The sequence below is a fragment of the Limanda limanda genome, chromosome 12, assembly GCF_963576545.1.
Source record: "Limanda limanda chromosome 12, fLimLim1.1, whole genome shotgun sequence".
NCBI lineage: Eukaryota > Metazoa > Chordata > Actinopteri > Pleuronectiformes > Pleuronectidae > Limanda > Limanda limanda.
Genome location: NC_083647.1, coordinates 24949444 through 25010716, shown reverse-complemented (window position 1 = coordinate 25010716; position 61273 = coordinate 24949444). Strand labels below are relative to the sequence as shown.

At 44.2% G+C, this 61273-nt stretch overlaps 1 protein-coding gene across 1 annotated transcript; it reads left to right on the top strand.

The window, feature by feature from the left end:
* Positions 1 to 30090: 30090 nt before the first annotated feature.
* On the top strand, positions 30091 to 31495 carry LOC133015262 (zinc-binding protein A33-like). The gene has a single exon (XM_061082425.1). The coding sequence runs from the start codon at positions 30091 to 30093 to the stop codon at positions 31471 to 31473; it is 1383 nt and encodes a 460-aa protein (XP_060938408.1). The 3' UTR covers positions 31474 to 31495.
* The last annotated feature ends 29778 nt before the right edge of the window (positions 31496 to 61273 follow it).

Below are 61273 nucleotides of genomic sequence, written 5' to 3'. Positions count from 1 at the left end.
AAATGAATCCTGTTGTAGTCGCTCCTGCAGCTCGCACACGACGCAGCTCTGGAGGAATCTGAACGACCCGGCCAGGAGCTGCAGGCTGTTCCGGCCACTGTTTGTCGTTTGTCTTCATTTAGAGGAATTTAAACCCCGAGTCAGACTCTGCTGAGGTAAACAACACAAGCATTACTGTGCTCTCACCTTGTTACTGACTCACAACCATGATGCACACGTGAATAAAGAACCACAAGATTCTAATACTTCGCCTGTTTTCAGGTTGAATTCCCTTTGTTTCTGTGCGTCGGCCTAATTGATTTATCGACCCACATTTCCAGCGTGAGTGATCTTTGTCCTTCAGACTCGTCTCAAAGCACCAGTAACAAGCAGAGGAGTTATTGAGTATTGATGAGTATTGATGAGTATTGATCGTGTAACGTGGGCCGAGGTCAGGAGAAAAAAACCTCCAGATAAATCCACAGCGCTCGTTTCTTCCACGTGAACAAGAACAGAGGTTAAAGTGCTTTTCAAATCCTCTCACATTCATTAGTTCTGAGGAGAGAGAAAACGCGAGAATCACATCGTGTTCATTATGTTAACGAGTAAAACAGAGGGATTATATTAAATAGCACAAATCCCTCCTGGTGATTCCAGCACAGACGGAGTTCCAGACACGACCCTGGGATGTTTCAGTCATCTCACGTCTTCAGCTCAGGTTTAGACGCTAACTCACACAGTGACAGACTGGATGTGGCAGCGAGAGCTACAGACCTGATCCTCATGCTCCGAAATCGTGTTATCTAATTATCAATAAACTGCCATAAGAGGTTTTAACCAACCAGGACACTGATTCTTTTAAAACGAGCTGAGAGAAGAGCAAATGTCACAGTTTTCTCAGGATGGAAAAACATATCCTGCTGTTTCCATGTTGACCTTTCATTAAGTGCCATCGTGTTATCTTATTTCTACATTTTAAAACCTGCACCGATTGCATGGGGTGGTCTTTGACTCTATTGCTTCCATTTATGTTGCATTAGTGAAACAAAGATGTGCTTCAGAAGTCAGGAACTCATTTCATGTCAAAACCAAAAACACAAAAGAAACATTATTGATTAAATGTTGCAAAAAACACCTGGATTTTAAAAACACAGGAATAAGGAAGTGTATCGTTCTGGGTGCACAAGCTAACAGGACAAATAAGAAAACAATATAATCAGAAAATGGCTTTAATAGTACGACTAGTGGTCAGAAGCTCCACAGGGAACATGTGATATTAGCAGAGTAGTGACCACACTAAAGGGAAAAGGTTTTATCGTCAAGTGGAATCTTCTAAACATATTTCTCACAATAAAATAAATAAAGGCACAAAAAAAAAAAGTTCAATTTATTGGCGAATCCTGAGGTTTGAAGAGAAAAATCTGTAGAATTTGCGGCTCACACTCTGGTAGCAGTTCGGTAAACAGCTGTGAGATGTTACCGGCCTTAATCAGTTAAGCACCGGGGGTCAGCCGTGTCAATATTTTCCCATATCTACCGAGCATTGTCTGCTTTATTTACCTTCCCACTGCCCTTTGGGAGCTGCATTCCACTTCCATCTTAAGATGGCCCCAGATCACTTAAGCCACTGACCATATGTCATAACTCTGCACAGGATTAGGCACATTCTCCACTTTATGGGCTAAGTTGTGGGAAAGTGTGCTCAGCGGAGGGCTACCAGCAGGACTTCAGAATATCAACCTGGCATCAGGATGAGCTGAGGCTGTCACTCACATAGAGAAACATTATGATTAATATATAAATACTAATATATAAGAGAACGAATAAAAAATTGGTTAAAAAAGGCCAATTACAATGCTATAACCGAGCCACCTCTGTTATATTCTGACAAAATGCATAATGTATAATTAAACATCTCACTTGTGCATTCCTCTATATAATTCTATTAGAGTATTACTAATGCCACAGCGATTTCCTCCGAGGTTGTGATCCCTTCATTCGTGTGACACAGTGAATTCTCCTCTTGTTTTGTTTCGTCTCCATCTTTGTTGCTCGGAGCTAATCCCTCTGCTTTGTTCACCTGTCAATCACACAGAGTGGGCGGGGCAGTGGAGTCCTATCCTCCTGTAACAAGACAGGAACCACAACATCATCATCATTGTATCTGCAAACAGCTTATTACACCCGGTGATCATGTTTAGCTCTGGTAACCATAGCGATACGGACGGGAGCGATGCAGGAAGTCGACCGCGTAGAGGAGGAGGAAGAGGAGGAGGAAGAGAAGGAGGAGGAGGAGGAGGAGGTGTTAACAGTTTGTTAGCACGATTACGCAGAAGCTACTGAACAGTTTTCCTCATGACACCTTGTGGAGGAGTCAGGTATGAGCAGAGATCGTGTATGAAAATGGACGAAGACTCCAAATTCCGGAAAGTGAAGCCAATGCAGAGGTGCCTGAAAATCTGTATTCTCCTAAGGACCAACAGGGGGCGACTCCACTGGTTGTTTCTATAGAAGTTAAGGAGAAAATCACACTGCTTCTAACTTTATAACGTCAGGAATCACTTTAGTAACGAGTTTATGTCTCAATCTCTAGTTTCAAGTCTTCTTCTGGATGTTGGACATATATTTGGACCCTGATTCAGAGAAATCCTACATCCACCGTTGTTTATTCCACTAATTAAATTAATAAAAATCCTAAATCCAGTTCTAAGCAGTACTGGATACCAGTCATACACACAACTGCCTTGAAAAGCTATGAAAAGTCTGTCATGTTACCAACTCTTCAGAAAGCTGAGTTCTGAGGAGTGAGGAGGGAACGAGAAAGTGCAGAATAACCTCTTTCAACAAAGTTTTCTTGTGAATATAAATACACACAAGCTTCCTACACAATAACCTCAGTGTCTGTTAACCGACGCACAACCCGACGTGACCCCCCCCCCGCTCCTCCTCCTCCTCCTCCTCCTCCTGTTTACAGGTCTCATCAGCGCCTCGGAGGTGAAGAATCTGAGACACGCAGCCGAGCGGAGGTGGATCGCAGCTCGGACCGGAAATGTGACAGTCTTTAGATTCTTCTGTGCGTTGACTACCCGTCGCTCCGGCCCCGGGGGGACAAGCGGCTTCCTTCCAAACGCCCACTCAGCCTGCACAACACACACACACACACACAAACACACACACAAAGAAGGTTTGTGCGTTCGATGTCTGATACGACTTCCCAACAAGTGGCCTGGTTTGTGTTTCCCGTCGCACATCCAGTGCAAGCATCACTTTGAGAGGTTTGTGATTCCACACGATGTGATTCCACAAATTAGAGAATAGAGAACAGACGATATAAAAAAAACAAACAGTCTAATAATTACAGAGCTAATTGCAGTTCAACAAACAAGTGAGCTTCATTAGTTGATGATCAAAACTGTCTCATTAAACCAATCACAGCCATAATACTCAAAATCAATTTCTCAGGCTCCCGGCGTTCCCGAGGGTAATGGTCTGATTAACGATGGCGAGTAACCTTAATTGGAAATCCATTCCAAGACATGTAAGGATATTTATTTTTGCGTTGTGAGCGAGCTTTGCCCGGGACGGCAGTCGGTGGTTACCTTGGAAACAGAGGAGGACGGTCCTTAAACAGATATTGAGCTTTAATGCACCAAAGAGCAAAGAAATGTGAGGTGTTCTCTGCAGTTTTGTTTTTATCATGAGAGAGAATGAAGAGACACAGAAAACACAAGATGATAAGTGTCTCAGCAGAACCATGAAGATATAGAAAACCTTTGTACATTCTTTGTTTTATTTCTTTATTATTATTCTGACTCCACACTGGGAAAACTTTACCATCATCAAATCTGCCCGATACAATCTATTGAATAAAATGTACCTAAGTGTGACGTCAATTTTATTTATCAGCCAAAATTTGCCACAAGTTTGTAGGAAATGAGAGCAAATGTCAATGTTTTCCTGTGTTAATCTGTATCCAACCTGACTTCCTTCCTTGAAGAGTCACTGGTGATACAACATCTGGCCACATCTGCCTTTAAATTATAAAAACAGTCATTATTCATAAAGAGGCAGGAAGATTTCTGTCAGGAAAATGGACACAGAAACAACAAGTGCTCATTGGTCTGAAGTAGCTTGTCACGTTCGGAGAGTGATTGTGTGACTTGTATCTTCACAGAATGTCAGTGTGTGTTTATATTTCCGTGCACAGGCAGGACACGCCCACTGATTCCAAGCTGGGTCAGAACAAACCGGTCTCCAGCGTCATCCATCATGTGCACGCAGCCCGGTCGGCCTGACGCAGCCGGGACGCCTCAGAGGATCCGACCTGACACACACTCGGGCTGAGGGAGGATCTTCCTTCTTCTGTCGGAGTTTCTTCTCGACTTTATTTCGTTTTCTTTGCGTCTGACTGCTTTCCTGTTTCCTGCCTCTGTCTGCCCGGTCTGCCTCCCGAAATCTGAAAAAGTGGTAAACAACGTTCAAACGCTCTCTTTGAGAAGCGAGTTCAAAGTCAGTCAGTCGAACCCTTCGTCTTCGCAGGCCTCCGATGTTCTAACGCTGAGACAGGAGACAGGAATCAGACTTTGTTTCCATGACGGCAGAACTGTTTTTTTTTTGCAGTTTTCAGGTGTTTTGCTAAACTCACTGTTTATTGTTGGTTAGATATGTGATGTGTCAGTTTCCTTCATCTGTCACTCAGCGTTTCAGGGTTTGTTTTCACAAATTCAGAATGTATTCCAGACACGTGACTTTTTATTCGATACCATGTTCGCTTTGTTGAAAGTCTGTCACATGGTCACGTGTCAGGGTCGCTACTCAAAACCTTAGATTAGAGCTGCGACACAAAAGTCCCTTTAACTTCAGTCCAGCTGCACCACATTCAACACACACTCATTGATATCAGTTCATTAATTGTTCTCTAATATTGCAACTTTAAAGAAAGTGAAACAATTTGCACCAAAATTTAATGGGTTCTTCCCCTGAGCAATACCACCTCCCTCCACTAGGTTCCATGGAAATGAACATGCTGTGTAATCTTGCTGACAAACAGACAAACAAACAAATGGACGGGATAATTACCATTTAATTCATTATCAGACATGAATTCAGTGAATTCAGTGTCTTTACAATGAAGTCCGTAGTTTCACCAAAAGCTCTGGACTCTCGTTATCTTTCCCAGTGGATTGCTTCTACGCGGACGACAACTCCTTATCATCATTTATTGTCCTTTTACTTTCTTTCAGTTTTGCGTCTTTTCGATGTCTTCATCCACGTGACCACTCGCCCGCGGTGATCATCTCTTGCAGCTGATTACGAGTTGTCACGAGGGTTCTGGGAGAAGAAGCTCCGGAGAACTTTCGCAGAAACCGACTCGGACATTTGCGTTCTCTCACATCCCAGGCTCCTCCCACTGGCCTGTTGGGACGTCAGCAGTTTGAGCATCACACACATATAAATACAAACTGAATACTCTTTCTTCTCCTCTCATTGTCTGGACGTTCGCCTCCTACCACCCCCACTCCCTCTCTCACTTAAACACCAGTTCCTCTGTCTGCTTGGCGGTTTGGTTCAGTGTGCGACAGCCTCGTCTGCTTTCCCCCGAGTCCAAACATTTTGTGTTATGACAGTTAAAAGCAGGGCGGGTAATTACCGCAGCATAGTAACCTGAGTGTTTCTGAGTGGGCGGGGGGGTGCGGGGTTGCTGCATAAACACACATCACTCATAAATAGGTTGCATCCAAAATAGAAGACCGCAAATAAGCCACGGTAATAGAAAGAGCTCTGAGAGCGCTTCAGCAAATTCTCCTCTTAAAGCTTCACGTTTCTCCCACTGAGTTTGACTCATTTAGATCCGTCAATTTATATTGAAGCATCAACAAGTCACAGCAGCAACAAGTCACAGCAGCAACAAGTCACAGCAGCAACAAGTCACACGTCAAACCGGTAAAATATCACAATCACATCAACTGGAGCTCAAACGTCCGTAGAGATGCAAAAACTCTTGCAGATTAAAAGATGTTTCCACCAAGCGGAGGCTGTGGAGATTGAGATTAACAGCAAAATGAAATATATACAATAGTTGAGGTGAATTTACTTTGGGACACAAACACTTTGAATCCACTGAAAATTAAATCACAGCTTTGTGCAGTTTTGTGAAGATGAAAGAATGGAAACTGAGCTGTAAATAAAGATGGACGACATGACCGCTCCCAAAAGTGAAGCCAAATCATCTTGATCGCCCCCTGCTGGCCGGCTGCAGTACAGGTCATAAACCCTATCTCATCCATGTTAGCAGACGGGACATAATAAAAAATAAATATTAAAAATAAATAGTCAAAGCACACGACAAATAAATCGTTCTCGTCATTTGGCGCCAAAAATATCAGCGTTTGTATCGGGGATATTTAGGCTTAATTTCTTAATAGTGGGAGATTATTAAATTAAATCTACATTAGTTAATGTAAAAAAGTAAAAGAATATACATTTCCAGAGTGGTGATGATGGTAAATAGATTTCTACATTAATAGATTAACACATTAATTACCTATTCATTTGCAGATGAACCTTTCCACATATTTACTATATCTAAAAGAGACATTTTGAAGAAGTATTCCTCTGGTTGACCATTATGAATCCACTCTGCTCCTCGACTGCCTCTGTTGGTTGATGCAACAGAGGCCCCCCCCCCCCCACCACCACCACCACCCCCCCGCCACCCATCACCGGGCCTGGCTTCTCACGACAGCTTGTTTTGACAGGAGTTCCACGCTCCAGACAGACCGAGTATTACTCGACTCCAGACCTCCCTCTCTCAAGGCGCTGAGCCTCGCCTCAGAAACCCGATTAAAGCCTTGGACAATAATCTTCCTCAATTTCCAGCCCCTCAGCTTCACTCTCCCGCCCCCCCCCCCCCACTCCGAGCCCCTCAGCCAGAGCTTCTTGGTTTTGGTCAAAAGAAAACGCTGAGAGATCCCTGGCGCCGGGTTCCGTGTTTTCACAACTGCTTGGCTAAGCGCTAGGAGCAGCCTGTTAGCTCCGCTCGGTCCACCAGCGCCTCACTGGAGACAGAGAGGATCTTTGAGGAGAGGGCGTGAGTGTCAGTCTGTCCATCCAGCCCTAAACCCCTCAAGTGTTGTGTTTCCATCCCGTGGATTTACTGAGCTGATCCACTGCTGCTGTTCAGAGACGGACGCCGGACTGACTCCGACGCCATCCACCATCATTAACCTGTGTCTCCTCGGCTGGACATTGATTTCACCATCATTCATCCAGACGTGAATTCACACCTGAGCTGCTTTTCAACTCCACATCACATCCTAATTAACAGGGAAAGGAGACGTGTGAAACTAATGATGAGTTTTTATCCTCCGTTCATCCTTTTCATCAATTCATCAATAAAATGTTTGCGTTAAAATTGCTGGCTGTAATTTCCCAGAGGCTGCGGTGACAGTGACACATTGTTTTCTGTAAAAAGTGACGACAAAAGCAACCGACGATGAATCAACTCTCATGCGAAAACAAAGAAAAGCTGAAAATCCTCAAGATATGAGGAGTTCAGAAGTTGGAACCAGAGAAACTGACGTTTCCAAAGGAACAGATCTAATCAAAGATTTGGCTTAAATGATAAAAACACTGTATCTCATTAAAACATGTTGTTTCATGCTTTTGATCCAGTGCAAAAAAAATCATTTAGCAACTGAACTATAACTTTAAAACTTGAGGAAAGACATTTGACTTCTCTTTCTTTAACAAGTCAGTGTTGTTCCTGACGTTCAGAGAAACAGATTCATATCTTGTCTCATTCTCTGTGTCTGTGCAGACTCTCTCTGATGAGGAGGAGCTGGAGCCTGGACTCAATCTGCTGCCTTTCAGGTGCTAATGATTCTCTATCAGAAGTTCACTGACTCTCTGTTGTCACCAAACCTGCTGAGGAACGTGTTCAGGATCAACTGCAGCCTGGTGATGAGGGAGCTCAGATCCCAGCGGCTGGGAGCGGCTGCAGAGAAGCAAAGATTTATTTTACGACGCCACAACATACAATAGAAATAAGGAGGTGACTAGGGTTGCAAAGGGGTGGAAAGTTTCCGGTAAATTTCCGGAAACTTTCCACGGGAATATTAAGCACGGGAATTTTGGGAATTTTGAAAAAAAAAAAAAACTATGCAAATTAAACGCTGAGCAATAAAAACATCATTCAAAACTCTATTTTAAAGATGTATGGAATGAGGCACACGCTTCACGTTGAGTTTCAACCCTCCACTGTGCATTCTTCCATCACATGCACAGATAACTCCCAGCATCCTTCACTCTACAGCAGGGCTATTGAGGCCTGCTGTAGAGTGCAGGACTAGTCAGGTAAGTTTCAATGATATTACTGGGGAACATATATTAGCATGCTGATTGAGGATTGTTCATCTGTTCATCTAGCCTATTTACATTCATTTATCCATCAATTAACTATTTATATCTTTGGCATTGCATGAGTATTTTTTTACAAACTTTTTTCTCATCTTATTCTACAGAACAATGCCACGTGCACAATCTCATGTGTGGAGACATTTCACCTCATCCAATGTAGAAGGAAAGGCTGTGTACATTTGCAAATACTGTGCAAAGACCTATGTTAAGAATGACACAACGATGCAGAAGCGTATAGTCAAGTGCCCAAAGTTTCCTCAGGGCTCAAATCAGCCTATGACGCAACAAAATGTTTATATTTATGTCTGTATATGACAAGGTAAATACAGTTAGTATAAACTACCCACAACATTTCCAGTTTATTCCCGTTAATTCCCGTCTATTCCCGTATATTCCCGTTAATTCCCGTTAATTCCCATGGAAAGTTTCCAACTTTGAAAATTCCCGGAATTTTGCAACCCTAGAGGTGACATCACTTTTTTTCATGTGCTGTATAAACCCGTCTTCAAGCCGCTGTGGAGAAAGAAAAGCCACTCGCTGCAGCGGAGGAGGAAAACAGACTGATATCTCCAAGCAAAGGCCACGTGAATTAAGAATAATCTACCCAACGTGTCTGAGGACGATGACGTGTGTCAAAGCTTTTGTTTTGAAGTCTGATCCAAATCAAACAGACTTCAGAGGACACGCTGGTCGTCTGCGAACACGTTTGGAGAAACATGGATTTGATTAGGATTCTCTCAGGCGACCATATGTTTGCTTTGTTTCTGTTAAACGCACCTTGAGAAAACTTGAAATGACGATCGCTTAAAGTTGATATCTGACGTCCGAATGACTCTGCAGATTCCTCTTTGTGTTTAATAAAGGTAAATGCATGAATAGAAGCTATTATCGGTTTATCCGTACGTCCACATTGACAATCAATTTAAATAATTAATATTGCACAGTTGAGATATTTCCCACTCACTCTGTCACAGTCTATTTTTGGCCACTTGGCTTCGTTCCCTGTGTTTCTCTCCTGACTTCATACTATAATTTGGATTGTCTGCTTGGCCGAAACATTCCTGGCAGCTCGGGGTTCAGAGGAGGAGAAAACAACATCTCTCACATCAGACGTGCACAGGTTTCACAGGTTTCATCACAGATTCCTCAGAGTAAATATAGTTTTTTTTTAAATATCGTTGTTTAGCGAGAACACTTTAGATTAGGAATGTGATCCTGACGTTGGCTTCGGGCCTCGTGTTGGAGCTCGGCCACTTTTAGCCTCTTGGATTAATAACCGTTGTTTAACCAGCATCCTCCTCTTCTTCACCTGCACCTCCTCCTCATCACTGAAGTGGATTCACCAGGCGAAATCAATCAAACCCTCAGAGTGTGTTAGTGTGTGCACTTGTGACACACACTCAGTCTGAGCCGTCTTCCCTCCCAGCAGTGAAGGTGTGACACCGCAGCAGCAGCAGAAGAAGAAGAAGCTCATTGTGCGGCCACGCCTTTGGGGCGAAGGGGCCGAGCGGAGGAACCACAGATATCAATCACGCCCCCCCCCGGCTCAGCTGCTGGCTGCCGGGCCTGCTCCGACGCTCCCTGACAGGTGTGAAATACCAGCGCTGAGAAATAATTAACGGAGCGGTGAAGCGCGGGAACCTCTGATGGGCTCTCAGGCCCCTCCCACCCCCACCTCCCGTCCTCCGGCTCCTTCATTTAGTTCAAAACGATCTGAAATAAGCACAGAATCATCTCTGAACTCCAGCGACCTTCTGCTCCGGGCAAAGTGTTCTCGGCAGGAATCTGAGGTATTTAGTGAATCCTTGAATATACACGAGCTCTGTAACCGCTCTCGTTTGTTATTCACAGCTGCATGAACGACGGCCTATCACGTTTCTCACAGAACCTCACGAACAGAATGTGTGGTTGATCAAACTTCTCTGACTTCAGGATGGATTTCTCATCCTCTGAACTCGACCTGGTTCGGCTGAACAGGTCGGAAATGCACGTGAGAAAGTGAATGAGGGGAAATGAGGCGTCGTCTGACAGACAGTGAAACGGATCAGAGGCGTTCAGGTGAGTAACTCCCATCGCAGATCACAGGCTTTTAATTGAGTCTTTAAACCCTGGTCCCGAAACCCCTTCACCGCCCCCCCCCCCCCCCCCGAGCTCCAATCAGAGCCCCGCTGCAGCGAGAACACTTCAATAAAAACGCTCGCTGCTACCAGAGCCGACATCGGTAATTACATGTTTTGCAAGTCAGTGCCTGTTGCTCCTCCAAGCGATGCGGCGCCGAGTCCGTCTGCAGATTCTTTTTTTTAAAACTCAAACAATATAACAGTGCAGAAAAAAAACAAACACACACACAAGACGAGAACGCCGCCGCTAATTCGCACAGCCACGCAACTCCCAGTCACCCACACGTCCCCTCGGCTCCCGGCTGCACACGCCCGCGACAGCTAATTTCTCTGGGAGTATTTGAAGAAGCCCAACCAGCTGCTTGTGTAACGGGGTAAATATGTTGATTGTTCAAATCCTGTTCAACTTGGAACTGCAGTCATTGTTTTTTGTGTATTTCTTTTATTTTGCCGTGTTTATTTTATTTTGAAGGGCCACAACAGGAACTTCCGGGGATTAGTGGGGATTAGCGGGAGAAAACCTCTTTTTTGTTGTGTCCCTTCTGTCTGTCAGTGTTTTAGTTAATTATGGTTAATTTAGTGTTTAATAATATGCATTTTTTGTAACTTTTCTTTTATAGATGATTGTGTTCCATTTGTGGTTACAGGTATGTTTGTTTATAGTAGTTTAAGGCAAATCTATACGATCACGTGTCAGAGAGATGCAGTTTCCACTACACCGAATGATTGTGTTCCATTTGTGGTTACAGAGAATAAAGTTGAATTGTTCTACCAAGCCTGAGTCATGAGAGATGAGTGAAAAGAGCAGCAGTACAAGCACAGACCGTCACACTTGCACATGCATGATGTGGGTTGTTGGCAGCACAGGTTCCTCAAATATCTCTTCCCGATCCGATCCGAGGATTCCAGGTTGCACAAGAGCCTCCGGGTCGTCAGACATAAACTGAACCGCTGTTTTCATTTGCTGTCGACAAGCACACAATGCTCCCTTTGATTCTGTGCTGAGATTCTTCCCTGTGGGTAATTAGTGATCAGTTTCACGACTCAAATGAATTTAATTGCCAGAACAAAGAAGACGGGGGGGAGGAAATTGTTTAATTCATGAGGAATATTCAGTGCGTTTATGTGGAACGAAACATTGCTCCGGAGGAACTGCGTCTTCCTGCAGCTCTGCAGCTTCACACGGAGCCGGGGGTGCAGCTGCATGCACGTGTCGCCCGGACTCCGGCGCTCGCTAATTACTCTGCACTTTCACTGCCTCCGTTAATTAGGAGGAGGTGATGTTGGTGAACGGCTCCGAGGATCTCCCAGGCAGCGGCAGCTTCTCACGGAGAGAGAGAGAGACGCGTTTTGCTCCCGAGCTCAAAGTTAATAACGCCAGCGGCCGGTGTCGGAGTCGTGAGCTGAACTAATGACCTTCTGATCAGGAGAAACCCGCTGAGGTCAAGGAGAGCGTGAAATTAAAAAATCCAAGTGTTTCTGGGTTTCTGTCAATTTCACTCGGCGTGAGATTTGGCAGCTGAGATCAAACACAAACACAGCCGCTACTTTAAGATGTCGGACATAAATGTTGGAGACGTTTCTTGCAACACAAAAATAAGGCAGGAACACAACACAGTGGTTGTTCTGATCATGGCTCAGTCCCAAGGTCAATTAAAGAGAAACTCTATTTGGTTCTGCCCTCGAGCGACTTGCTTTATTAATTATCATAAATCTTACCATCGCTGTAAATCAAGCATCTTGGACAAATCAACAACTCAATGTTGTGGTTTTACTTTGAAATAACTCTTTTATTATTTGTAATAATCTTATTAAATGAAGTTCTTGCTGTGTGACAGGAGCGACCTTCTGAGAAACTAAACCTCTGTGCAAAATGCATCAAATAAGAAGTCTCATATGAAGTAGATGGTATAATATAATATCAATAAGAGATGTCAGATGAACAGTTTGATTATAAAAACCCAGTTGTGGAGGTAAATCTGATTTTTACTTGTGTTTGATGCAGCACCTCATGCTGGACTCTGGCTGGTCGGGTTGTAAACAAGTGTCTCGTAGCAGCAGTCACAGTTTGGAATGTGCTTCACATCCGAGTTGTAGATTAACGACCAAAGATTTCACCGTGTTCCTGTCACTATTGTCTCTATCTCGCCTCAGACGGCTCAGAGGAGATTTTATTCATGTTCCCAGCAGGTGGATCTTTGCTTTTCCCTGAAAAACATCACAACAACAACCAGATGTTAAGTTTAGATTCAGACATCCAGGCTCAAATTTTGATCTGAGTTTAACTATCAATGGAAATATAACACATGTAGTCAGGATGTTACTCACACAGGGATGTTACGTGTTGATGAGGGAACAAGTGAAGTTCAAAACAAACACTGTACAGAATCAAAGTTTCTCTGTGGAGATGCATTTTCTCCCTGTGTTTTTGTGTGATTCCTCCAAATACTCAGACTTTCCCCTTCTGCATAATACACTGCTCAAAAAAATTAAAGGAACACTTTTTTTTATCAGGGTATGGCATGAATTCAATTGCACTTTTTTGATAATTATCTGGTCAGTTAAGTAGCAGAGGGGGTTGTTAAAAAGTTTCAGCTGCATTGGTGTTGATGGAATTAGCAACATGTGCACTAGAGGGGCAACAATGAGACGACCCCCAAAATAGGAGTGGTTTTGCATGTGGAGGCCATTTCAATCTCCCTCTTGATCACTTCGACTGGTTTTCCATTAGTGTTGGCTTTAGTGTTGAGTCATTATCTCTACTGGGAGCATGAGGCGATTTCTTAACTCTACAGAAGTTGCACAGATTGTCCAACTCCTCCAGGACGGCACATCCATGCGTGCCGTTGCAAGGAGATTTCTGTAGGCTGAAAACTTTTATTTCCATCAAAGATGTGGCATCCTTTTGTTCCTAAGACATTAAACTGTCCACATCAGTATAAATATCCAACAATTTTTTTTTTCACAATGAGATCTGATGTGTTTTCAAAGTGTTCCTTTCATTTTTTTGAGCAGTGTACAAGATGCAACAAATGAATCCGTCCATGGTTCAACGCTGGATCCGAACCGAGACTTGGAACCTGTATACGGTCGCACAAAATCCTGGCACACGTAAATTTGGTTCCGATTAAACTGAATCGTCTGAAGATCTGGATCAAAGAAGGTGAAATGGAAGAAAAGCTTGTGATCTGTGAGGTGATAACTTATTTAAATTCACCCGGTGCTGCTTCTGAAGACGTCACGTGAAGAGAGAAGCAGTTTGGTGTCGATGCTTTGATGCTGATACTGTGGCCTGTCCAGAACAGGAGGAAATAACAAAGACACCGAGGTTCAAAAACCCTCAATGAATATCGTTACAAGAGGAGATGGGACCCAGCCCGGAGGAAGCCCGGGGCCCCCGTCTGGAGCTAGGCCCAGACGGAGGGCTCGATGGCGAGCGCCTGGTGGCCGGGTTTGCCACGGAGCCCGGTCGGGCACAGCCCGAACAAACTACGTGGCACCCCCCCTCTCTTCATCTCATGGGCCCACCACCTGTGGGAAGACCCGTTGGGGTCGGGTGCGCAGCCACATGGGTGGCAGCGAAGGTCAGGGGTCTCGACGGACCAGACCCGGGCGGCAGAAGCTGGCTCTGGGGACGTGGAACGTCACCTCGCTGTGGGGAAAGGAGCCGGAGCTTGTGAGGGAGGTGGAGCGCTACCAGTTAGATCTGGTGGGGCTTACCTCCACGCACAGTCTCGGCTCTGGTACCGTACTCCTGGATAAGGGTTGGACTCTATTCTTCTCCGGAGTTGCCAAGGGCGTGAGGCGCCGGGCGGGTGTGGGGATACTCATAAATCCCCGGCTGAGCGCCGCGGTGTTGGAGTTTACCCCGGTAGACGAGAGGGTCGCCTCCCTGCGCCTAAGGGTTGTAGGGGGGAAAACTCTGACTGTTGTTTGTGCGTATGCACCAAACAGCAGCTCAGAGTACTCGGCCTTCTTGGAGACCCTGAATGGAGTCCTGCATGGGGCTCCAGTAGGGGACTCCGTAGTTCTGCTGGGTGACTTCAACGCCCACGTGGGCAACGATGGAGATACCTGGAGAGGTGTGGTGGGGAGGAACGGCCTCCCTGATCTGAACCCGAGCGGTCGTTTGTTATTGGACTTCTGTGCTAGTCATGGATTATCCATAACAAACACCATGTTCGAACATAAGGGTGCTCATAAGTGTACCTGGTACCAGAGTACCCTAGGCCGAAGATCAATGATCGATTTTGTGATCGTGTCATCTGATCTGAGGCCGCATGTTTTGGACACTCGGGTAAAGAGAGGGGCGGAACTGTCAACCGACCACCATCTGGTTGTGAGTTGGATCAGGGAATGGGGGAAATTTCCGGATAGACCTGGTAAGCCCAAACGAGTAGTGCGGGTGAACTGGGAACGGCTGGAGGAGGCCCCCGTCCTAGGTATCTTCAACTCACACCTCCGGCGGAGTTTTTCTGGCATTCCTGTGGAGGTTGGGGACATTGAGCCGGAGTGGGCGGTGTTCAAAGCCTCCATTGCTGAAGCTGCGGCGGCTAGCTGTGGCCTCAGGGTCTTAGGTTCCTCAAGGGGCGGTAACCCTCGGACACCGTGGTGGACACCGGTGGTCAGGGAAGCCGTCCGATTGAAGAAGGAGGCCTTCCGGGATATGATATCCTGGAGGACTCCTGACTCGGTTGCAGGGTACCGACAGGCCCGAAGGGCTGCAGCTGCTGCCGTGTCGGAGGCTAAGCAGCGGGTGTGGGAGAAGTTCGGAGAGATGAGACCGAGGCAAACAGAGAAGTATAGAAGAAGCAAGAAAGAGATCTTTATATTCCATAAAACACACACAGACTCACAAACGCTGGAGAGAAAGGAAGACAGTGGCTTTGATCTCGAGCTCTCTCTCTCACACACACAGTTTTTATCACTTCACATTTTGACGTGCCGACCTGACATATCAATTGTGCCGAGAATGAAAAGACGGCAGCTCTTTCACTGTAACGCGTCTCACTTTCATATCTCTGAGCCGAGCGGGAAACACGCAGCCGTCACCTGAGAGGAAAGACTTGAAAAGAACAGAAGCTGCGACTCGGGAAACCTCCGTTTAACCTGCAGCTCCACGCACCATGTTCAGGACCAAAGTGGAGCCGCTCTTTTTAAATCGATGACTTCACACCTTGTGTAAGCAGCGTGTCTGAATCCCCCCCCCGGCCGATCGGATCAGGTGCTGCAGAACAATCTGGGATCTCCGGGCTTGTCTTCCTCCTGAGAAGCTGCAGATTGTGAGTGAAGGTTTCCTGGAGCTTTTTTAAAAACTCGCAGACAGATTCTTTGAAGCTTTTTGTGCAAACTCAGCTTTGATAAATGCCAGAGATGAAACGCTCCGTTGTTATATAACTCGGCTGCAAAGCACTGGAGATATTTCTGTGCCCTGCAAACTTAACTTGACTCTCTCACTTTCCTTCTCATCTTCACACCAACTGAGCATCAGCTGGCGGCTGCTCTGCTCGTCCAGTCGGTCTGAATCTGTGTCTCCAGCTGCTTCTCAGACGTTCACTGAAACTCTGACAGTCTCTGGAGAGGCTGAATGTGAGAAAGCAAATGTCAGAGTCAGTTGCTACGGACATTTTCTGGATCTTTTCCTGCCAGACGAGAAACTGGAGCAACACAAGTGTCTCAGGATGAAGAAGAGAAGCCGGACGTGTGGAGATTCCAGAGCTTTTGGTGATGAGGGCCGAAGCCGGTGTGGATGAGCTGTAAACAAAGACACTGATCTTTCCGGCCTCCTGCTGCTCTACAGGCTCCGCCCCTCGTGACCCGCACAATCTCCTGGAGCCGCCTCGTATGTGATCGGCCATCTCCCAAAGTTCATGTCTGAAAGCAGCTTCTGGTTAAGTCTCTCTCAGACCTAAACGAACATGGTTCAAAATATCCACTTCGCTGTTTCCGTGTCAATACTTACAGGTTCCCACATCGTGCTTCTGCCTAAATCTGAGCCTGAACTCAAACCAGAACTAAACCTGAGCCTGAAACTGCTTGTTTTTTGGTCTGATCTGGTAAAATTACTGGTGACGCTCCACCGATCTACCTGAACATGTACCTAGGACTTGAGGGTACTGACTTTCTGAGCCTGTACCGTCAGAATCCTATAGAACCCTGTAGAATCTGTCCAGGAAATGTGAAACTCCCTAGGGACGGGAGCCTGACTCCTGACTTCTTAGACAATAATGTGTTTATTAATATTCTACAATCGTTTCACTTGCATACGAGTAAAACCTCCCAGTATTAAGGAGATTGTAGCACAGCTCATAACATAACCTGTATATAAATAGAAATAAACACAGTTTCCTCTGGACAGGTTTTGTCCTGTAAACTAAAACCAGCAGAAAACTTAATAACAAACCATTAAAAAAGCTACATTTTAACAAGGCTGATACAGGGACAGGCTGAGAGAACTGTGAGACACACAGTCAGTGAGACAGGGAGACAGGGAGACAGGGAGACAGGGAGACAGGGAGACAGGGAGACAGGTATGACTTCTACAGTGTCAGTGATCAGCAGTAATTATCTCTCCTGACCAGGGGAGGCCGTCTCTGAACGCTGGCTCTGAACACTGACAGCTCATTAATCTCCAGCAGCCGAACTGAAGGAGCCGAGCTGTTCGGACGACCTGGAAAAAAACCTGAGAGACGGCACGGATTCATCCGCTCGGCCCCGGTACGTACAGACCCGTCTCAGATTCGGAGCTGAAGAGGTGACGGGAGAGAATCAGTCCCCCACAGAGTGTTTGGCTGTCAGCCTGTGACGAGAGGAAGTGTTTCTGAGAACCAACACAGTGACGGCTCCATTACAGCCGAGATCGTTTCAGTTGAACAGAAAGATAAATGTGCAGAGATCTTCCTCGGTTTCTCTGTAGAAACAGTGTCAGTGGACTCAAAGCGCCTTCGGCTGGATGCAGAACACAAGTGGAAGTAAGTAGGAGGATGTGAAAGCTTTTATTGCAAATGAAACAAATGAAAACAAAGCAGCCGCCAACGCAAACAGACAAAGAAAAAAAAAACGGTGTTTTTCCAGACGTGATGAATTGAGAAATGAAGCTGGAACATTTCCAAGATATAATATGTTCCTCTCGATTTACTGCACATATCCAGTTTTGACAGAAAACACCAAACCAGCTCTTCTCATTAGACACAATCCCAGAAAGTGAGGCTGGACCAGATGCTGCTGATACAGAGTGAGTTCATTTTCAGGCTTAACTACTCACGTTGTGCAGAGGAACAATAAAACAACGGCTCTTTGGCTGAGTGACGCGTCGTAAACAAGCAGGCGAACGAGCCAGTTCACTGGTTGGACTGGGACAGGAGAGATTCCAGTAAATCACTGAGCTTCTGTCAGAGACTGTCGGATAGAAACCTTTAATAAACCAATGGTGCTGCTTAAGTACACAGGTTTAGAAATACTCTGAAAATCCGTCTATAAAAGTAATATTGGTTTCCTGGTAAAAAAAAGTACAATTTAAATGCTAACCGTGCAGCCTTATAATAAATGTGCTTCATCGTGAAGTTGAGCTTCTTCAGCGAAGACGCAGAAACGTGAAGCGGCTGCCACGGACTCTTGAAGCTGTGATTTATATTTGAGTCGACAGCTTCAGAAGCAGCTCCTCGGTCTTCTGACAGTCTCACTTATCCCTCGGCTGCAGAGGTGTGAAGTGAGACGTGAGCTCAGGTTCTCAGCCGAGGGAAAATGAACATCCCGGCGCCGGGGTCACCGTCTTCACGCAGCTCGGAGGCTACAGAGAACTTACGGGCTTCAGCTCGAGGTAAAATTAGAACATGGAGACACAGTGCGGCTGTAATAAAGACTAATAATGATTTAGATTCTTTGTTTTCTGAGGTTAAAGTTTCCTTTTCCGTCCCTCCCCTCCCAACTTCTCTACTCTTCTCATCTCATTATTATATACAAACCCACTGTCCATCCCTTTACTGGCTTTACCCCATGCACGGACTTTACCTTTACCACTACTTATTCTTATATATTTATATATTTATATATGTATATATTGTTTGTTGTTTTTTATATATATATTTTTTTTTTTATTGTACTTTCCACTCCAGCAGCACAAGAACACTTCCCTACTGGACACTGACACAATCACATCATTGCATTTCATTCCTGTATCTGTAAATATATTCTCCGTATGTGATTTATGTATGTATGTCAGTGACGTGTTTTAAGTGTTAACTGTATAAGCTACTGGATGTTCTAAATTTCCCTCGGGATTAATAAAGTATCCATCTATCTATCTATCTATCTATCTATCTATCTATCTATCTATCTATCTATCTATCTATCCATCTATCCATCTATCCATCTATCTATCTATCTATCTATCTATCTATCTATCTATCTATCTATCTATCTATCTATCTATCTATCTATCTATCTATCTATCTATCTATCTATCTATCCATCTATCCATCTATCTATCTATCTATCTATCTATCTATCTATCTATCTAGCTTGTAAACAAATGCACATGTTTTGTACTAAAGAGCAATTCAGACATTGTGTAGCTTTTAAAAATAAAATCACATCTCTTGTATTATTGCATCGCATCATTTTATCAATGAGTGTTCACATTGTGCAGATTTATTCTTATTTAACATTCACTTTCACGTTATTTGTTTTCATGACAGAACTTTGCCTTGTTCAGAACCAGCCTGTGTTCTGCTTCTTGGCAATGTGAGGGATTTTCCAGCAGAAACTTTAATTACAAGACTGAAGGTATTTAATTTTGAGGAGTGGAAACTTAAATCAACTGTTTGTATCCTTCGTTTCATTTCACACACAGACTGGTTCAAACTGTGGATTCACTTCAGCAGTGAAAACGTCTCCTCTGGTTTCCTGTCCAGTAAACTCGGTGTCTCTGGCTGGATCATAACAATGTTCTGCAGCCAACCCAAAAGCAATATTTGCAACATTAGATGTGAATAAGTCCCTTTAATAGATTTTCCTATCCACCCCTCTGGTTTTGTTTTTTTATTATGCCTGTCTGGCTCTGCAAATATCTTCGTCTGCCGCACCTCCTCCTCCTCCTCCTCCTCCTCCTCCTCCTCCTCCTCCTCCTCCTCCTCCTCCTCCTCCTCCTCCTCCTCCTCCTCCTCCTCCTCCTCCTCCTCCTCCCCAGTCCCCACAGCAGCTGATGATGATGATGGGACGAGGGTGTGAGAGGGAGGAAGAATTAAATAATCTGACTGGCTCATTTCATTCGTCTCTCTGCAGAAAACAACTTGATTATCAGTGTAGAAAACTCGTATTTATCAGCTGGTTTCCTATAAATTCACAGGATTACCATCTCTGCTTATCTTTCTTACCGTCTCCTGCCTGGTTTGTTTTTATTTCAGCTGTTAATGAGAATAACTCACAATAAAAGCTGAAGTGGAAACTGGAATATTGTGTTTAGGTCCATTTCTGCTGTGATCTCTTCATCCTTTGGTTGCTCATGATGACCAAACTGTCACACCGCGGTGAGGTTTGTCTTGTCTTGGGGTTTTTGTCTCGTAACTTCCTGTTTTATTTTGAAATCCTAACTCTCCTCTCGTTTCAGGTCACTTGCCCTTCCTCATGTGTCACCGGTCTGATTGTCTCTGATTGTTTCCACCTGTTCCCTTCACCCTCATGTGCTTATAGTCTGCGTCTCCCCTTTGTCTTGTGCCGAAGTGTTTCGTTCTTGTTCGTGCACCTAAGCCTTACCCACAGTCATTGTCGTTTTTGCCAAAGAGTTTCTTGCTACGCCACGTAAGTTGTTTTCTGTTTCCTCCTTGAGAGTGATTTTTTGTTTGTTAAAGTTTTCCAGTTTAGCTTTGTTTTGTGTTGTTTGTAAACTGTTTTTCTTCCCTTTTGTAGCGATTTATGTTAAGAGAGATTTAGTTAGTTTGTTGAGCCTCCTGTTTAGGTGAGCCTTTTCTTTTGCCCCATTTATTAGTAGTTTGGTTTTCCTCCTTCGGGAGCGCTTTTGATTTCTTGCTCTTGCCATTTGTTTGTCCTCCTTCGGGAGTGGTTTAGGTTTAAAAGCTTTTTCTTTTTCTAGTGTATGTTTGGTATTTATTAGGAAGTTCTTTTTCCCCAGTTATTGCTTGCCAAGTATTATATTATTATATAGATATAGTTAGTGAGATTTTCATAGCCTTCTTGTTTGTCACTCTGCATTGAGGTTCTGAAATCAATAAAGTGTGCTGGTACGTGATATTCTCTGCTTCTGAGTCCTCATTCCAGTCCAGGCCTGACACAAACACCACATATTACATTAAATAACATTTAGCAAATGCATGCATAAGTATTTTTGTGTGAATAAACAGCGCCTACTCTTTACTGAGACTTTGTTTTAGGGGATTAATGTAAGTCATCCTTCCTCAGTATTGAGTAGTTTAACTTTGTATTATTCTGTGCAGCGTTTAGGAAACAGTTGCACAGGCTCTCTGCTGAATTAAGATGCTTCACATGTGTATTTTGGTTCATTTTGGTCCGAGCCAAGGAAAATATGATGCAGTGCGACGCACCAGCTCCTGCATGACTTCCTTTTAGTTCAGGTCTGTTTCTCCTTCACGCTGGAGTTTCACAGACAAAAAGAAAAATACTGAACGTGAAGAACCGTTTGTCGGAGAGTTGCCCGAACCCGGTGACTCGGTGATCGAATGGTACGATAGTTTACTCGTCTTGGTTCATTTGTTAAGAACCAGATTGAAAACCAACAGAACCTGAATTAAAAGCCACCCATGTTTTTTTTTCCTGGGTTCATTCCAAAGGAATTTGGCAGATGTTGGGTGTGACCTGATTATAATACTGATTAAAATGATTGTTAAAAGTTATATCAACTGTTTATTGGCTCTCCCAAGGAGTTTATGTTTTTAGTCCTGTTGGTTTATTTGTGTGTTTGCTCGTCTGTAACATTATAAAAACAATGGAACAAGTTTTTACCTATTTTCCAGGGAATAATTCATATGTGTTGATGGAAACAAATATTCAGGCATATTTGGGATTCGTGAGGGAATGAAAATTTGGGTTTTGAATCCAAATTAAAACTCAGATCTAGCTGATTTAAATATGATTTTAGATTAGATTCTTTGATGTTATCACGACTGTAATAACTTGAGATAATGTGGATTCAGTCGGGAATCAATAGTTTTATCAGTGTTTTTTTTCTGTTCTGAGTGTTATTTGCTTTGTCTGTTTATCATTCTTCTACAGTGGACATTATGATTTCATGACATGCATAGTTTTTTTGGCTTATTTCTGACGCCTGATTGAATTTGAGAGGACTGTGCTCCGCTGAGAGTCTTTCTAGTTTGAAGCTCTTCCCTGAACTCACCTCTTGACTTGTCTGCAGAACGCTGACGACTCGCCCGAGAAACAAACCAGTTTGCTGCCCATTGTGAAACGTGTTTGGCGTGTTCCCATACGATCCACTTTTAGTAATCAGAGCTAAATTTGGATGCATTCATGGCGCATCCTTATCCAACACTTGTCTAACCGCACCTCGTTTCGCCTCCAGCGCCGCCGCCGTTCTTCTGATGAATGTCAGCTCTTTGCCAAGCGTCTATTTTCCACTCTTCCACCTTCAGGACACAGAGGTGAAACATGCAGCCTGTGCAGGGAAGGTGAAGCCAAGGCGTCAGCACGGGGGAAAACAATGAGAAGGTTGTGATTCTGGGGTTTTCGAGTTAATTTGCGATGTACAAATTCCTCTGGAACCACAGTGGAGGTATTTCAGTATAAACCTAAATGCCCCTGTGTGCAGCAGCAGCAGCAGTTGCGTGGTGTTGATGGAAAAAAGTTTTATGTCCCAATAAAAGCCGGTTTACTGCCGACTAACAGGGTGTGTATTTATATCTATAAAAATACAAAAAACAGAGGGAGGACTCAGAGCATGTTTTGTAATCCACAGAAATGTGCACATGTGTGAATTAGGATCTTCATATAAAGTCCACTGTGCAGAGCTGAGGGTATTTGTGAATTTTACAATCCAGCAACGGAGATTTGCTGGTGAATTTGAGCTTAAAATAATTCTGTCAGCTCTCAGTGTCACGAACAGTTCGTCCAAAGAAGCTAAAGAACGAAACCAGCTTCTTGTCATTAGGAGCCGAAACTGAGACGAAGCTCCGAGCCTCTGTCTCCACCCATCATTTCAAAGTGGACAATCAAAGACTTTCATGTCCCCGGTTTGTTTTTCCTCTCCCTTCGGTTTTATTCTGAAAGGAGGCGTGACGGAGCGCCGCTGACCAGGTTCTGTGGGGTAACGGGCTGAGGTTGTTCCAGCCGGGCTCCGCGGGGACGACCGGGACACAAACAGGCCTAAACTGGTCTCGGCAAATAACCGCCCTGTGGTGGAGATGCCCACGGTGCAGCTGCCGTTCCCCGAAATGGGAGCGTTGAAAAAACCCTGCTTTGGTTCTTGCGTGAAAGTATATAGCTGTTATTCAGGATGGTAACCATGTGTTTTCTATGTGAGCATGTGTGTGTGCGATGGGTTATTTGGGCAGCGTGTTATTCTGGTTTGCTGAGCTATAACTGGACAGTAATTCAGAGAGCTCCTTACGGTAACCTCCGACCAAAACACTGGCACGACTTTACTGGATCCAACGCCACTGCTGCTGCCGCCCTGCTGCAGAATTAGAAAGGACCAGTCTGCTCGCCGGGTTGATGCCAAACAGATTCAGTGTCATAAACAGGGCAGCTGCATGGAGAAGTCAAAAAAAAAAAAAAATCTCCTTGTCATCAAGAGATTTCAGAGGTCAGAACTTTACTGAAGTCGTCTGCAGCTTGAAAAATCGATGCACTAGCACCAAGACTGACATTTTCCAAAAAATCTAAATATTCTTCAAGGTCTGAAATTGAGATGGAAGTGATTTGGTCTCGAGTTGATTGTTTTTCTTCCATCATGAAATAATGAAGCAGCTGAAACAGGATCGTGTGAAGCACCAGCACCTGTTGAGTTTAGATAAAACTCAACAAGCATAAAAAAATCTACAAAATAGTACATAAAGCATTAACTACTCAAAAGGCAAGAATGAGTGTTATAATACGGGAAATATATTTAAGTGTGTATTTACAGACGTCAGTATTTATGATTGAAAATCAACATTTACTCTACATTATCTCACCTCAATATTAACAGCTATGTACCACTTCAGATTGTCCAAAACATTTCCTTGTTCTCTCATATTCATACAGACGACACTGGTCTTCAAATAAATAACAGGCTATCTACATTTAATTTTAAAATACAATATTATAAAGTTAGAGGGGAAAGCAGCATTGAAGTCAGCAAGCGTTCTTTTTTTATTCCCTCAAGAGATGTAGACCTTGAGCTTCTGTTTGATGGCACCAAACATGTATCTCGATGGAATACTGTAAATGAGGCAGTGGACTCTGTGAGTGATGTCATTGAGTCCAACTGGTTTTAAAATGTTCATTTCCCAAAATTGGCCAATGTCAAATCTCGTCACGGTTCAGATTCTGGTTCATTGGATGTGTAAAACCAGACTGGAACTGGGAGCTTGATAAACTGTTCACTGCTCCAAGGTCGCTGCAACTTTACTTCTTCTGACTTTGCACTGAAGGACTTTCCCAGTGAGCCGATGTTTGTTTGTATTTTAGTGAAACAAGGCCGCGCTGTTCCCTGCTCAGGACATTCAGAGAGTTTAGCATCGCAAACTATCTGCATAACAGAATCTTCTGCTCAATTTAAAGTCTGTGGTGTTCTCTGGGTTTCTGCTCCTCTGTGAACGATGTGCAGCGAAGGCTTGAACGCACCACAGTCCCTGGCGGTGGTGGGACCAAAGCTTTTCCCCCGTGAACAGACAGAAATCTTGTCTGGAACATATTGAGCGTGTTTCATAAATCATGCTCATCCTGACAGGGTGAGATGTGTGTGAGGAGCTCCACGCCGCCGCGATGACATCGTCGCCCCCTGAAGAACAAGTGGGCCTGTATGACAGAGACCACCCACACACCCCCGAGCTCGAGACTGCTGAATCAATGAGATTCTGTTTCTTCTTCACGCTGTTTAACTTCACAAACATAGAAAAGGCTTCACCACAAAAATCCCAAACATGGGAAATGGGTGTTTGTTTGGGACCCGCAGTGACGTTGAATGCATCTTTAAATCAAAGTGTTTTGCAATTCTAAAACTTTGTGTTGACATTTGTTTTGTGGTCGACAGAGGGAACACAACACATTTGTGTTTTTCTCTCGGCTGAAGACGAGAGACTGAAAAGCCTCTTTTCCATTTGCTTCTCCCAGAAGCTGCAAATTGCAGCGTTTGACGCCATCAGTGTCAGACGAGCAGCACTTTTCTAAAACACCTTAAAAAGGAGGAATTTTACAGTTTGCATGAAAATAAATATTTCAGCTTCAAGCCGACACCTGTGTCTAAAGCATCCTGTGGAATTTAAAGCTGATTCTCTGCATTAATCACAGCCACGTGCACCACTCGCCCTCTTCCCTCACTTTAATACCTAATTAAGAGCATTTATGTGAAAGCAGTTAGTCACAGCTTTCCAATCAGACTCACTTTGAGTGCACGTTGCTCACGTCTGCAGATCCTCGGTGCAGTGGAGTGGAGGCTTGAGCAGAAAGATTCTCACCGAAGGTTTGGCATCGTTCTTCTGAGGATTTGTTTTTAAAGTCATAAAGCATTAAAAATATAAAGGGGCTCTGTATCGTTTCCTTAATTTACGACAGACATAAAACGGTTCCACCCTTCATCACATTTGATTTGCTTCATGTCTGCAGGCTGACGATGAGCCTTGTGCAACAACCCGTGTTGTGGTTCAGGACTTCATGGCAAGCGACACATGTCAGTAATTTCCAACGCATCAAAAACATGCTTAAAAACACGTTAAGGATGTTCACATGTTTTTCATGTGATACAAAAGGTTGTGCAGCGATTTTTTTTTAGGGAAGTTAAACAGAAAACTAATCATGTTTTAGGGTGAAGCTCAGTTCTTCATCACATACTTCACTGATCGTGTTGCTCTGCCAGACGTTACACTTCATATCTGAGTCTCGTGATTTACAACCAATTCAGTGCAAACCCAGCGAGGCAGAAAGTGTGTGTGAGGACGGGTGATGTAACATGTCTGTTCTTCATGCAGCAGACGACTGGAGCTCACACTGTCACTGGCCTGCAACTGATATTTAGACTTTGATTTACCTTCATTTTTAAGTGTAGTTTAGTTGTGTAACACTCACCCTACCTTCTGTTTGCTACACAACAATCGCTATGTGTGGAATTAGCAGACATCGTCCAGCTGGAGGTTCAATTTGTGTAAATCTCAATAACTAAGTGCGAGTTTGTCGTCCTCATTAACGCAAACGAAATCACAATGAAGTTTCTGTGTCTGTTTTGTTCATGTTTCTCACCTCATTGTCAAACCTACATTTTTGCAACAAACTTCTTCCGTCATGCAACGTGTTTCCTGGGCTGAGCTTCCGGTGCTTCCCACCTTCTGATGATTTCAGATCTAACGTCTGAAATACTCGGTAAAGCTTTGTGAATACTTCCCACTGTGTATTGTGATACGCACACGTCTCGGTCTGAGCGTGGACTCGTTGCAGTTCGTCCTTCAGCTCCTCTGATTCAACCCGAACACCAACACGGGACTGGAACCATTAACTGCTCACACCTCCGCCCTCGGCTGTGTGTTGTGTCTTTGCCTCTGAGACGTCGGTCATACAAGTAATTAAATCTCCACTCTGGGCCGGGCGTGCGAGCGAGATAGAAACCACAGTCTCTCCCTCCATCCATCCCTCCATCCATCCCTCTGTCAGCCGTCCTCTCCTCCTCTCCTCCAAACTCAACTCACAGGCTCTGGCATTCCTTCGGCCTGACTGCACCAAACTGTGCTGTATTGTAATTAATTAGTGGTCGGAAAAAAAATAGAGACTCGCCTGGCGTGGAGAAAATTATATAGTGCTCTTCCAGAGAGTAAAACTCCGAGGGAGGGAAAGAGCTCTGCTGCCGAAGAACAGGAGAAAAAAAACCATGCTAGCTTTAGTCTCTTTAAGGCCCAGATAGCAACTATAGCAGAAGCTTGTGTACGAACTTTTGACGGGACGACGCTAAGCAGAGCAAAGAACAGATTAGAAAGGAAAACTTTAGATTTCATGTTTTTTAAAATCAATGTGACCAATATTATACTTTTAGAACCAAACTGAAATACAGAGTCTGCAGAAGCTGATATATTAGTTTCTTCGTATTTATTAGACACTTTATCTAATAAAAATAATTTGTTGGGTGTGATAGTAAGAATATGCGCCAAATATTATACATTTTTGACTGCTGGAATGACGCCTTCTTCCTGAATCAGTGTTTGTGAAACTTCCCCTTCGTTCCTGCGTCTTTCTAAGCAGGACAACCGATTGAAATTCAGTGCGAGTGCCGTGCACCTGTTTCCTCTTATGCATTTATCCATTTCATATTGAGCCGATCATGACTGGCTGATAGTTTTTATTCGAGTCGCCCAGTGAAATCAGCAGTTAGGAGGAAGAGTAGCATTGCTTTTGAGTTTCGTGTGCCAACACTTGAATAGGCGGAGGATTCCCTGTTCCAAAACAGATTAGAGCTATGAAAACCAGAGATGTCAACACGCAGAAGTGATCTTTGAGTCACTGGTATCGATCCACACCAGACTCCCGAAGGTAGATCAACAAACACGTGGTGATTTATAGCTCAACAGTTTCCTTTGAAATGAATTCACACCCCCCCCTGTCGCAGTCATTTTCTCCCCAGGAACTAATAACCAGCGCCGGCAGGTAGAACCCTACAGAGATGAGCTGGAGACGAGCACAGTGATACGGGCGAATGTGGGTCGAACCACTATTACTATTTGAAATTGATCCATTTCCTTTACCTGGGATTCCTCCGCCTCCTTTGGCACCAGAGAGCTGATTAGATTCGCCCGGGAAAGTGCTTCATCCACGCAGCCCAGGCAGACTCATTTATAAGACTCGCCCGAGATGATGAAGAAAAGTTTGGTGCAAAACTTCAGTTATTGCATGACTTTGGGTTTTGTTGTTGTAAAAGCCAAAATCAAGACATTTGAAATATGAACTGACACCAAAGTTGTTAATAGAAGGTGGCAGGTAATAAAGGTATATTCATTACCTTCAATCATTATTCTATCATTTTGAACAACTAACACCAAACAGCATTAGCATTCATTTAAACAGAGGTTTTTCTTCAATTGATCTAATATTCATTCTCCTTCTGCCTCATGTTTGGTCTCCACCATGCTGATAGTAGCTGTGTTGTAGCCAATGCCTGCTGGAGGTTGAGGAAATTCTCCCATTGACCCATTCACTTCAACAGTTTTACCTCAGTGTTACTATTCAAATAGTGGTCGTTGCTGGTTTGTCACAATAACAAAGATGGACTACGTGTTTCCACTTCCTCCCGCTGTACATAGATGAGGCAGAAGACGACCCTGGAGACGATGCTGCCATTTTTGCGTTTGTATTGATTTGGAGTTGGCACAGTAGTAATGCTTGAACCTGTTTCTATAATGAAATACTAGAATATACGACAGTGTGACAAGAACTACCTAAAATGGCCGACGCCACCTTTGAGAAATATTAGTTTGACGTGTAATACATGCATATTTGAACAATATTTTATTCAAATGTCCACAATTAACCTCTTAAGATGCGGGTGAATTTCGCCTAAAACGCCTGTTTGAGGACAGCCAAATTAAATTGAAAGCTGTTCTTGAACCATTTAGAGTACATGCATGATCTTGGTCACTTTTGAAAGGTAACATTCTGAACTTTCCCTGGTTCAGAATGTTACCGGAACACAGTGAAGTAGAAGGTTTTTTTATTTTCGCCTGAATATTTTTGGTAAACAGATGCCTGCTGATGACTCTAGCTGGGACTTATGAGCTGGAAAACACAATGGGACCCTAGCATGAAGCCTTGACTAGCCCAAGTTCAAATTTGATAACAATATCACAGAAAATTAATATTTGACAGATTTTTTCCTAAGGACGTCTCTAGGCGTTTTCCACAAAGACCATTTGGAGACTCCAAAGGACCCTTTGTAACCATGGTAACCAACCAGGCTAAAAAGGCTAATTTTACATTCAAAATCATACTTTTATGTAAAGGAGACAAAACCGGTCGTATTGTTTACAATGTATACAAATAAACATCTTTCATATATTTTAGCAACATGTATCAGTCACGACGGGGACGAAACACTGACGCACGATGCTCTAGGACCAGCTGGACACTATTGCGCAGTGATTTGCATGGTGTCTCCGTATTTTTTCCCGTGGACCAGCACATCTGCATGTTGGAAATTTCATTGGCTAAACGATACGCTAGTCATCAGAACAATCGGTTGCAATTGGCTCAGCCTTTACACGTCAGAAGAGGGGAAGGCTCACCCGTCAACAGGGTGTCTCGTTGGCTATTGTAGGCTGTGGACAGCTCCGATGGGGTCAAGTGAGCTGGCAGTCTAAAGTTCAGAGTCTAGCCGCCATTTTGATAGCAAGAGACCGGCTGTGTTTACATGCGAACAGAAGTTATGAGGGAAAATACATCAAAGTTTACACGTAGCTGCTGGGTGCTCTGTGATTACGCAACAGCAGACTGTGATGTAATAGTGTTTTTGGACTAAATATGTTACTGGATTGGACCATCTGGACCTTTGGCAATGTAATAAGTTGGAATGTTACTGATCTGTGGATTAATATGATGCTTCTTAGGTGAGTGATGTCCATTTTGTAAATCTTTTGCTGATGTTGTCGGTCTGACTGAGACGTTGATTGTACCAGCTGTGGTGATTGGATCTTGAAATGGTTTACATCAGTCGAATCACAAGAATCTGAGCTTTCGACAAATATGTTGCATTATTACCTAGCTGTACGTCGTAGTTCTGTATATAACAGTGTTTGACGGTCAGATGGCCCACCCGTCGGCCGCCCGCGATCCGATGCAGCGCAGGAGGTGTACAAAAAGTAAATACTTCACACTGACCCAGGTCATACTTCAATATATACCATTATAGAAATACATGAATGTAATGAAACGAATGTATTAAGTGTAAAGACAGTAAAGATATGTACAGTGAATGCATTTCACATGAACTGTTGATATTGCACAGGCAAATGAATCAGGCAGTTAAGAGTTAAAGTGTTAGAGTTCAGTCCATAAGGGAGGTGCAGAGTTTTTACTGACAGCAGGTTTTACAGGTTTAATCATCCAGCATCTCAAGCTCCTCCCTCTCCTGACACACCTGAGAAACCAGTAAACATCTGTTCCTCCCGGAAGAGACGCAGGCTGAAAACCAGACGATCACATTCACCTTCCAAAACAAACTGAACCAAACCAGACCAGACGTCCTGAGTGAGTCCAGCTACAGGAGAGAAGAGTCAAACTACAACCTGCCGACGCTCCACACACTGACCGTGAGTTTAACAAACACCTCGACTCAGAGGGGAAGTGAACCTCAGTGAAGTTCATGGAGCTGTGACTGACTGACTGTCTGTTTTCAGCTTCACCTGGAGACTCAATGGCTTCCAGATCAGAAGAGGATCTCTGCTGTCCCGTCTGCCATGATGTCTTCAGAGATCCTGTTCTTCTGTCATGTAGCCACAGCTTTTGTAAAGACTGTGTGGAGAGCTGGTGGAAAGACAAAGAAGAAAAATTGTGTCCACTTTGTAAGAGAAGATCTTCAAAGATGGAACCACCTTGTAACCTGGTGTTGAAGAACCTGTGTGAGGCCTTCATCCTGGAGAGAGATCAAAGCTCTTCACCTGCTCTCTGCAGTCTGCACTCAAAGAAACTCAGACTCTTCTGTCTGGACCATCAGCAGCCAGTGTGTCTCGTCTGCAGAGATTCAGAAAAACACACCGACCACAGATTCAGACCCATCGATGAAGCTGCACAACAACACAAGAAGCAGCTTCAGGAAACTCTGGAGCCCTTGAAGAAGAAGTTACAGAGTTTTGAACGTGTTAAAGTAGAGATTGAACAAACAGCAGAACACATTAAGGTCCAGGCCGGACTCACAGAGACGCAGATCAAGGAGCAGTTTAAAAAGCTTCATCAGTTTCTGGAGGAGGAAGAGGAGGCCAGGATGGCTGCACTGAGGGAGGAAGAGGAGCAGAAGAGTCGGATGATGAAGGAGAACATTGAGGCTCTGAGCAGAGACATAACGGCTCTTTCAGACACGATCAGAACCACAGAGGACGAGCTGAGAGCTGAAGACGTCTCGTTCCTGCTCAACTACAAGGCTGCAGTGGAACGAGTCCAGCAGCGCCACCTGCTGGATGATCCACAGCTGGCCTCAGGAGCTCTGATAGACCAGGCCAAACATCTGGGCAACCTGAGCTTCAACATCTGGAACAAGATGAAGGACGTGGCCTCCTACAGTCCTGTGGTTCTGGACCCAAATTCTGCTCATCCAGCACTCGTCCTGTCTGAAGATCTGACCAGTTTGAGAGTAGGAGAGAAACAGAAGCTTCCTGACAATCCAGAGAGGTTTGATCGATACGCCTCAGTCCTGGGATCTGAGGGTTTTAACTCAGGGACTCACAGCTGGGACGTCCTGGTTGGAGACAGTACATGCTGGTCATGGGGTGTAAGAGCAGAGACTGAACAGAGGAAGGGAAACATACTGTCTGGATCATGGAGAATAGGGTTAAAAGAAGGTAAATACTCAGCAGTGTCACCATCAGCATCATCTGTTCTCTCTGTGCAGAAGATCCAGAGGATCAGAGTGAAACTGGACTGGAACAGAGGAGAACTGTCGTTCTATGATCTTGATACTAACAAACACATTCACACCTTCAAGCACACTTTCACTCAGAAGATGTTTCCATACTTTAACACTGCAGATCACTTGAAGCTGTTACCTGTGAAAGTCTCTGTGACGCTGGATCAGAGCAGTTAGAGATAAAGATTTTATTCATCATGTTTATTTCTTCAAGAGAAATCTGCTGAATCTAAATGTTAAACTCGTTATTCTAAAGCTTTGTTTATTTCTCCTTTTACTTCTCACTCATTTTTATGTCGATTTCCACTTGTGTAAAATGATTTGATTATTTTCTGATCTTTATCTTTGGTTTGTTTTTTTATTTTCATGGAAAATGTTTTCTATCATTTAGATTTTGTGTGGATCCATGAAGTCGAACAAACTGATGAAGATCCACATAAAAACACATTTATCAAAAACAGCTGATCATTGTTCACATTCAACAAACTTTATTAAAACTCACACATGAGACATGATTCATGTTCAATCACACAGTCTGTTCACATATGAAATAATCCAACATATATGATCATTTGTCTGTTTGATGTGATGAAGCCAAAATGATTCTGTCTGTAAAATTGTTTATTCAACAGTAGCCTAGTGATGTGATTTTAATATTGTGATAAAAATAATAAAAACTATGAAACAGAAACAGAGTTCTGACCTTTTTAGTTTGAAATGTTAATATTACATTATCTGTCATTAAGTAGGATTTAAATGATCACATGATTAAATGTCCACGCTCCGAAAGTGCAAAATTGAAAATTAGGAAACAATTACAATTGGAATTCAATATTTTTGTGTATTTTGCGAAGTGTAATCGCACCACATGCATTAATCATTGATTAAGAAATAGATTTTAAAAGTCAGAGCCTGTTGATGCAGATGTGTGAACGCAGCCTTTCCACTCCCCACAGCTTGTTGTTATTCAGGATCAACCAGTCGCTTCCATACGTGTCAAGATTAGCACGCTCCCGTGAGCCGGCCAATTCCGGTTCACGGTACATGACCTGCCCAAGTGAATCAGCCAATCCTGAACGAGAGTCTGAGCGATGGGCGCAGCAGCTGGAGTCTGACATTTATGCTTGTGTGTGTTTGTGTGTGTCTGTTTTGCTTCCTGTGTGCGTTTTGTGTAAGTGAATTTATTTCTGAGCTTTTATTTCACAGGTTAATTTCCACCACAGAAGAAGAACTTAATATATGATTGACAGCTCTAAGTTAGTGAGTTAGAGTTGTTGGTTCTATCTCACGTCCTGATAACTCTTAAGAGTCGGGTGGGATTCGCCTAAAACGTCTGTCTGAGGAATACCCAAAGTAAATTGAACATGCATGGTCTTGGTCTCTTTTGAAAGGTAACATTCTGAACCAGGGGGCTTCAAGATGTTTCGGCTTCACTTTTGGGGTGCTGTTATTTTGTCCTTCAGTTAAAACCCCCGAAAAGTACTCTATAATTCTTTATGAGATGACGACGCTCGATCGGAGGATAAACAACTAAAGAATCATTAATCCAAACTTTCCAGTTGCCTGATTGCCACCGGTTACTTTCCTTCAAAGGTCACAGAAGGTCGAGTGTATCTGGGAGTGTCGAGTGTGGAGAGAGCACAAGAGAAACCCTGTTACCGAGCAACCTGAATACAGACCATTCAACCTGAGTCACACAGGTATTTATTCACTCCTTTATTTATCCAGTTTAATTTGAGAGGCTGAAACCTCGTCCCAGCTCTTGTAAAGATGCTGAGTTATGATTAAGTTATGACAAGCTCCGACTCCTTGTGGGGTCAAAGCTGCCTATTCTCCATATGAGCGTATGAGGGCTATAAGCTCAGCAGCACAGATTCCACCACAGGCCACACACACAAAGTTATATTTATCCCTCCATGTCTCCAGCTAGTTTTCCTTTCGTCGCGAGGTCTCAGAGGCTCTTTTCAAAGTGCCTGTAAAAGGTCCCAGTGTAGCTCCAACAACACACGGCTGCTCTGTGCTCTGAAAGTCCTCCGTCTCCTTTGAGCCTCCTCCTGTCACAAACTGCTTTTCTGTTTTACGTTCAAATATATCATTTCCTGTATGTGCAAATATACCTGGCAATTAAAATAATTCTGATTCTGATGAAACCCTCCAAACATTTCTTTTTATTCATTTAATCACGTAAGCTTTTGCTACCTGCTCTGCTCCTTTATGTTGAATGGGGAAATTTTATGTATATATGTATATATACATATATATGTGTGTGTGGGAACTGTTCCTAAGTTCTATATCTTATTATGTTGTTATTTGGCACTGAATTAAACTCATATATTTTAGTTTATTCATTTTTTGCCATGGATCTTGTGAAACACTTTGTAACCTTGTTTAAATAAGTGCTATACAGATCAAGTACTTATATATAAATAGCATTAATTCAATAACAAGAATATTCTTTTTTGGTCCGATGAGATCACGTACAAAGTCGATGAAAAGACGCAAATAGATGCACATTTTGCAAAAGGAGAAGAACGGGTTTCTTTGAATCAAAGAGGTGCGAGTCCCATGAGAATTTCACAAGTCTGGACTTCAATGCATTGAATTATTGATGCACACTGGGTCAGATTTGAAACCCTTTTTCAATGATACAGAAATTCCCCAAATAAGCAAAATGCCTGAAAATCTGGAGAGATAATGAGGAAGGAAGGAGTGAAGCTGCTGAGTGACAGAGGAGTGGGTCGGCCTCGCCCTGTGAGTCGTGCTCTGGTTCTGGAGGAAGGTGTTTGTGTTGAGCTCAGAGCCTTTTCTCTCCAGACGTGATTAATGCGGTGCCCTGGTGCCACGTCGGACTGATAACTGATCTTCTGCCTCCCGTCAAAGTCTCGGCCGCGGGAAGAACTGAGACGCTAGAAAGAAAAAAAGCAAAGAGGGAATCTGGGTTTTCACACAAACACTTGCAGGTATGTGCGGCTGGCTTCTGTCCACGCAGACACACACGTATACACACACACAAAGACATACATGTTCATGTACACATGCGTGAATAAGTGCAATGACAGAATAAACACAACACAGGCACAATGTGGATACACATGTAGACACACACAGGCTCAGGGCTCCTTGTCTTTCTCTCTGCGCAAACACACACACACACACACACACACACACACACACACACTGTGAAAGTCATGGCTTTCATTTTCCATTGTGCGACGGGTGACCCTAAATATTTACACTGCTTGGCAGAGGCAGTGCCGGGGGATTTGGGTCTCGGTGAGCAGTGAGCTCCCATTACGCAGACAGGGCTCCAGTAGTAGCTGTGAATATGTCATGTGTTTACACACTGTACCAGCCGAGTGGAGTTAACCACAGTTCACAGCGTCGGCCTCGTTGTCACTCACACACGACTACACCCTGACTTTCACAGACTCATCTCTGGTTGTGTAAACACATGTGGTGCGTGTGTGCGGTGCCAGCGAGTAGAGTCGCACCCGGTCTTTCCAGTCCGGAGACGAACCGTGTTGAAAAGTATTTAAATCCCTCCTGGCGTCGTCTTAGATCTCGATTCAAAGCTCATCTCGTTCCTGGATTTAAACTAATTGACGAGCACTTTCGGGATGACTCCTGCGGCAGCTCTGTGTGAACAGCGCCACTTTTACTCTGACAGATTAACGAAGGCAGCGCGGTGCCGGTCCCGGCCTGTCTGCAGCTGGATCTGTGCCACACGCTGCCGCCTGGGACTTTAAAGTTCAGGAGTGAAGACGCTGCACTTGTCAGACAGAGAACAGATATCAGGGCGTTAGGTAACTCACTGATTACAACCGATTTATCCAACAATGCATCTATTATAGGCTGAAGATGCTGCTGAGGTTTCTATCGTGAAGATTGGAATCGAAACTTTAACACCTTCACTTTTTGCCTATGCCGTGCACAGACTAATACTTCCTAAATTGGTATTGGTGTTTGGAGTCTGGATGTAAATCACGCAGCAGAATCGTCAAGTGTGGACGTGACTTCTTGGACGACCGGGCTGGACAGAAGTTTATAGAGCTGGTAAAAAAAAATAATTGCTCTCAATAGAAAAACCTCTGACACGGCCTGAAAGTCAACTTGTTTTTAATGAAGCGGCACCACATTGCATAGATATCATTCCATCTGAAGCAGATAGAGGCAGAGAGGAAAGAGGAAATGAAACTTCTTCATTGTTACTGTCCTTATTGTGTTCGTCAATTAAACTGTAATCTGCTTAAAATATCTCTTATCGTTTAAAAAGGGGAAAAGAAAATTCAACCTTTCTCCAGATGGGCTCTTCCACCAAGTTTCACCCATTGTTTGTTTTTATGGCTGTAATCTTATAAGCGGAGGACGTCTTACAAAGTCATGCAAATCGATTTTTAAAACTTAAAGAACAACAGGCTACAGCAAGTCTTTGAGTGTGATGCTGCTTCTCACCTCTACGTTCTGCTGCCTTTAAGCAAACGGCGTTGGGTCGGTGGAAAGTAACCAGCCAGATGTCTGCTGGTGGCAGCCTGCCACAGGACACGGTGTATGACAGACGCTAAGAGGACAGGAGCTTTGCCAGGACACTTTTCACCCTCTCAGGATGTTGACGCCAAACCCTCAACACTGTCTCACTCATGCTCAACCTCTGTGAGCCCACGGCCTGCATCCTTTTTTAACTGTGTTCCAAAGTTATTCCTGCGTGACGCAAGAGTCCCTTCTCCTAAGCCCAGGAATGCTGAACCCAATAACAAAATGACTCCTCAGTGCCTCTTTTTCACTGATATAATTTGCTTGAGCTTTATTGGTGTTGGCCTGTCTGGGCTTCTGCGCTTGTGGAGAGCTATTAACTTTAACAGGACTCAGTCAGGCTTCTCAGAGTGAGACAGGCTGGCAGCAGTGTCATTTAACGGCCGGACAGAAAGATACACATCTTACTGTACAACACAATCACTTCATAAATACACAAGGTGGCTCTTTCCTCTGGTATCTGGGACCTGTAAATGTTTCTGTTTCTCACAGTTGCGGTTGACGGTTGCAAACGCATGCACAGCTGAAATGAAACCCTCGCTTGTAGCACGGTGTTAGCAGCTTTCTCTACCCAGGAGAAATAATTATCCAAATGTGAATGAATTTCAGAGCGAATGAACACTCGACATGCCCCGTGAGGTTTTCACTCTCGTTCAACACGCATATAAATGGACTGATTTAATATTTTCCCCAATCTGTCTTCGTATATCCATGTGAGAGTAACGACATTTGACGCGTTCAGCGTTTGATTCCGAGGCAGAATAAGGAAAAAAGAAAAAGATCCTGACATTCCTCGGATTTTTCCTGTTTTTATGATTGGGCAAGAAAACGTGTTCTTGCTTTTTGCAATTTCTAATAAAAGTCCATCGTTGATTTGTGCACATTCTTCAGCAAAGTGCGATACAGTGCGAGGTGTGATCAGAGAGTGAACGTGTCAAACAGGTGTTAAAACAAAACCACGGGCGAACAAAGAGGTTCGGGATTACACCGCCACTGATTGGTTGTGTGATGACTTTGATCATTTGGCTGACGAGCTCTCTCCCTCGCCGCCTCGCTGTGGTTAGGTTTCCCTCTCATTGTCTCTGTGGAGTGCTGTGTGTGCCGACCTGTTGGTTCCCGGCCAGCTGCTGGGTGAATGCAGTCTAACTCGCCCTGCATTTGGCCCATTGTTCCCTCCTCGGGCCTCGGATTGGAGAGCTTTTTGTTGGCAGCTCTTGGCGCTGCCGCCCCGGTCAAAGGCATCTCTCCTGGGCTGTTGTCGAACCATCTGTTTGCCCCCGGCACTGAAGTGGGCCGTCACCTTCGGCACTGAAGCTATGTGGCCTGGGCAGGAGCACTGTGAGGTGTGAAAGGACCATGTAGGGACTTACCCTGTCAGGATGGAATTCTTATATATTCTCCTCTAGAAAGGAGTGGCCACTCCACAGGTGCTAAAGGCCACTGGCCCAAAATGGTTATACACTGCAAATAATCATCTTCCTACGGTGGTGCCAAGTTAAACTGTCTGAGCCTACATCAAACTATTGATAATTGACTAAGACAAGATCAGCTAACATATTCGACAACTGGTCTCATACTCGGCCTCCGTGCTGGGTGACCACCACGAGGTTCCTTCAGTGGGTGGGGGTCCCGACGAGCTGCGGGAGGGGGGTGCTCACGCTAACCCGACACAATAGCTAATCCACAGGCTAAACACTTGAAGCTCTGATCCCGGCAGTGTGAACAGTAGTCACGACTTGGGGGAAGCTGGATAAACAAGTGGGTAAACCCCCCCTGAAATCACACGGCTGCACATTCAAACCTCTTCACTTGGTCACTGGGGAGTGAGACTGTTCGCCAACTCATCAATGGAGAAGTGATTAAAACCAAACATGAAATCAAATACGTAAGTGTGATAGAAAACATATTTTAGAAAAGTTTACTTCTACTCTGACTTTGGTCTATGCCCCATCTACTAACATGGAGTAGGTGAGGTCTTTAAAGCATTGCTGGCTGCATGAACTTCAGGTTATTGAAACTCAAATTTCCCAAACACTCCTCTATTGTTTTGCAGAGTGAATCCACAGAGCACCCAAATTTGTTTTCGTTCTATCAATCATTATCTTTTTACGTATCTCATAAACTCTCAGTCTGACGGCCGCCTGAAAATGGCCGCCTGTATGAAGGGTCGGACCCCAGCTGGCTCCATGAAGCCCCTCAGTCACCCAGCACCCCCCCCCCCCTACTCTCATGAAGTCCTCTCAGGTTGTTTGCTCAGGCTGTCGCTCTGAAGACAGCCCACTCAGTTTGGATGTTCTTTTCCCAGGCGAGAGCTGCCGGCTGCGTGTTTGCTTTCCCTCCGCTCTCAAAGGCCACATTCACCTCAGGCCCCGGGGAGAAAGGGAGCACGGTATATGAAAGTATGCAGGCCGCGGTGGGCAGCGCTACTTTGAAACTAAGTGCCCGTTTGGTATGTGCAAGCAGGCAGGCGACGGGTTGTCTTGGTGCTTTTATTTATTTGCTCTAGCGAAGGGCACTTGCATTCCTTGCAAATCAGAATTTACCCTCGGGAGGTTTGACAAATTTGTGTCATGAAGGACGCAGCACAGCAAAGATCGAGTGGATGAAAGAAATACAAAGAAGTGTCGTTGCTGAGAGAAAGATTTAAAAAGATGGACGACACATCGACTCATCCTTCCACCGGGTCAGAATCACAAAGCTTCAGTGTTTAAATAATGGAAAGGTGTAAAAATGAAGCCAAAAATATCCAAGCTGCCATCTTGTTTTGCTGCTTGGAGCACAGTGGAACTACGGTGTTCAATTCCCGCCCCCCTGCTGGGTCACCATGGCAACAACTACCTGAAATGACAGAAAACCTCTTATTCTGTGGCGTGACCTATGTCCCATCCACTAACATGGATGAGCCAGTCATCTCATTCACTGAATACGTCATAGAATGTAAGTAAAGATGGAGCCAAATAATCTCAATCTCCCCCTGGTGGCTGCATGGTTATAAAGCCAATCTCCTCCATGTTAGCAGATGGGATTTGAATGAAAACTAAAAAGTCAAAGAATGCCAAAGATGGTTTCCTATCAAACTGATGCACGTTCCAGTGTTTGTTTGGGTTTAATTAATTATTAAAGGTCATGATTGACAGCAGACACTCCAAGAGGAAACATGTGTCCATCTTTATTTCCATTCTATTCTATATATTCATATATCGTCTTTATACAAACTGATGTAAACCTCTTCTTTGAGAGGTTTGCCTGCCACAGCTGTTTTCTTCCTCACATCCCCATTTCATTTCAGACCATTAAAATGAAAAGTAGAATAAAACGCTGCAGTGCTGCTGGTTTCTTTCCCTCTCTCTCTGTGCATTGATATTTCCCTCACATCCCTTGGTCTGGGGTGGAAGCAGCGCAGCAGCATGGGACTCTTCTGCAGTGATTAATTAGCCAAATGCATTAACACCTTTAACACACAAACCCAGCAAATGTAATTAGTGCGGAGAATTAGCAGAAGTCGCTCGGATTATCTTGTCATAGCTTGTTATGAAAGTTCGAGTTTAGAGAAAGCTATTAACTCCGGGGACTGAATCCCCTGCAGGGGTTTTCATTTCTGGAAAAATGACGACAACAGCTTTTGGAGCAGTGATGCACGTGTGTGTGTGTGTGTGTGTGTGTGTGTGTGTGTGTGTGTGTGTGTGTGTGTGTGTGTGTGTGTGTGTGTCCTCTCTGTATAACTGTGTGTGCCTGATGTTTCCTGATGTTGAGGGAACCAGGTGAGAACTCATCTATGTTGGAAGAGCTGATGTTTCTACAGTCGGGTGCTCCACAAAGATCCAGATGTTGCTTCACTGCATTTACTGTAGATTGTGAAAACCAGAGACATATATAAAGACTAGATGTCTCGTTCGACGGAGCCGGACGTCACCACATGGCGGCCATCTTGCCAGAGGTTGTTCGCTCACCCATATCATTGTGTTGGTTGTGATAAATAACCATAACTTGCTCAATTTTCAACCGATTTTTAAACGGTCTGGTTTGTTATAAACGTCAGAGATGTAGTTATGACACTGCATAAATTATTATATTTTTTAGAAAATAACATAATTATTCATAAGTATACAGTGTCATATCTACATCTCTGACATTTATAACAAAACAAACCGTTTAAAAATTGGTTGAAAATTGAGCAAGTTATGGTTATTTACCACTACCAACACAATGTTATGGGTGAGCGAGCAACCTCTGGCAAGATGGCCGCCATGTGCGGACATTCAAATCCGTTGGCCGGCAACGCAGACGAGACATCTAGTCTTTAAATATATCTATGGTGAAAACGGCCCAATACTGATTGAAATCCCAGATATTGACATCATCAAAGGATTGATTTTAGGTTCGATGCTACGATACAAAAACACAGATACAACTAGAATGAAGAGAGGATTTAATGTAATCGTAAGTAGATATGAGCGACTGTGTCCAAGCAATTACAAAAACTTAGAAAAGGAAATGGTCAATTATCTCCCGACCAATTCCAGAAATCTTTGTCGGTGGCTCACAAATCTGGAGAATCGTTCAGGTGATGATTCATAAGTCCACCGGCTGCAGAGTTTTGAGTGAAACCTGCAGATTCCTCTTCTCTCCTCTGACAACAAGTCCAGAACCAGCCATGTGCTGATGTTTCTACAGTCCAGTGCTCCACAAAATCCAGATGCTGCTTCACTACATTTACTGTAGATTGTGAAAACGGCACAATACTGATTGAAATCCCAGATATTTACATCATCAAAGGATCGATTTCAGGTTCGTTTCTACGATACAAAAACACAGATACAACTAGAATGAAGAGAGGATTTAATGTAATCGTAAGTGGGTAAACCCCCCCTGAAATCACACGGCTGCACATTCAAACCTCTTCACTTGGTCACTGGGGAGTGAAACTGTTCGTCAACTCATCAATGGAGAAGTGATTAAAACCAAACTTATCAAAAACATGAAATCAAATACATCAGTATGATAGAAAATGACCCATCTACTAACATGGAGTAGGTGAGGTCTTTAAAGCATTGCAGGCTGCATGAACTTCAGGTTATTGAAACTCAAATTTCCCAAACACTCCTCTGTTGTTTTGCCGAGTGAATCCAGAGAGCACCCATTTTTGTTTTTCGTTCTATCAATCATTATCTTTTTACGTATCTCATAAACTCTCAGTCTGACGGATTTAATGTTATCGTACGGCCAAAGTAGATATGAGCGACCGATTCCAGAAATCTTTGTCGGTGGCTCACAAATCTGGAGAATCGTTCAGGTGATGATTCATAAGTCCACCGGCTGCAGAGTTTTGAGTGAAACCTGCAGATTCCTCTTCTCCCCCCCCCTCGCCGCCTCCCAGGTATCGCTGTCTCTCGCCGATTTCAAGGCAGGTTTTTCAGAACAAAGCCACTTCCTGTGGGCCGGCCCTCAGCCTGTGTGAGGAGACTTTGAGGCTGTGCAGATATTTTCTGCTGGCCTCAGGATGGTGAGCACAAACACACAATGGGCAGCGTGCAGTGAAGTGCAGACCATAATGAGGCAGATGTCTGGCTACTGGGAGCCCTCAGCAGGTGGGGGGGGGGGGGCGACACATCCCTGCTTTTGTTGCTGGGGTTCACCCTCTCTCTCTCTCTTCTCACTCCTCTGCCTCTCCCGGCCTCTTCCTCTCTTATAAAACATGTGAACATACACATGTGAAAAACACACACACATACACACACACACACACACACACACACACACACACACACACACACACACACACACACTCACACACACACACACACACACACACACACACACAAACACACCCAAACACACTCACACACACCCAAACACACCCAAACACACACACACACACACACACCCAAACACACCCCAACACGCACGCACGCACACACACACACACACACACACACACACACACACACACACACACACACACACACTCACACTCACACTCACACTCACACTCACACACTCACACACTCACACACTCACACACTCACACTCACACACACACACTCACGCTCACGCTCACACTCACACACGCACACACACACGCACTCACACTTACACACACACACACCCAAACACACACACACACACACTCACACACACACACACTCACACACTCCACCACCTCCATTGGTTTTAATTATCCCTCTCCAAATCCACTGCTCCATTAGTAGCTGTATAGTAGTGTGTGCCCCCCCCCCACATTCGCCCCGCCCCCCACCCCACCCCACCCCACCCGCCCTCGCCTCCCCAGCTCCTCTCCATTCACGCCTGGGGGGGGGGGGGAGCTGCCCTTTGAGCCCCCCTGTCAGCCACCGTTGGCCGGGGTCTCCAGGTTCTCACATTCCCTCTCGGCCAATCAGAGCGCTGCACCGAGGCAGGGAGCCAATCAGACGACAGCAGAGGAAGGCAGAAAAGAGAAAGAAAAAAAAAAAGAGAGAGAGAGCCAATCACTGGGATTAATTTATTCAGATCCACCCCCCCCCCCCTTCACCTCCCTCCACCTCCCTCTTCATTCTTTTATTGCGTTTGTGAAGAGTGAAAGAAGAATGCAGAGTATTTTTCTTTTTCAGGCACTTTTTAATATGTGCCCCCCCCCCCCCCTCCTCCCCCTCCTCTCAAGGTCATTACAGAGGAGACTCAATAGATGGGAGCCGCGGTCATGTGACGTTGGGGGGGATGGGGTGGGGGGGGGTCGCAGGAACTTGAACCCACAAGTGTTATTGTGCTGAAGCTGAAGAGGCCAAAACACAGAGGATCCATGGTAAATACAACAGAGAGAGAGAGAGAGAGCTTCTTCAGGCCCCTCGATCGCCCCTCCCTCCCTCCCTCCCCTCCCCTCCCTCCTGCCCCCCCGACCTGTTGCTTTCTTCCAGCCTCCATTGTCCCCGAGTGTGAAGTGGGTGACATCACCGCTTCCTCTTGTAAACAGGTGTGATGGGGGGGGATAAAGAAAAGCCCCCGAGGCTCTCGTCTCTTCTCAGTGTGCGGGTTCCATTTCACCTCCTCCACCACCTTCACCCTTCATCCTCCATCCTTCATCCTCCATCCTTCATCCTCCATCCTCCATCCTCCATTCTCCATCCTCCATCCTCCATCCTCCATCCTATTCTCCATCCTCCATCCTCCATCCTCCATCCTCAACCTTCCATCCTCCATCCTCCATCCTCCATCCTCCATCCTCCATCCTCCATCCTCCATCCTCCATCCTCCATCCTCCATCCTCCATCCTCCATCCTCAACCTTCCATCCTCCATCCTCCATCCTCCATCCTCCATCCTCCATCCTCCATCCTCCATCCTCCATCCTCCATCCTCCATCCTCAATCTTCCATCCTCCATCCTCCATCCTCCATCCTTCATCCTCCATCCTCCATCCTCCATCCTCAATCTTCCATCCTCCATCCTCCATCCTCCATCCTCCACCCTCACCCTCACCCTCACCCTCACCCTCCATCCTCCATCCTCCATCCTCCATCCTCCATCTTCCATCCTCCATCCTCCATCCTCCATCCTCCATCCTCCATCCTCCATCCTCCATCCTCCATCCTCCATCCTCACCCTCCATCCTCACTCTCACCCTCCATCCTCCATCCTCACTCTCACCCTCCATCCTCCATCCTTCATCCTCCATCCTCCATCCTTCATCCTTCATCCTCCATCCGCCATCCGCCATCCTCCATCCTCCATCCTCCATCCTCCATCCTCCATCCTCCGTCCTCAATCTTCCATCCTCCATCCTCCATCCTCCATCTTCCATCCTCCATCCTCCATCCTTCATCCTCCATCCTCCATCCTCCATCCTTCATCCTCCATCCTCCATCCTCCATCCTCCATCCTCCATCCTCCATCCTCCATCCTCCATCCTCCATCCTTCATCCTCCATCCTTCATCCTTCATCCTTCATCCTCCATCCTCCATCCTCCATCCTCCATCCTCCATCCTCCATCCTCCATCCTCCATCCTCCATCCTACATCCTCCATCCTCACCCTCCACCCTCACCCTCCATCCTCACCCCCACCCTCCATCCTCCATCCTCCATCCTCCATCCTCCATCCTCCATCCTCCATCCTCCATCCTCCATCCTCCATCCTCCATCCTCCATCCTCACCCTCCATCCTCCATCCTCTATCCTCACCCTCACCCTCACCCTCACCCTCACCCTCACCCTCCATCCTCCATCCTCCATCCTCCACCCTCCACTCTCACCCTCCATCCTCACCCTCACCCTCCATCCTCCATCCTCTATCCTCACCCTCACCCTCACCCTCACCCTCACCCTCACCCTCACCCTCACCCTCACCCACCCTCCATCCTCTATCCTCACCCTCACCCTCACCCTCACCCTCACCCTCACCCTCCATCCTCCATCCTCCATCCTCCATCCTCCACCCTCACCCTCACCCTCACCCTCACTCTCCACCCTCCACCCTCCACCCTCCACCCTCCATCCTCCACCCTCCACCCTCACCCTCCACCCTCACCCTCACCCTCACCCTCCATCCTCCATCCTCCATCCTCCACCCTCACCCTCACCCTCACTCTCCACCCTCCACCCTCCACCCTCCACCCTCCATCCTCCACCCTCCACCCTCACCCTCCATCCTCACCCTCACCCTCACCCTCCATCCTCCATCCTCCATCCTCCATCCTCCATCCTCCATCCTTACCCTCACCCTCCACCCTCCACCCTCCACCCTCACCCTCATCCAGAGCCACCATGCCCACACAAGAGAGGGAATTGAACTTGACAGATTTGGACAAACTTCTACAAGAGATTCATGAACCTTGTATGTAATGAACCTACATGTAAACATCTGTTTTCTTTGAGTAGAGGTTGATTCATGCTTCTGCGTCGAAGCTACGCTAGTGATGGTAGAGCGGCGAGTGTGATGCTACCAAGCGGACCAATCACAGCTCGGTACAGCGTAGGGTTCTTTGTAGGACGCACGTCCATGCATAGGCTACGGCCTAGCTTGAATGAATGAATGAATTGGGATTAATGCAACATCCACATTACTGCACATCCCTGTCGCTACGGTTACGCCTATCGTCCACACTGCTTTTCAAACGCCTCAAGTGGAGAAGTTTGGAAACACGGCTTGGCCACTTTTAGTTTGAAAACTCCCCGGGGGCGGGGGGGGGGGCTGCGTTGTGGTGTGAACGGGCAAAACCGGAAATGTTTGGAAAAGCTTCCAACTGCATTCCCCTCCTGATCGTTTCCAATCAGCCACGACTGAACAGCAGGGAAGGCGTTGCACTTACAGTTGAATGGAGACAGAGATGAAATCACATCTATGCCTCTCGCCCAAGAGTGTCAACACCAAGCGCCATTTAGCCAAATGGAAAGTGTTTCATGGATGAAAGCAGGATTTTATTGGGTTTCCTCTCCCCTTTTAGGGAAAGAGCTTCCCACTGACTCCGAAAGATTTGCCACTTTTTCAAATTGACTGTGTTTATTTTCTCTCAGGGAGGACAGAGCTGGAGTCAGAGTCAGAGCAGAGTTTCGATGCACAGCGATCGGATCAGTCAAACCACATCTTGAGGTCGTGTGGGTCGAGCGGGAATTAACAAAATTTAAAAACCACCCGTCAATCTGAAAGGTCACAAACTGATTCATCTTGCCAGTTTTATTCTGCAAAAAGCTTTCCTCCACCCGCAGAAAACCACTTTACATTCTGATATTTGATCACAATCTGAACACGTACAACAGGGTGTTGTTATCCAGATGTTAGGACCAGGTGTCACTGTGGTCTCATCTGTCAACCAATCAGCTGCTGCCGTGACGTGAGAAGCTCGTGCAGCTGTTCACAGTGAATCAACTGTTTCAGATCCAGATGATAAACACGAGATTCATATTCGTGACTGTTTCAGGATCAGAACTGGCTGGAAACTAACTTTACTTAAACAGAAATACACCGATGTCCGAATGTCATTGTCTACTGAGCCACAATTTCAAACTTCTTCCAGGTCACAGCTCTCTTACATTTCCTGCCTCACTTCTACAACTGTGACACCAAAGTTAGTGAGTATATGCTGTTTAAATGAAAATAAATGTGATTGTGATTCTGTTTCTTTCAGAATGCCTTGAAAGCAGCCGTCTCATTTCACCCGGTAGTGAATCCTGATAGAATCCATTCCTGTTGGTGTCAGATGTGTCTGTGACCAGTGGAAAAGGGGCTTCACTTTACTGTCTACAGGGGGCGCTGCAACAGGGTAAGCAATGCGGCAACAGCAGATTTGTCAACGAAGCCCCAAGGAACTCACCTTCTACTGAAACCTTCTGGATTTTAAAGGTTTGGTTCAAAACTAAAGCGTCTAACATGTGCGTATGATGTGTTTTCACTTTAACTTTACACTTTTACTATTATTTATAATAATGCACACTGATGATTGATTGAAATTGTGCCGCAAACTAAAAACATACCTCTGCCGACTTTACCTTGAATAAAAAAAATTAAAAAAAATTACTAACAATTTTTGAACTTAAATGGCACTTACTTATAGCATTTTGTAGTTTTGCTTTATTTTTGAAGAAATTGTACTTTCTTGATTCTCGTTGTTCTTGGTTTGTACACCTCGGGGTTGATGCACTTATTGTAAGTCGCTTTGGATAAAAGCCTCAGCTAAATGAAATGAAATGTAATGTGTTTTTGGGCCCAAAGCCCCTTGAAGCTCTGCTGGCCCTTCACCAGCTACAACTGTTTCACAGAAATATAAGTTAATACTCAGGATCAAACGGTGCACGTACAATCAAAACCATATTCAGCTTTCAGTTGGTGTTTTGCTGTGAGTTTAAAAATGTCACATCATCCACTCCCTGTCCCTGTCGACTGCAATGAAGCAGAAATACCATTAAAATGTGGAAGCTCGCGTCAGGGTTTTTATTTTCTTCGCGTCTCCCCCCCTCTCCATCACCATGTAGGAAGCTGCCACCCATGTCCTGGAAGTCCCTGCACCCACTGTATTATCCCTTATTACTCTGAGTGCCTGTAACCGCGCCCGGGTGATTTATGCAATCCTCACAGATCCTGTACGCTCTCCACGCACGTCACACCAACACAGATCCACCGGGGACAATAATTAGCGAGGCCATTTCACAGCTAATGCAGCTCCCTCATTAGACTTGTAAAGTTCCGCCGCGTGTGCTTTTATCTGCTGCCGGCGCTGTCACTGTGACGTAATGTGGTTTTGATCTGAGATCGTCACATCGCCAACGCTGCAGCCGAACCCCCGCGCTCGCCGATGAGGATCTGATGGTTAATGATGAGCTGCTTCCAACGCCGCTGAGGAGTTGACGGAGTTTTCTTTGTTCAAGTCGTACTTTCAATTTCAGAGCATTATTTCTTCATTTCACATTCAAATTGTGCAGTTTCCCCTTTGGACTTTGTTCTCTGTGAAACGGCTCAATTTGGTGCTGCTCAAAACGCTGAAAATGTTCACTGCTTCAGTTCGATTCCTCTGCTTCTGTTCGCTTGTTAAACTTCTGCTGTCAGATTTCTGCTCTTGGAGTTTTGAGTAATAATAGAATACCAGGAATGATGTTGACCAATGAAACTGTGGCTGTGATGGCTTCATTTTTGATAGCGTCCAACCTGAGCAGTTCAGTGGTTTAATCTCCAGCATCAAGTCAAGCACTTCAAATACATATTTTTATTTTGATGGTGCCATGAGTCTTTAAATTCAATGGGTAAAGTCAGGTTAATTTCAGAGAAATCCACGATTGGCGCAGAAGTTCGAGGGAAACTGCAAAAATCTGATCTTAAAATGAAAATATAATTATTTTCAAATGAAAGGCTGCTGAATAACGATGGGAAATAAACTCCACAGAGGCTTAGTGAAGTGTAGCACTCGCTTCAAATCACTGCGGTTTAGAAAGCTAACTGTTTAAGATGCGTACATGTTCAAATGGAGAACGTACTGTAACACCCCCATCATGTTTCCTCACTATCGGCTCCCAGCTGCAGGGAGCCGACCGATGCATGATTCATCGCCATGAAAGGGAATTGAACTCCCATCAAACGAGCGCGTCGGTACGAGTCTCCCGTTCCACCTCTGCTGAAGCTGCAGCGATGGACCATCTCGCTGTAGGTCCACAGAAGAGATTAAATATTCATCCGAGACTGAATTAAACAGCAGAGTTCTGGCTTCTAACCCCTGGTTTCCTGTGCGCCTCCACCGGAACATCCACAACCTGCACCACAACAAACACACACACACCCAGAACCACACTTCACTTCTTTCATCCCGACACAGAGAGGATGAAGTTATGGATCTTCTTGTTTTATCTAAATTCTTGATTTAGCAGCAGAAGTTTCACTGAGAATAAAATATTCGGTTCCAAACTGAGTCATTCACATACTTTGAGGTTTTTTTCCAACTTTAAACTATACAATGTCTGTCTCTTATTAAAATGGGTTAAAAACTCAATTCTCTATCAGGTGTTGATGCTACTGTGTAGACTAACAATTCTGCATTTAACTCTACAAATAAAGTTGAATTGAATTAAAGCATCTGATGCATCTGATTGCATATTGCAATGTGACACTGTTCACTGTTTTGCATTTAGCGTTTAGCATTTGACTTTTGACTTCACTTTTTATATAGATATGTTTATGTCTAAATAAATGTTACTTTGTATAAATATTATAAAAAGTGAGTAAATAAGAAGTAAATAGTGAGTAAATATATATTGTTTTTCTTATGTGTGGTGTATTTATTGTGTTTTTATGTTTCTATGTTCATTGTATGCACCAATAACCAGAGCAAATTCCAGGTAGGTGTAAACCTACTTGGCAATAAAATACCTTCTGATTCTGATTCTGATATTGATTCTGATTTTGATTCTGATGACCTCTTCCCCTGCTGATGCCTAAACAAAGAGACAGAGACATCCTGTTGATCTTCCACTTTGTTCCTCATCTACATCTTTACACATGATCATTTCAAAGAGCTTCAGGAGACTTATCATCTTATTTGATGTGGGATTAATTATACAAAAGTACCATATTTAATTTTGAAACGTCAAATATTCCCTCACTTCTATTTTAGGGCCAACTCCATCCCGTGTGTGATGCCTGAGTTTACATTGGAGTGTTAACAGATGCTCTTACACTCATCCTCGAGGGACACTTGCACAATCTAGACAAACACTCGCTCATGAAGGATCCATTATGGCTCCTCGACAAAGTGTTTTCTCCCAGATTCCAATTTGCTCAAACCTATAATCAGAGTGGAGGGCTGCCTGTTTGTTTTCCACGCTCGCTCGGAGAGGGAGGGAATTGTCGCACATGAAAGAAAAGCTTGAATGTCGTTCGCACCATCATACTTTCATTCTTCCCCCCACGATGAGAGAGAATCCTCCCGGGGGTATTCATTAGTCAACCCACAGGCCCCCTCCCCGCCCCGGCTGCTCATCACATAATTGCAGGGTTTCACAAATGCCTCCACTCTGAGTCCATACTGAGAAATGTGTGTTACAAGAACTGTCAGTATTATTGATTTGCGTTGAGACACAGCGGACGGTGCAAATAATACCAAGCAAGTCAGGGACTAACCAGAGGAGGAGGTGGTGGGGAAGCAGAAGCAGATGAAGCTTATCTCAAATGCGATTTGATCCGTTCAGTGAGAACGGTTCTCAAAACAGAAATCCAAGCGATGCAATCATGTGGTCATGGCAGAGGAGGAGTGACAGCTGAGGGTGAGGTCAGAGGTCAGCGCTGCAGAGATCTTAATCAACCGTCAGAAAACACAGCCTCAGTGTGAAGGCAGCGTTCACAACCAGTTACAGTTTTCATTAAGGCCACGAGGATGATTAATATTAATATTATATTAATATTATATCAGTGACTCGTTATGATGAGAGCAGCAAAGACTCACAATGAACAAACAATTTATTAAAGCTCCAGAGATCAGAGATAAGTCTCATAATAAGTAAATGTTTGTATTTATCTGTAAATGTACAATAAACCCACCGTGACGTCGGCCATTGGTCTGTGAGCCGCTGTTTTGTTCAGCGCCATCTTGGTTTTTACAAATCAGACGTTACCATATTTGGAGAAGCAGTGGGTGGAGCCTGCCTGAGAGCTCGAGGACGACCTGCACCCATTGGCCGACACTGGCTGTCCATCACATGGGAAACATCAGCTGTAGTGAAGAAGACTTGAAACTAGATATCGAGATATAAAGTCATCCGGATGTTTACTGACGTTATTAATCAAGTATGAGTAAAGTCTTCCAGTGGAGTCGCCCTCTGCAGGTCATGGGAGAGAATACAGGTTTGGCATTGGCTTCACTTTCCAGACACGGAGACTTTTAGCGTTTGCTTACAACCTAAACTCTACAGCCAACATCAGTGGGAATTTATATTTATATTGCACATTTAAAAACAACTGCAGTTCAGATGACACACCCGACAAGCCCAGGAGACCATGAGGGTCTTCAGTCTCTTCTCATGACGACAGACCACTTTAAACCAGTCCTGTGTGAGTAAAGTTTGCCTCAGAAGAACCTTGGAGTACAAATACTTAACGGTACATGACTGACATGTATAAAATGTCGGTGGATCCTAAAGGGAAACACGTTTCCCCCTTAACTGATGACTTCCTCAGCCTCGAGTCTGGTAAATCAGTCCTAATGGGTTGTATATGTTTCCTTCTGTGTAATTAGCGTTAATGTTTGAAGCTGCGTTGTGTAACTTTCTCATGGTTTCCTGGCGTCTCACACGACCTCGTTCCTCTGGCGCCAGTTTGAAAAACACACCGGGGTTTCGCAATCGGAGCCAAGATGGCGGCCGCTGAGCGTGCGTGTGGAAGAAGTCAAATTGAGATGCAGCTCGTTCTCACAGAAACCGATCAGAGAGTTGATCAGATTGTTTGCTGCCGAGAATGAAAAGACAATATGAAACAGAGGCGCAGCCACATTGTTTATTCGGTATCGAGCTATAACGCAGCCGATTGGGTATAAAAACTTTTTTCCTCCAGAAAGTTTGAACTCTGTATGTTTGTTTTGCTTCCTTCTTTATCTCATCGCTATTTTCGGGGTCTGGAGAGGAAAATGAAACCTCAGTGTAATGTGTTCATGCAGCAGCAGCAGCGAGAGCGATGCGCACACGAGCAAATTGATTTTCCTCTCTCCTTGTTCCGAGAGCATTGAGAGAGCTCCTCTGTTCCCCCCCCCCCGCTCACCACACGTCTCTGGATGTGATGCGTGAGAGGTATCGAACGTGACGCATCATTTCGCAGCACGTCAGAGAGCAGAACGCAAACCTCTCCCCACCCCCCCCCCCCCCCCCCAGACATTCAAATGGGAGTGTTTCCGCAGCGACAGTGGGGCAAAGATGATTGTTTTCTCAGATGTTCTGCGGCCCCGCCATTCCCCCACGCCGACTGTGACAGATGCATTCTGGGATCGGCTGTGGCCGCGCCTGGCAGACCTCGGAGGCGTCAGTGCTGTTTCTCCCGGGACGTCCTGGCACCGCGGCCCAACCCGCAACGCTGCAGCAGCCGCCTAATTAAAACCACACCGCTCCTCCTCTGCTGCTCCCCGCTAAGTCACATCCCCAGACACACACACACACACACACACAGACACACACACACACACAGACACACGCACACACACACTGAAACCCATCTAAAATGCTATTTTCACATCATTGTTACTCAGAGTGTTTGTTTTAATCCACCCGGAGCCCCAGATGGGTGGAGTTTACAGCATCGGGGTTTGTTAGATAACTTGTCAATCACGGCAAACAGCGCGGGACAAAGTTTCAAACACTCTTTAGTGGTCGTTGAGTAACTTTCTGGCGCTCATGGTGTTGTCACATGTGGTAAAACCCACCCACCCATCTGGCTTTAAAGTGGGTTAAATCAAACGACTGTAAGAGAGGTGCGTGCGCACGCAGCCGTGGCCCAGGTCTGACTCAGAGTCCACACACACTGTGAACTTTTCACTCTGCCACAGACACACAAAGAGGTTTGTGCCACCGAGGCCCGAACGTCCGACATCTCACATCCCAACGTTTCTGTGCTCGGCTGCTGAAAATCAGCTTCTTCTCTCCGCTCAGTTCAAATCTCGTCAATCAGCAGCTTAATAGGCTCAAAACATGAAGAATCAGCTCGTCACAGTTCACAGAACCGGGATGGAATAATATCTGGAAGTTACGTGTGTGGTTTGTTTTAGCCGAGGTAGGCGCCAGACGGGGTTGAGTCTCGTGAACGCCGACCTCAGGGAAGTGTCTGAGCTCATGTCGTGGACTTCACGCTAATTGCAAACATTATTTAAACCTGACATGGCACCAGCGTGTCAGACTCACACACAGGAATCGAACACACGGGAGGTATTTGCACGTGCAGGTTGGCTGAGGAAGCTTCTTCCCTCCACAGGCTGAAGTGTCATCCATCACACGCTTGTTAGTGCCCAGATATTAGATTCCCAGAATGCACTGACAGGCTCCGATTTAGCAGACAGACTTTCCCCAGCGGGAGAGGAAACGAGCCTGCAGGAGGTAGAACACACGTATGAATTCATCAGTAAAGGTTCTCAGTCTCGTCTTTCCAAGTTCAGAGCTTTGTCTTGAACATGTTTGAAAACTCTTTGTTATCCTCAGATTCTTCCTGTTGTGTGTTTTGTCATCGTCCCATTTCGCTGGCAGGAAAAGTTCGGGAAAAGTTCTGGAAAATGTCCTGGATTTCAGTGCAGGTCTAAAAGCAAAATTTAAAACCTTTTGCCTAACATAGTTTGTCCAATTCCAGAAGTTGCATCCTCCTCTTGGATGTGGAGCAGCTGTGTCATGGCTCTTATTTTAGTTTTGTCTTCCCTGTTAAAATGTACAACAAAAAAAATGCTCAAATAAATTAATTTCATCCAACAAGACTGAATAAATGAAATATTTACATTAAAAGAAACTCATTCATGTCAACCAGGAAATCAAACCCCCTCCAGCGAGCTGTGTGTCAGATGATCCAGAATGTTCCTCATACACGTGAATAGAAAATGAAAAATGCCTCCATGAATATTCATTGTTATTGTGCGTTAGATGTTTTATTGAATGTATGAACTCTGCAGTGCCAGTAAATATAGGTTATAAAACACAGTGAGTCCTTCGTCGTCCTCCTCTTCCTCCTGGTTTAATGCTTGTTAAGTCATTTTAAAAGGACACGTGACAAAGGATTTTTAATTATCAGGTGAAACTAAACTTTCAGGGAATCCAGTTTGTTTACTACTTTAAAAAATAAACCTGCTTCTCATGTGGTCTTTAAAAACAAGTTTTATTACTGCGAACACAATGGACTCAACACTCATATCTTAGTCATGTCTGCACGTGATTGTTTCTAATCATCAGGTTGCATCATCTGTCACATCACACGACAGCTTTGTGTCAGCGTCGCTAAACTGCTTGTTTTTGTTGTTGGTGCCAATTTGTCTCAGAGTTAAAGCCAATTTTCTTTGTGGCACAAACAGATTCTACAACTTGTCACTTTTTATATTTTCACTTCTGTGCATTTGGTTGTCGGTTGAACTACTGATCAGATGATGGGACACGGGCCAAGAGAGAACTTGTTCGATTTCCGTGTGGAATTATCCCTTTCTTTAATGTTGTGAGATAAAGTATAACAATGACATTCTGGTAATCTAATAATGATATATATTATAATTATTATTTTTATTTAATATTTTGAGATGTAAGACAAGAAAAGCCGGGTAGATGTAGATGTTTGCACAGCAAGAAGGTTCCTGGTTTGAATCCCAGTTTGTCTCAGGTCTGGAGTTTTCTCTGCGATCTCTGGTATTCACATCCTCTAAAAAAGGACAAGTGGTGAAGATAATGGATGATTGGACGACAATTTAATTAACAAATATAGATATTTCATGTAGCACCTTCTGCATCTGTTGTGGGATCAAAATACAGATAATAAGGAATCTTCTTGTGAAAACAGTTTTATGTGAAGTGGAATTCTAACAGGATGATTGTGCTTCACCTCTGTGCCTCTGCAACGATTCAACGAGAAATCTTCATAGATTTTTCTGCCTCTTGTTTTTCCTCATGAGTCACAGACACACACACACACACACACAGATACACACAACCACAGTGTTCCATATGGAAAGGGAGAACCTGTAATTTGTTGGATTGGGTTACATCTGAATTATGCTTTATGGGGCCTTTTTCAACAGAGTTGCTTTCTCCTGCAAATTTAATTGGCCGGGTTCTCTGCTCTGTCTTGTGTTGTGTCACTGGAACGACACAAAGCAATATCCAGTGTGTAGCTCTGTTTATTCTGGAGGCAACGTGGCCTAGTGGGCGTCTTTAAAAACTTTTGGTTTTTGAATTAAATTGAAAACATAAATATAAAACGGGGAACTCGCATACATAGTTTTAAATGTCGCTGCACGGAGCATTTTAGTCATTATACAGTTTGTCTTTGACTGGAAGTGTGATTATGCTCAAAGCTGTTTTTATCACGTTTGTCCCACAACCGCTTTTATTTTATAACGTTATTGTGTTTTTAAGTGTATTCAGTATAAGAGTCTTTTCTTAGAAGTATGGAAAAACATCATTACATTTCTCCTGTAGAGAAACAACAATCTCGAAGATTAGTAAATGTATGTTTCAGTGATCTAGGTCCTCATTTTATTCGATCAAGTGTTTTTGTAACTGTGCCTCTGGGATTATTATTTATTTGAATATCTTATTGATGTTTCTTTTCTCTGATTGTGATGTTTCCTAGATTTAAAGTGTCCGGAGCGTCTTTAATTGACTGATTCTCATTCTTGGTTTCAAACCTCATCACTGTGTTGTTCCTCTGAAACTACACTGACAACACAGTGGAGCGCATAATGCAGAACATGTGACTGCAGCTGTAGTTCACAGACACACACACACACACACACACATACACTCATATTGTGGGGGAACGAATACTCAAATAAAAATACTGTAATTGCATGTTTCGACCCAGGATAATCAATAATGGCAGAATCTGTCAGTGAGTTTTATTTGCAGAGCTGAAGTCGTTTCTCTCGTCTTGAAGGGAAATTTCATCCGGATGTTAAAAGTTAAAGAGTCACAATGAAAAGACGGAGGAAGAACAGACACAACCTCCGAGAAGGAAAGTGATAAATCGTGAGAATGATGCGTTTCTCACAACGTTAAACTCCAAAGATTGAGGTCTACGCTGTCGGTTCAATAAAACTCAAGTTTTAAATAAAGTTAAGTTCATTCGACAACAAGTAAAACATGTTTTTTTTATATAATTTTGTAACTGTGTTTTGAAACTTGTTTGTATATTTTTGTTTTGTTTGTAATAAACAGAACAGGCTTGTTAACTATAAGAAGAGTTTGTGGTGAAACCTCTTCAGCCACAGTTTGTGACGAGTCCGGATCATGAGACTTTAACAGGAAACTTGTTTTTACCAAACACACGTGATGCACTCCTCTGTTATCCTATAGAGATCATTTAAAAAATCTGAGATGAACACAATATTGAAAAGTCAACAGGAAAATATAAATATAACTGTACAACTGTTCTGAATATCACATGTGAAATTGCTTTTTCCACCATTTTTTAAATAACATTTTTTGGGGAGCTGCACTTTGGTGTCATCAAGAGACACATTAAGAGAATTGAAAGTAGTACAAAAAACAAAAATGTGCATTTCAATCACAATGAGATCAATGTCCCAAGTTAACAAAGTCTTTAATAGAGATGAGGGTAGGTTTATGTATATATATATATTTTCATTATTTTCAGACACAGAGAGAATCAGAGACAGCAGAAAGTATAGATGCAAATAAAAGTGGAAGTAGGAGCATCAGACTCGGTGTTTAAATCTCAAAAAACTGCCCTGGCTTGCGTCTCTGCTCCATTCAGAAGAATTTACTTTCCCACTCGGTCCGAGGACGACTTCTCTTTTCTCTCTCGCTCTTTTGTTCTTTCGCTCACACCCTCTCCTCTTCTTTTCACAACATGTTCCTGTTGTTCGCTTGTGTTGTCACGTCTTGTTTTAAAATCAAGTGAGACAAACTGCATTGTGGTAGATCTAACTTTCCCTCTTCCACGTCTGTCTGCTGATTGGTTGATATCGCTTCTAAACTCTGCACACACAAACACACACACACACACACACACACACACGCGCACACACACACCTCGTATATTATTATTGCCGCTCTGTTTGAGTGTGTGAGGCTCAGACAAGTGAGGAGAGGGAGTGATACTGGAAGAATGTTGGGGAGAGATGGGTCCGTTTGAAGCGTCGCAGCGGAAATCCAGAGTCCTCACTGTGTGTGTGTGTGTGTGTGTGTGTGTGTGTGTGTGTGTGTGTGTGTGTGTGTGTGTGTGTGTGTGAAGCATATGGAGAGCACATGGCTGGATCCCTCTCCCCACTCCTGCTTCCAAGGGTTCCACTCTGATGAAGGTCCAAAACAATCTTCCTCCTCACTCTGGACATTAGTTATGAGGATTAGTTCACAGAAGTCAGTGCCATCAAAAGGCATCTGAAACAGTGGGGTCTATTTATAGCATCTTTCTTTTGTCTTCGGGCGGAGAGGAAGTGACCTGCTCCTCCAAAGTCCTGACGGCTGGTTCCGATACAGAAGGTGAGAGACATGTGGGAGAAAGCAGCTGGCTGTGGAAGGAACTGTCACAGAGACTCAGGGAGGGATTTAGTATCAAATCTGTCATTCTCTGGCAAGTGAAACGCAGATTTTGGATTTCTGGCCTCAGGGAGATTTGTGGATGTAAAGATTAATGATGCATCTCAACAACCGTTGGTTTTCTGAGTACAATCATGTCCGTTTCTACAGATGCGGAGCAAGTTTTCTAGAAAATTTCAAAACAGAAAAGATCCAATAATCTGGAAAATGCAAAGGAAACTTCCACGTTTTACTGTGCCCATGCTCCCTAGAGTTTAACCCCCCCAGACTCTTGCTCCTAAAGGACCAACATGCTAAAGTTCAGTCACACAAAAAAACAAACTTCAACACAACTTTTGCACTTTGCTACTGCAGCCGCTAACAGGTCTTGAAGACTTTGCACGTTTTAAGCATGTTAAGTTAATTCAGCTCCTCTGTTTACAGATGAGTAAATACAGCGGAAACGATAAATGGTTTCCCAGACTGTTGTCTAGGTTTTATCACCTCCGCCAGTGAGGCTCTGTTTTTGTCAGCGTTTGTTTGTTAATTAGCAGAAGAACTACCAAAACAGATCAGTACCAAACTTGTTGGAAGAATGTGGTGCGGCTCCGGGAAGACGCCATCACACTTTGGTGCAAATACGGACCAAAGGGCAGATGCAGAACATTGAGAGAAGGAGCATTTTTGGGAACATTTGTCGATGTCTCAGAGAATAATGTGTTTGTGCAATTCAGTCCAGATCCAAACTAAATCTGGATCTGAGAGAACCAGGACTCGAGTGTTTGGTCAATTTAAACCTTTTAAATCATATATTACTGTAATAGATTACACATTTTTGGAAAAAGTCAGTGAAGTTTGTGAAGACTGTGCTGTAAGTCTGTGACACTTTGTCTTTCAGCCTTCAACAGGACCTGGTCTCTTAAGATTAAGATACATTTACATTTATTTGTCCCAAACACATGAACAGACATGCACAAGCACACTCATGTACGGCGCCCGGGGAGCAGATGTTGGGGGAGTAAGGTGCCTTGCTCAGGGGCACTAGACAGGGTAGGGAGAATCCTCTTGGACTTTTGGACAAATCAATCCAGGTTCGTCTTTTTGTTGTTCCTCCGTGGAGTCGAACCGGAGACGAACCAGAGACTTTTCTGCCCATAGTCCAAGTTTCTGCCACTAGTCCACCACTGACTTACCCAAGATGTTTGCTCAACTTTAAACACTATGTCACGTGTGCACAAATATTACATTCTGAAATCGTCTGAGTAATTGCGAGACTCTTGCAGCCGTCTCGATTCTCTGAGAGTGGAACCCTGCTCTCGTCTGCCAGGAACCTTTCTGACTTGCACGGCCTCGTGAAGTCCCGACTGTAAACTACAATTACGTCGCATTCCAGGTCAGACTGTGGTTGTCCAACACATTTATACGGCTTCAATTAACGTCCCCAGGCTGGAGACTACAGGGTTGCACTCGCCCAAAAAGGACCTCTGGGCTGCTCGTGGTTTCAGAGCTATTTCATTTATTTATCGCCTCAGCATTGTTTGTGGCTCTGTGGCTGGAGCGTTCCTGGAGTTGTCACTTGGGCAGCCAACAACATTCTGATGAAAAACACAGTCCGCATCACCCAGGGAAGTCATCCTCGTAAATCTTTGGCGGATAACACGAAGGAACGCTGAACTCAACGTAATTACATCGTACTTCCTCTGATTGATTGAGATTCCACAGAGTGAGCAGTGACCTGAGGGCGGTCAAGTCTTCAGGAAACTGGTTTTCCACGTCTGCCTGTCTCAAAACGTCTGAAGGTGTCTGAAGGTTGCAGACTTTGACAGGAGCAGTAATTTCACGTGGAAACAACTTTTCAATCCCGTTAGTGAGTGTGTGTGGGATCGTTTCACATAGGATAACAAAACCGTTCTGTTGGACTTTGAGTTCGAAACCTTTCTGCAGGGATTTGAGAAAGTTTAGGTCCAGCAGCCAGTTGGTATTTTAGTTTGATGGGTCTGAGGTCAGGGCTCGATGTGTGAAATCATTTCTTTATGGACGTGCACGAGAGCAATATCACGTTAAAAAAGATTTCCCTTCGCTAGAAATAATACATGCACCATCCTGTCTGCATCCAAAATCACAATATTTCCTTTTCTTCATCAAAATGCAGATAACGTCTGGATATTTTGAAAACTGCTGATACTCTAACGGTCAAGTTCCAGGTTTTTATTGGTCAATCCTTTCAATTCATGACATTTTATTGGTTTTAGTCCTCATCGTGCATATTTAACAACGCCAATTATACAGCAGCATTATGTGTCACACAGTCCAATGTTTATTCCCCTGATAGCAACCAGATGTGGGCCACCTCAGGCAATGATGTGGCCCTTCTGGAAATGGATGTGAGCCCAGTGGGACCCAAGTATCCCAAAACAAATGTGCAATGTGCGTGTGAACCTGAAGCAGTCGTGTTTAAAAGGTGAATTCGGCCCAAATAGCCCAAAACAGATTCAGATTAGATTAGATTTCTTTATTTATCCACACAACGGGGAAATTCACTTGTTACAGCAAAAAAGAGAAAAACAGAATTTAAATAACAGTGCCGAAGCAACAATAAAAAAGAAAGATCAAAATATATACACTACTAAACTACACATAATGAGAGTAAAAATATACAGAAAACAAAAACAAAAAACAACCTGCAAAACAGACACTGTGCAAAAGCAGGTACTGGGGAGAAAGTGGAGTGATGTAAGTGTTATTGTAATGAAAACAAAAGTATTATAAGTAATATTGCAACAGTAGTGACCATGATACAGAAAAAATAATTAAAAGTAAGTGACCATAATATAAATAATACTACAAGATAGTATAAAGGAAAATATAAATATTGCAATGTTCAGGTCACCTTTGGTCGATAGGCGGTTTTGCGATGGCTGACTTGGTCCATGCAGCATTTGGCCCAAACCACTATGTGGGTTTTTGATTTACTTTGTTGTTATTAAGTTTTTGTCCGTTAGCAACTCTGTTATTGTGTTTAAGTTTACACGTTAGCACGATACGAGAACTTTCCACGTACTGATGCTAAAGTCACAGGAGGGATTTGTTTATTTCGCTCGGTTCATCAGAATTAACGCAGATCCTCTCCTGAGACATTCATGGTTTTGGGCTGAGAGGAAACAAATGTCTTTTGTAGATAAAACTTGGCAGAAAAAGTTATAAAGCTGAGATTTATAATGACAACCATGCAGTTTGTGGATTTTCAGCCATATTTACTGCTGGACTGTAACTTCCAGGATTCATGACGTCAATATATCAGCCAGAAATAAATAACGAATAAAATTTGGATTTGGATTTTTCACCGAGAGGATTACGAGCTTTTGTCAGCTCACGTTTATACTGTGACAAAAAAATATTGGATGTTTTAAGATGATGAGATACAGGACGCTGTGTATGAGCCGTTATAGAATTTGCAAACATGTTAATAAAAAAACTTGCTCAGCCGACTTTTCCCTTTCAGATATTAACAAACATCAGTGCCAAGTTATATATTCATATAGACGAGATGTACTGTCAATTCTCCTGCCTCTTCCTCCATATGCTCGTTCCCACATGACCTGACCCACTTTAACGCACTGAGCCGAATGTTGCCAGATGAAATCTTATCTGAAATCCCTGTCAAATCTTTTCAGAATTTCTTAATTTTTCCTCCACCATCAACTCAACTGAGCTCGTTTCAACTACAGAACAAGTTCAATGAGGAAGAAAGCACCAAAATCGCAGTGAGAGTTGATGGGATTAATTTACATGATGTCGATATCCTCACATATCTGAGTACTTGATTCCACAGCTGCTCATAAAACATATTCACCCTCTGACTTGATATATGCTACTTTATCCACTTCTCCTGGAGACGGACTTACCTTGAACACCAGGCTTTACGTAGGTCAGCCCCTCTGCTCTGATCCCTCTGGATATAGCAGACAGCATCAGGCTTTAGGAATGCCTGAAAGATCCGGGGGCCGAGGGATCACCGACCTTGCACCTTCCTATCTTTGGCCATAGCCCTGATTTACTGGAGCGGCCTAAACCCTCGGTCACCTCAGAGGCCTGTGTGGTTTTCTGGAATGTCCCGTTATCTGCCGCAGTTGTTCGAAGACGTCAGGACGATACAGCTCTCAAATCCATCTCTGACTATTCTGATGGAGCTCGAGAACAATCACTTTGGACCGGAAACATCGAACTGGAACTGTTGATTAATAAATTTTCTTATACATTTGCCATGGTGTCAAAAGTTTTGGTTTTTCTAGGATTTTCTCTTTTGCACTTTTCTTTTCAGCAATTTCCAACAATTCATTTAAATCTCTGGTAACAAGTTGCACAGAGGTCCAGTGACGCTGATTAAAAAGTGAAAGACAACTTCTCACGTGAGAGAGAGAGAGAAGTGCTTTGTGTGTCTGTCTGCGTGGACGGTAAAACTTTACGGATGTTAGTGCGAGTGCACTAACACAAAACTTATTTTCTACGTTGGCAGGCTCTGCTACTTACAAATAAAAAAGACAGTATGGAATTTCACTAGAATCTGAATTTTAAACTGTTTCCATGAACTGAGGTCTGGTGATTTTCAGAGATAAAAAAGGGAAAAAACAAACACAAAAAGAAAACGAGGATGACAAAGAGGCGTCACACACGTAGAAGCAGGTCTTGTTATACCAACAAAGTCTAAAACTATTGGACTAATTAAATTGTCGCCCAGTTGATGGAACCAAAAGTGCAAATGCAATGTTTAAT

Bases quoted from the DNA above. Each gene is read 5' to 3' on its own strand.
- LOC133015262 (XM_061082425.1), top strand. From the start codon at position 30,091: ATGGCTTCCAGATCAGAAGAGGATCTCTGCTGTCCCGTCTGCCATGAT.